At 40.8% G+C, this 72,089-nt stretch overlaps 1 long non-coding RNA gene across 1 annotated transcript; it reads right to left on the reverse strand.

The window, feature by feature from the left end:
- Nucleotides 1–14,926: 14,926 nt before the first annotated feature.
- On the reverse strand, nucleotides 14,927–28,971 carry LOC142180609 (uncharacterized). The gene is made up of 2 exons (XR_012709221.1): nucleotides 28,777–28,971; nucleotides 14,927–15,450 (listed from the first exon to the last, which is right to left on the reverse strand). It is a non-coding gene; the product is annotated as an uncharacterized LOC142180609 (long non-coding RNA).
- Between the last annotated feature and the right edge of the window lie 43,118 nt (nucleotides 28,972–72,089).

Here is a 72,089-nt window from a genome sequence, read left to right on the forward strand (position 1 = left end):
TCCAGAGTTTTGATCTTCCTTTCAACAACACCATTTAGCTATGGAGTCCTTGGTGCTGAGAAGTTGTGAGTGATCCCATCTCCATTACAAGACTCATCTAATCTTGGCATTGACATATTCTATCTTGTGGTCAAATCTGATACGTGCTTCCTTTAGTTTCATCTCCATTTGGATCTTCCTGACAAGTGTCACACATACTTCAAAAGTCTCTTCCTTTCCTCTAACAAGCGGTGTCCAGGTGGATGTTGAATTTTGTAGCCCACAAACCTGGTTCTTCTAAGTCAGTTCATTTAAAAGTGAGAGCATTGGGTGTTCCAATCCTTTATGTCAAGACTTAGCATCATTGCCAACAGCCTTCAAGCAGCTCATGTCACCATTTTGTAGGGATTTAAGGTCAGACAAAGTAGATGTTCTTGTTCTTTAGGCGACTGCGGCCACTTCACTAGTTACCAGATTGGTAACTGTGCGCATTTTTTATAAGAACTCCACTTTGCTCCCTTTAACACAGATTTGAGACACACTCAAGAGACTGTGCTTCAGGCAGCTCTCATGGCACACGTTCTCAATTGAATGAGACATAGACTTTCGATCTTTTCAACACTGAGAATGTACCCCCTTTCCTTTTCCCTTTTTTTATTATACATATACAAGATACATTCTCTTTTCTGCAAGGCTTTCAGTGAGAGACAGTCCATGGTGTTTTTAGCATCCACTGTTCATGAACCATTGCAGTCCATTTCTTCTCACTTTTCCCTGCACATATAAATTATGGGTTAAATTTAGGAACCCAAACTAGTTTGGGTCTCTTGTTATGAGAAAAGGGATGGAAAATTCCTTCTCAAGCTTGATGTGTGTCTCTCTAGCTACTTCTTTCCCTTTGCCAAGACTCATAGTCCTATGTTCTGAGTTGAGTCCCTCAATGGTGTCCTTCAAATCAACTACCGCTACCATAAGGTCATCTCTCTCATTTTCTACACTGCTTATTTTTCCATTCAAAACTTCCTTTTCCTTTTTAAGATTAGCTATGTTCTTATTTAGGTCCACTACACAGACCACTAGATCATCTCTAGATTATTCAGCTTCACCTAGTTTTATGGTCAGGATTTTCTTATCATTATCAAGGCTATAATATGCATCAATTAGAACATTTTCTAATGACCTTAACTTCTTAGAAGAGTAGGATTTCAGATTTCTCTAAACATCCCTAAAATTTACCTCATCATTTTCATTCTCTTCATCATCGTCAGACTGAGCCATCAGCGTGAACAGTGAGTCATATTTTGTTGCTTCAGTTTCCACTGCCATTATGGAGTTGTTTTCTGCATTTGGTTCCCTTTCTGATTCACTAGTAGAGTCTCCCCAAGCAGCAAGAGCCTGCTTCACAATTTTGTCAGATACACTTTTTTGACTGAATCGTTTGTCTAGAACCAGGTTCTTTTTTGCTGCTTTGTCAGGGTTTTGTTTGTATTTCACCTATTTAAGAAGTGGACAGTCTTTGATGAAATGCCCTGGCTTTCCGCACCTGTGACAAAGATTATTGTTCCTTGCCTTACTTGAACTGCCCCTCTTTGGTATACCATCATTCCTTCGAACCATATTTTGAAACCTTTTAGTAAGATAGGCCATGTCACAATCTTCTTCACTTGAGTCATTGTTTTCAGCCTTGAGTACCAGGTTCTTTTCCTTCTTTGGATCTCTCCTTTCACTATCTTTCTTTTTTTATTCTTTTTATTTTGTATGTGTTCAGATTACCAATCGGCTCATCCATGGTTAGAGTTTGTAGATCTTTAGCTTCAGTGATGGCATTTACCTTTCTTTCCCAAGATCCAGGTAGAGCACTGAGAATTTTCCTTACAAGCTTGTTTCTGGGAATAACATCTCCAAGTGAATGAAGCTCATTTATGATGGATGTGAATCTAGTGTGCATATCCTGTATAGACTCATCATCTTTCATCCTGAAGAGCTCATACTCAGTGGTGAGCATGTCAATTTTGGACTGTTTAACCTGAGTAGTTCCTTCGTGTGCGGTTTACAGTGCTTCCTATATTTCTTTGGCAGAATCATAAGCTGAGACTCTGTTGTACTCATCAGGTCCTATACCACATACCAAGATTTTCTTGGCATGATAGTTCTTTCCTACAACTTTTCTGTCATATCACTGTATAGCTTTCTTTCTTTCGGCACCGTTGGTCTAGTTTCTACAAGCTTCTTCATAGGAACATGTGGACCATCACAGATGATGTCCCATAGTTCTGAATCTTCGGGCTTTATAAAATCATGAATACGAGTCTTCCACCAGCCGTAGTACTGACCATTTAATCTAGGAGGTCTGTCAGTTGATTGTCCTTCCTCAAAGTTGGGTGGAACAACTATTGAGATCCTTTCTAGGTGTTAACCTTTTAGAAAGAACCTGCTCTGATACCAATTGATAGCTTATATGAGTCCACCAAACTATTGAGCATCTGATCCTTTATGAGTTTCTGTTGAGAATACTTATGAAGCAGTAAGTAAAAGAGACACGTGATTTTTACGTGGAAAAATCCCACTCAAGGGGACAAAAATCACGACCTACACTTGTAGGCTTTCAACTTCACTAACTTATAATCTCACTATTACAAGCCACTTTGTAATGACTCTATTACAAAGACTTAAACTTAACTAACTTGTGATACTCTTACCACAAGCCACTTTGTCACTATCTAGTTACAAAGACTTTAACTTATGACTAAACCTAGTCACAACATAAACTCAGAGAGTTTACAGATTTTTTGGGTTTTCTAAAACACATCTTCTAAGAAAGCAAGATAGGAGTTACAATGAAGAACAAATAACAAATTTACAACTCAACTACGGATACACATAGACTCATTGTGAAACTGACCCTTTAGTGGAGTTGTCTTCTTGTTCTTGGCACACTTGTGACTTCAATGTTGGATGAACACTTTTCTGCTTGAGAGAATACCATTAAATGCTCAAGTGAATATCTTGTGCCTTGCACCAGGTTGTTATACTACAAAAGACATCACAACGGTGATGTCAATTCTTGGTACACGCTTCTTTCCAATGAGAAGTGACTGCTGCACTATCATGTGTATAGTTGCAGATAGTCACTTTCTGCAGTTGTGTTCCAGCTGTATAGTTGACTTGTATTTCTATCAGAGAACACCAAGGGATCAGGTCCCTGCTGTGTTCCTCTTTGGAGCAGTTCATTTGCTGGAGATTAGACTGGACTTCGTTCATTTGAGATGTGTACCAAGTGAGTTAGATTCTCTATCTGGTTCTTAACATAAGTATGTCAGATCATCAAAACATATGAAGCATAAGGCAAAGACATTAAAAACCCATCAATACTCCAAACCAAGTTTAAAGAACTTCAAAACCTTCAAAGAGCCAACTTTGACTATTAGGCACTGAAACGCTCCCAGGTTATCCAAAACCCGATCCGAACATACGCCTAAGTGAAAAATCATCATACGAACCTATTGGAACCGTCAAATCCCGATTCTGAGGTCGTTTACTCAAAATGTTAACCGATGCAAACTTACTTTTTTAAGGCCAAACCATGGAATCAAGTGTTTCGATTTCAACCCGAACTCTTCCAAATTCTGATCTAACCATTCCCGCAAGTCATTAAACAGTAAAAGCACATATAGGAAGTCTTATTTAGGAGAATGAGGTTCTATAAAGCAAAACAACCGGTCGGGTTGTTACAACACTAATCACATTTGCGATCAGTGGTTCACATTCGCGAACATCCCAGTTGCGAACAAGATTTCGTAATTGCGATACCTATAGCTAGGTAAAATATGGAAATTTTGGGACTTAACTCATTTTATACCATTTTTAAGACCTAGATTCCATAGAGGCAATTTTTGGAGAGCAATTTCTTTCCAACTTCGTAGGTTAGTAACTTTAATTTATTTATATTGAATTTCCATTACTTTTTCATAAATTATCACTATCAAATCTAAGATTTTATAGAGTAGAAATTGGGGTTTTGGGTAAAATTTATGGATTTTGTAATATTGAGAGTTAAACCTCAAATTAAGGTCATTTTTCGAAAGAAATCACATATTTGGGCTCGGAGGTAAATGAGTAATTGGGATTTGGTCTCAATTTTGGATTTCGACCACGTGGGCCCGAGTTGACTTTTTCAATTATGTTAAAGATTGAACCTCTATCATATGGAGGTAGTTTCTAAATCTTGTTTTGGCTTGTTTGAACAATAATTAACTAGATTCAGGTGGTTTGGAGGCTTGTTCTATAGGAAAAGTCATGTTGGATTGCTGACCTTGTTCCGGAAAGAGGTAAGTGTCATGGTTAATCTTGATTTGATGGAATTAGGACTTGATTGGTCTATATATTTGCTACGTGATTTATGTGTGGGAACGGAAAGGTAACGAGTGTATATGCATAATCAAGGGTTTAATCATATGTGGTTTACTACTTAATTGCTTGTATTTAATTATACCATGTCTTCATTTATTCTATGTTTTTATGTGTGCCTTTTACTTGATACATGTCTTTACTTGTTATATACATGCCTTCACTTGTTACATGCTTCCATTTATTCATGCATGTTATTTATTGTCCGCCTTCACCTGTTATATTCTCTCACCTGTATTTGATAAATGCTTTTACTATTTTATGCCTCTACTTGCTTTTTTGCCTTAACTGGTTTCCTATTTCACTCTACTATGTTACTTCAGATTGTCTTAGAGAATTATGTGTTTCAATTCCCTTTTTATGTTATGTTATGAGATTTGCTGTATTTGGTTGTTATTGATATATTGGATCAGGTTGCACGTTGCAACAATATTATTTTATATATGGATTGGATTGCACACCGTAATAGTATTACTATATATGTGGATCGGGTTGCTGCAACAGTATTACTATATATGTGGATCGGGTTGCATGCTGCAATAATATATATATATATATATATATATGTGTGTGTGTGTGTGTGTGTGTGTATGTGTATTAAATATCTTTTCCACAGTTCCACTTAATATTGGTATTGATATGTGGATCGGGTTGCGCGCCGCAATGTAAAATCTGAATTGTGGTTATTTTTAGTTTTATATTTCATTACCGTGTTGAGTTGTGAGACTGTGATGTGGTGATATTCTGGGGCCCTCTGTCATTTACTTTACTATTTAGTTTATTATGTAGTTAGTCGATTCTCTATTTTGTTACTGCTTCTCTACTTATTACTTGTATTGGTTTACAGTGAGTGTCTTGTCATAGCCCCGTCACTACTTCCTCATTGTTATGCTCAATACTTACTAAGTACATGGGTCGGTTTTGCTGATACTACACTTCTGCACTTCTTCTGCAGATCCCTGTGTTGATCTTAGCAGTGTTCAGAGGTGATAGCTCGGACCCTTTTCATCCAGGAGACTTGAGGTAATGCTGCTTGGCGATTGCAGACCCTGGAGTCCCCTTCCTACCTTTATCTACTATTTATTGTCCTAGACAATATTGTATTTTCCTTTCAGACTTGTATATAGCATTATTAGCGACTCATTTACTTGTGATGACCCGATAGGTCATTTTGAGTTCTAGCCCTTATTCTGTATTTTGAGACCTCTATTAGCTCCATTTAGTGTTTCTCAATTTGCGCGTGTAGTCCGTGTCTTTTTCAGAAAGAATTTATTTGATAATTTGAAGAAAACATGATTTTTTGCTTTAAAAATAAATTGAGTTGACTACGATCAATATTTTGTGTAACTGACCCCAGATTGGTATTTTAATGATCCCGATGGATCCGCATTGTGATTTTTAACTTGGGCGTATGCCCGGAATTGAATTTGAAAGTCCCTAACTTGATTTGAGGTGTTTTGTCGAAAGCTAGTCATATGAAGGTTTAAATATTTCCTAGGTTTTACCGTAGGTTGACTTTATTCCTATCGGGTTCGGATTTTAGTTCCGGAACTTGGTATAGGTTCATTATGCTACTAAAAACTTGTCTACAAATTTGGTGCAAAATATAGTTGGTTTGTTAGGATTCGGACACTCGATTGTGAATTTGGAAGTTCTTGAGTTTCTTTGAAAATGTCATGCATTTTGATGTCCGATTAGTAGTTCTAGGTGTTATTTTGGTGTTTTGATCATGTGAGCGAGTTCGTATGATGTTATTACACTTGTGTGCATGTTTAGTTTTGAGCCGGAGGGGCTCAGATGAGTTTCGTATAGGCTACGAGCCACTATAACTTAGAAAATTTCTGGTTTTTGACTGTTGTAGATGTCTGGTACATTGTGCTTCGCGATCACAAAGCTACTCTCGCAATCACGAAGGGGAAACTGGTACATGGGTGAGTTCTTCTTCGCGAACGTAGGGAACTGGTCGCGAACGTGAAGCAGTGGAGGGCTTATCCTCTGCAAATGCGACCGTCCTCACGCGAACGCAAAGTTGTGAAGAATACCTGATGCCCGTGATTTAAAGTTTCAAAAGTCGGGATTTTCTTCACTTTTCACCATTTTGAAGTTTGAGCCCGGCCTAGAGGCGATTTTGAATAGGTTTTTCATCCCGACTTCATAGATTAGTAGATTTTAACTTGTTTCATTACATCTCTACAAATACCCATTGATTTTAACATTTAATATAAGCTTTTTCATGGTAGAAAATAGGATTTAGGTAGAAATTGGGGATTTTTAGAAATTGAGATTTAGACTTTGAATTGATGTCAGATTTTGAAACTAATCATATAATCGGGCTCGGGGGTGGATGGGTAATTGGATTTTGGTCCGAATCTCAGGTTTTGACCAAGAGAGCCCGGTGTTGACTTTTTCCAAAATTATTAAAGATTAAATCTTTTCACTCGTGGATAGTTTATAAAGCCTATTTTGAATTATTTGAACTATATTTGGTTAGATTTGATTGGATTGGAGGCTACTTCTAGAGGAAAAGCCACGGTTGAGCATTAATTTGGTTGCGGAGTGATGTACATGTCGTGGTTAACCTTGACTTGAGCGATTAAGACTTGCTATATTTTCTAGGTGAATATATGTGGGAATAATGTATATTTGAGATGACGAGTACATATGAGTTGTTATTGGTTAGAGCATGCGGGTGAAAATGGTTTCTTTGTTATAAGCTGTTTATTTGACTATGTTTTCCATGCTTAGGTTAGATTATTGCCTTTAATTATTCTCTTCATATTTATTGTTTATTTTGAAGATTTTGGGAATACTAAAAGTTGAATTTGTTATTGTGGCACTACAATTGAAGTGAAAATCGTTTTCCCACTTTGCATTTATTCTTTGGATTCTTATTGTTGCTTGGTGAGGAAGAGTGAGAAGCAGGAAGGGTGTTTCCGTACCTTATTTGCATTAATTATCATATATTGAGAAATTTTGAGAGTAAAATCACGAAGGGTGATGAGCAAGATTAGTAGAGTCTGGAGGATTGGTGCAGAGATGTCTGTACCTATCTTCTAATGGCTATGGAGCCTTAGGAAAATTTCACTTATTTCTTTCCCTATTGTGCATTTTATTCTATCGTTGATATTTGAATCATTCCATTATTCTTCTAATGGGGAGGATACACACAACATCTACAGTTAGGCAGGAGCCGGAGCCCCATGTTGCAACCACTACCAAGGGTAGAGGCCGATGTCGAGCCAAAGGCTATGGCAGAGGTAGAGCTCAGGCTAGAGAACGTGCAACAGCACCCACTATGGAGCCTTAGATTAATCATGAGTAATATATCACAACTCAAACCATACTAGTCAGACCCGCTTAGGTCCCGGAGGGATTTATAGTCAATCCCGTGCTTTAGGATTCTTTGGTCCGCTTAGTGGGCCTCATGGAGAGTGTGGCCCAGGTCGGTGCATTTCAGATGGCACAAGTTGTCTCTTAGGCTGGATAAGGAGCACAGACTCCCGATTCTCACACTCTAAAGCAGATGGCTCCCATATATCAGACTCCAAAAGTACCGCCAGTTGGGGTAGTTCAGCCTATTATTGCTACACAGACCAGGGAGAGGCATGCGATGTCTTCTAAGGGATTGATGAGGTTGGATAAGTTCACAAAGCTCTTCCTTGTTAACTTCAGTAGTGCACGTTTTGAGGACCCGTAGGATTATTTGGACCGTTGCTATGAGGTGCTGAGCAACATGGGTATTGTTGAGTCTAATGGAATAGATTTAGTAGTGCTCTAGATGACCAGTTTGGCCAAGAGATGGTGGTAGGATCATATGCAGAACAAACCAGCTGGTTCCCCGCCACGCACTTGGGGTCAGTTTTCGCAGTTATTTCTGGAGAAGTTTACTACTTTCTCTTTGAGAGAGGAGTTAGGCAGTTTGAGTGCCTTCAGTAGGGTAGCATGACTATTAACCAGTATGAGACCCATTTTGTAGACCCAACTCGCCATATATTTATCTTACTCCCTACTGAGAGGTAGAGAGTGAGGAGATTCATGATGGACTTACTTTTGGTATAAGCTATATATGGCCAAGGAGACCGGAGAGTAATATTTCTTTCCAGATGGCCGTAGAGATTGCTAGATGGATCGAGATGGTTCGTGGTCAGGATTGGGGGCGGCATCTGAGAAGAGGCATCATTAGTTTGGTGGTTCAAGTGGTGCCTCATCTGGAGGCAGGGGTTCATTTGGTCGAGGCTATCCTCCCAGGGCGATTCAGTTAAGGCTTCAGGCATCCCACAGTGATTTGGGTAATTGTGGTTCTTATGGGTCTCATCCTGAGTAGCTAGCCTACAGCGCACCATCAACTACTATTAGTGCACCTCTAATCTACAGCTATCAGGGTGGTTATTCAGGTCGACAAGGTCAGTTTCAAAGTCAGCAGTCACAGCAGCCAAGGACTTGTTATACTTGTAGAGATCCAAGGCAAGTTGTGAGATTTTGCCCTAGGTCATAAGGCGGCATGCCACAGCAAGGTTCTCATGCCATGGTTCTGTCACTAGCTACCACATCGCCCGCTCAGCCAGCTAGAGGCTAGGCTGCTAAAGGTGGAGGTTAGGCCATTAGAGGTGGAGGTCAGGCCATTAGAGGTAGAGGCTAGCCAGCTATAGGCCATCCAAAAGGCGGAGATCAAAGTAGTGGGGCCCAATCCAATTTTTATACATTTGCAACTACACTTGAGACAGAGTCATCTAACGTCATCATCACAAGTATTGTTCCAATTTTCCATAGAGATGCCTCTGTTCTATTTGATCTGGGCTCTGCTTATTCATATGTGTCATCCTATTATGCTTCATAGCTGGTTATGCCTCATGATTCTGTGACTGCTCTTGTCTATGTGTCCATGCTTATGGGAGATTCTATTGTTGTAGATCATATTTATCACTCATGTTTGGCTGCTATCGGGAGCCTTAAGACTAATGTGGATCTCCCGCTTCTTGATATGGTGGACTGTGATGTTATTTTGGGCATGGATTGGCTGTCACCTTATCAAACTATATTGGACTATCACACCAAGACGTTGACTTAAGCCATGCTGGGGTTGCCTCGATTAGAGTGAAGAGGGACTCCTGGCCATTCTGCTAGCAGGGTTATTTCTTATGTGAAGGCTCGATATATGGTCAAGAAGTGACGTCTAGCATGTTTTGCCTATATGTGTGATCCTAGTGCGGAGGTTCCTTCCATATATTCAGTACCATTTGTGCGTGAGTTTCCAGATGTGTTTCCTACAGATTTGTCGGGGATGCCACCCGGTAGAGATATTGACTTCTGTATTGACTTGGCTCCTGGCACTTAGCACATTTCTATTTCACCATACTGTATGGCCCCAACTGAGTTGAAAGAACTGATAGAGCCATTGCAAGATTTGCTTGATAAGGGATTTATTAGACCTAGTGTCTCGCCCTAGGTTGCACCAGTGTTGTTTGTTAAGAATAAGGATGGTACGATGAAGATGTGTAGTAATTATCGACAGCTGAACAAAGTCACTATCAAGAACAAGTACCATTTCCTAAGATTCATGACTTATTTGATTAGCTTCAGGGTGCCAAGGTATTTTCGAAGATTGATTTGAAATGTAGCTACCATCAGTTGAAGATTAGGGCATTTGATGTTGCTAAGACAACTTTTTGGACACAATTATGAGTTCCTAGTGATGTCATTTGGCTTGACAAACTCCCCAACAACATTTATGGATTTGATGAACTGGGTATTCAAGCCCTATCTGGATTCTTTTGTGATCGTCTTCATTGATGATATTTTTGTATACTCCCGCAGTCGAGAGGAGCATGAACAACATCTTCGGATTGTACTTTAGAGCTTTAGAGATAGTCAGTTATATGCCATGTTTTCAAAGTGTGAGTTTTGGTTTGATTCGTTTGTCTCTTTGGGCCATGTTGTATCTTTCGAGGGTATAAAGATATATCCTAAAAAGATTGAGGCAGTTTAGAACTGGCATAGACCTACTTCAGCTATAGAGATTCGGAGCTTTTTGGGTTTCGCGGGTTATCATTGCCGGTTCATGGAGGGGTTTTCGTCTATCGCAACCCCATTGACTAGATTGACCCAGAAAGGTGCCCCATTCAGGTGGTCTGATGAGTGTGAGATGAGCTTTTAGAAGCTCAAGACTTCTTTGACTACAGCTCCAGTGTTGGTGTTTCCTATGATTTCGGGGTCTTACACTGTGTATTATGGTGTGTAACCTATTGGGCTTGGCGCGGTGTTGATGCAAGATGGTAGGATGATTTACTACGCATCTTGGCAGTTGAAGGTTCATGAGAAGAATTACCATGTTCATGACTTAGAGTTGGTAGATATTGTTCATGCATTAAAGATTTGGAGGAATTACTCTACAACATGTCGTATGAGGTATGCACAGATCATCAAAATCTAAAGCACTTGTTTAAGCAAAAGGATCTGAATTTAAGGTAGTGGATGTGGTTAGATCTGTTAAAAGACTATGATATCACTATTTTGTACCATCCCGTATAGGCCAATATGGTGGCTGATGCCTTGAGTAGAAAGGTTGTGAGTATGAGTAGCCTTGCATATATTCCAGTTGGTCAAAGATTGCTAGCATCATATGTTCAGGATTTGGACAATCAGTTCATGAGGTTAGAAGTTTTGGAGCCTAGTCGGGTTCTTGCTTGCATGGTTTCTCGGTATTCTTTGTATGAGCGTATTAGAGAGCATCAGTATGACGACCCCATTTACTTGTACTTCAGGACATGGTGCAACACAGTGATGTCAAGGAGGTTTTTATTAGATATAATGGGGTGTTGCATATGCAGGGTCAGATTTGTGTGCCCAATGTGGATGGGCTGCATGAATTGATTCTTGAAAAGGCCAAAAGTTCGCCGTATTCCATTCATCGGGGTGCCGCCAAGATGTATCAGAATTTGAGACAGCATTATTGGTGGAGAAGAATGAACAATGATATGGTAGGGTATGTGGCTCGGTGTTTGAACTACCAACAGGTGAAGTACAAGCATCAGAGGCCTAGCGGTTTGCTCCAGAGACTTGAGATACCCGAGAGGAAGTGAGAGCGTATTACCATAAATTTCGTTATTAGGCTCCCACGGACTTTAAAGAAATTCGATAAAGTATGGGTCATTATGGATAGGCTGACCAAGTCGTCACATTTCATTCTAGTGGCAGCTACCTATTCCTCAGAGCGACTGGCTGAGAACTATATCCACAAGATTGTTCATCTTTACGGTGTGTCGGTGTACATTATTTCTGGTCGGTGCATACAGTTCACATCGCATTTATGGTGGGCCGTACAATGTGAATTAGGTACATGGGCTAAGTTGAGTACAACATTTCACTCCCAGACGGATGGGCAGTCCGAGCACACCATTTAGATCTTGGAGGATATGCTTCGCTCCTGTGTTATGGATTTCGGTGGTTCTTGGAATTAGTTCTTACCGCTTGTGAAGCCTGCCTACAGCAACAACTACCAATCAAGTATTTAGATGGCTCCTTTTGAGGCCTTATATGGGAGGCAATATCGTTCTCTAATTGGTTGGTTTGATCCGGGAGAGGCTCGATTGTTGGGTACCGATTTGGTTCAGGATACCTTGGAGAAAGTCAAGTTGATTCAAGATCAGCTTCATACAACCCAGTCTACTCAGAATAGTTATGCTGATTGGAGAGTTTGTGATATTGCATTCATGGTTGGAGAAAGGGTTTTACTTTGGGATTCACCCATGAAGGGTGTGATGATTTTTGGTAAGAAGGGCAAGTTGAGCCCTAGGTATATTGGTCCTTTTGAGATCCTCGAGAAAGTGGGGGAGGTGGCCTACAAGCTTGCATTGCCACCTTGCTAATCAACAGTTCACAAGGTGTCATGTTTTCATGCTCCGGAAGTATCACGGTGATCCGTCTTATGTATTAGATTTCACCTCAGTCCAATTAGATAAGGATTTGACTTATGAGGAGGAGCCAGTGGCTATTCTAGCACGACAGGTCCGAAAGTTGAGGTCTAAGAGCTATCATTCCATTAGAGTGTGGCGGAGAGGTCCGCCGATCAAGGCAGCTAGGTGGGAGTCTGAGTTCGATATGCGGAGTAGACCCCCACCTTTTCACTAGTACGGGTACTTTTCTATGTCTATTCGAGGACGAAAGTTTCTTTTAGAGGTGGAGAATATGACGACCAGATAGGTCATTTTGAGTTCTAGCCCTTATTTCCATGTTCCGAGACGTCTATTATCTCCATTTAGTGTTTCTCAACTTGTATGTGCAGTCCGTGTCTTTTTTCAGAAAGATTTAATGTGAAAATTTGAAGAAAATATGATTTTTGGCTAAAAAGAATAACTTGAGTTGACTACGTCAATATTTTGTATAAATGACCTCGAATTGATATTTTGACGATCCCAGTGGATCCGCATCATGATTTGGACTTGGGCGTATGCCCGAAATTAAGTTCGAAAGTCCCTAATGTGATTTGACATATTTTGTCGAACGCTAGTAACTTGAAGGTTTAAATATTTCCTAGGTTTGACCATAAGTTGAATTTATGGCTACCGGATTTGGATTTTGGTATAGGTTCATTATGCTATTTAAAACTTTTCTGCAAAATTTAGTGCAAAACGTAGTTGATTTGATAGGATTCAGATGCTCAGTTGTGAATTTGGAAGTTCTTGAGTTTCCTTAAAAATTTCATATATTTTGATATCTGATTCGTAGTTTTAGGTTAAGGGTGGCAAGTGGGTCGGGCCCCAAACAGGCCGGTTTCGCAGGCCGCGGTCCCGGTCCCTAAATAAATGCGCTAAACGGTCCCGGACTAAATGCTCTTTTTGTAGGAATCGGCCTGGGACCGGGCCCACTATCTCATCATCCCGAGCTAAACGGGTCGAGCCCGTGGTCCAAACCGGCTAAATGGGTCCAACTACTAAGCAATAATTTTTTTTTAAAATTAATTAGAACTTAGAGACAAAAGAATGTTAAAAAAATATCTAAGCCAATGCCTTGTGATTTTATTATAGAATTGTGACCTAATTTTTTATTCAAATTTAAAGACAAAAATATTGTAAAAAAATTCAAAGCAATGTCTTGTAATTTTATTATAGCAATAAAAAATATGACAATATCTTTCTTAGTCTTGCTCCTCCTACAGAAAGAGCACAATAAGGTGTTAATATCACCATTGAGAAGAAAAAGGAACTGATCAAGAAGTGCCAAAATAAGAGTTACATACTAATTTTTGTTCATACAAGTTATATGTTATCGCTTACAAACTTCATAAATCCTTCAAGGTTTGGAGGAAGTTTAGTTGGTGGTGGTGGAAAAGTAGCTTGTTAATCGCCCCTTCCATTGTCTGACGAAGCAACATCCTCAGCAAGTTCAGCTAGCATTTCTTCCTAAGCTTCATCTACAACTGATTGTGATTCAAGTTTGAGTTCGGCCTAGAGGCAATTTTGAAGAGTTTTTTCATCCCAAATTCATAGGTTAGTAGATTTTAGCTTATTTCAATGCATCTCCATTAACCCCCATTGATTTTAACCTTTAATCAAAGCTTTTTCATGGTAGAAATTAGGGATTTAGGTAGAAATTGAGATTTAGACCTTGAATTGAGGTTGGATTTTGAAATTAATCACATAACCGGACTCGGTGGTGATTGGGTAATTGGATTTTAGTCTGAAACTCGGGTTTTTACCAAGCAGGTCCGGAGTTAACTTTTGTTAATTTTTTTCAAAATCATTAAAGATTGGATCTTTTTCACTTGTGGGTAGTTTCTAAAGTCTATTTTGAATTATTTGAACTATATTTGGTTAGATTTGATTGGTTTGGAGGCTAATTCTAGAAGAAAAGCAGTGATTGAGTATTGATTTAGTTGCGAAGTAAGGTAAGTATCGTGGTTAACCTTGACTTGAGGGATTAGTGTTGCTCCCAAATGCACACGCAAGTATACGTGGTCGACAAGTAATATAGGATTATAAGTCAAGATATCGTACCTACATGGACTTGTGATTAACTATTAACTAAATTAAATCCAAATAATTAATCTACTCAAGCAAATTCCAAAGTCTGAATAATTAACTTAAACTAATCTAGAGTAACAAACTAAGAGATTAAAGAGAATAAGTTGGCAAATTATAGAGACAAATTCAATGCGAGTGAATATTCTAGAGCTATGAGTTAGCAAATAATCCCGTTGAGTTTTCCACTTAAATCGTTTAATTAATTTATCTACTTTATTAGTTGACAGGGTTAATATTGTTTGTATCTTTCTCCCGAAGTACAACTCGCTTGTTCAAGCTAATCTAACACCTATATTCCTATGGAATTAGAATTAATAAGAACGCATTAATAATTCCTGTATAGTAACCAAGCAAGACAATTATGTATATTCCTATCCTAACCGCAAATCCCCTCCCCCCAGAGTTAAGATCTTGCTTTACTCAATCTTATATGTAATCTGTAGTTCCCTCTCTCGAATTCAATCCTAGATCGTAAATAGTATTCAATTGGTGATCAAGCAATCAAATAATTAAGCACAAGATTGAATAAATAAACCAATATGATAAAATAATAAGAAAAATTCATGTTTCAAACCACAACATTCATATAGCACCCTACGACTCTAGGACTAATAAACTATGAGATTAAAGGACGAGAAGAGAAGAAAAACTTGTCAGAAGCCTCCTCCAAGCGTGGTATGTATTCCCTCACTTGAATTCTCCTTCCAAGTATGATAAATATCCTCCAAATTAGATTTAGGACTCCTTATATACGAGTTGGGGGAGGAGGATTTTGGGCTGAAATAACCTTGTCCCGGGGGAAGTGGGAAAAATTCCGTCACGCATGGTCTCGCGCTGGAATTAGCGCTGAAACCAGTGCGCTTTTCACGTTCAATTCCTTGCTTCGTTGCTTTTGAATTAACACTCTCTTTTGTTGTCTCCATTTTGGGGGACAAAATGCAAAGGGTGTCCCCCCTTTTTTTTTATTTTTTTATTTTTCTTTCTTTTTCTTCCGCGTTTTATTCAATTTTGCTCCAAATCTCTTCATCTTCACACTGCTTTATTCCTACAGAGTTAAAATATAATATTAAACACAAAGTACTATAATTAATACTCAAAAGACGATTAAAAGTACTAGAATACGAGGTAATAATCAGTAAATACATGTATTTTTGGTCGAACATCAACACCCCACACTTAGACTCTTACTTGTCCTCGAGATTCATTAAACCACTCTCAATAAATCAAGCCTAGAAACACCACCACTTTAGTTAATACTACCAATTAGGCCCTATAACAACTCAAATAATCAAATAGACACTTCCTCATCATCGTCCAAGACATACAAGTCACAAACAAACAACAGACTGCTAACTTCCTAACCTCATAAACAGGCTCTAACTTACCAAATTTAAGCTCGCTTACCTACTCTATCAAATAAAGCTAATAACATCACATATCTATCATGAAACAAGTGCTCTCACAAGAATAAGTAGTCTATACACTCAAATCAAATAATGAATATAACTTAAGGACTTTGCATCAAAGAACAACTCTCGCACTCATAAACAAATTCACATGTATGCACAAAGAACAATAGGCTTGCCCATTATGTATACCTCTACTAATTAAACATGCTCGAATAGAATCAAATAGGACTTTAACGGGTTATAATGTTGGTTAAGGGGCAGGTAGGAGAATTATATAATAGTGACTTACATTTCCCTAAGTACTTTTCACTTTTAGATCTCATCACCCATTATTTTCTACTCTTCACTTTATTTTTTAGCCCTCTCTTCATCAATTGTTTCACAAGTATTTCCCTTATATCAAGAACATTTCCTCTTTTTTGTCTAAGCAATTTTTTTCATTCTCTTTTTTTCTTCATGTCACATTCTATTCCAGAGGGCCTTTTCATCACTTTTCAGCTATCGCTGGTCACCATTTTTCACCTTATCATCCATTCTTCAAATTTATCAATTAATATTACAGTCTAAGCAACAGTGCTCAAGGAAGCAGTGTGCAAAAACTAGGGATTCAACAAAAGGATTAAGGCAAAAATACGGTTTCCAAACAAAAGGCTACATGCTTAATTAGTGGTACAATATCTGAACAGGCTAAATTTACAAGACATATATCAAAGAAAGCCTATTATCATCTTCTAAATAGAGCAACATTTTTATTTCGCTTCAATAACATGCAGGGCAAGTTCTAGACTGAGATGCAAAACATGCAATATATGTAAGAAATCCTCATCCCACATGACACTAGTATCAATCAAGATGGATCAATTCCACTCTAAGACATACAAGGTCATAGCAAAAGACAAAATAAGAATAAGCTATATACAAAGTCACAACCCGAAGCTTAGGTGTCAAAAAGTCTACTATTTTATTCATTACTCAAGCACTCAGAGGAAAGTACTACTCTAGCTCAAGCTTAAATATTCTAGTATCAAACAAGTCACAAAAGATTTTCTTCTCCCTATTTTTCTACTCCTAAAAAAATCTGATCCTAAAAATAAAAAAGTTTACCCGGTTCAAGTTACATCCTCTGAAAAAGAACCGATGCACAAAGAAAAATCAAGAGGGATTATTACCTAACTAAAACAACTAGAATAAAAAGAAAATTTTTTTGAATTTTTTTTTCATTGGACCTTAATCCCTCAAGAAAACTGTCCACAAAATCCATCGTCAAGAAAAGTCTAAATTTTTTGATTTTTTTTTCTTTTCTATTTTTAACAAAAACTACTACACTAAGAACTAGTACTACAACTAAGCTAAGGTAGCACAAAAAATCACTCAGACAATCTCCTCACCCCACACTTAAAATTGTGCAATGTCCTCAATGCACACTGAAAATAACAAGAGGGTAAAAGAAACTCCCTGATAGGCCAAAGGCTGAAGAATTAGCAACTCATGGGATACTTAGACTTCTCCCAGGTATGATCCCTTGTGCGAGTACCTCACACTTAGTTTTAACCACCTACTCATTTTTGCACATGCCTATTGGCTTTGACTCCATGCTCGTACTCCTACAAAACAATAAAAATAACACTACAAAAAATAACAAAATAGAACAATAAACAAAATTTAAAAAAAATTAGAATTGGGTTGCCTGCCAACAAGCTCTTGATTTAACGTTGCAGCATGGCACCATCCTTTCACCACTTTTCCTTCCACTTTGAGGACATAAATTGCGCCCCTAATTTTGCATCAATTTTTCTGTCATGTTCCTGGGACAGTGGTGTAAAAATAAAGGAACCAAGCAATAGATATCGCATCTTGCACTTCTTGGCCCTTAAGTGAGGAATGTCATTTTGCCTCCTTAGTATGACAAATTTCAGAATATAAACACTTTGTTCCTCATCCATTGACTCCTCCATATGCTCGACTGGATCAATTCTCATGTCACCAACTAAACACAATGTTGAAAAGTGTTTAGAATGAGGTCCAATACGCTCCAACTCTAAAATTACATTATTTTTGGCATCCTCAATTTTGCACTCTTCGTCAACCTTGGCATCATTAATAATATTTTTGTCGAATAGTTGGAATTCCTCTTTCCGCTCCACAAGCTGGCCAGAATCCACAAAAATTGGTTGTAGGGAATCAGACGCCTTAACTTTTTTATTCAATTGAGCCTGCATGTCATGGATATCTGAGTCAAATTGGTCTATCTCTTGCATGAGCTTAGTTCTTCCTTCTATCAATTGTTCTGTCATAATTGAAAGACCATCACACAGAAACTAATGAGATTTTATCACTTGAGCTTGTTCCTCCAGCCAAGATTGTCTCACTATATCTGCTTCTTCAAAATAATCTTCTTGTGGTAACTCGCTCTCCTCATCTTCTTGGAAATTGGCCATTAATTCGTCCATTCTAACCTGGAGTCTTTTGATCGCTAAGGCATCAAGAACTTGTTTCTCGACTACTTGCCTTATCATCATGTTCTGTTACTCGGTTGCTTGCCTTATCATGTCCATGATACGAGCCACACATTCTATATCCTCCACTTCCTTGCTCCTATCAAATGTATAAACATTATTAGAAACATTATAATAAGAGCTCTAAGAAGGATAATACGAATTAGGACAGCCATCCCAATGGTCACCTTGATGTCATTCCCTGAGCCCGGGGGCGAGACCGACACCTAGTGCCTCATCTATCCTTGCATACCACTTGCGACTAAAAGACACTGAACATGTAATGTCATACTTTATCTATGGGCCACATTACACGATAATGTGCGATGCAAAATATAACACTAAATGGAGGCTGACACTGACTAATGTCAACATAAATCTGGGTTGGCAAGGCCATCATAATTACTATAACTGATAGGTCAAAAAAATATACGTACAGGGCCTACAAGCCCAACATACTGCACTAACTGACATGATATGTTTACAAGCCTCTATTGATAGATGTACCGTAATCGGAATAGGGCCCGACCTACCTATAACCTATATACATATATACATAAGATATACATCACACTACTAGACCCGACAACTTTGAAAGAAGGGGAGCTTACCAATAAAGCTGAACTCGGGCAACACCTACTGAGGAGGTCTACCCGTCTGCCTGTCTGAACCTACACGCATGAAATGCAATGCCCCCAGAAAGGGACGCCAGTACAAAATAGTGTACTGAGTATGTAAGGCAATATACTGAAAGCTGAAGCAAAACTGATGTTATAATAACTGAAAGCAATTGGGGATCAAAGATAATTTGAAGATATTCTCATTAGCGGATACTGACTCAACTCTCTCAATATAGTGAGTAAAATAGCTGTCCGGCCCTATAAGGCTCGGTATATATATATATATATCTGTTTTGCCATAGTAGGCTCGCTCATAAGCGCTCGGTCATACTAGGCTCTGTATCTCGACCAATTGGGCTCGCTCATAGGCGCTCGGCCACAGCAGGCTCGGTATATAACTTACCATCTGATCAGAGGTTGCCCAATAGGGACCTGCCCATCGATTATAGCTCGATGGTAATGAAAATAATTTAATACTATATATATAAACTCTTTTCTCTCTTGACTGGAATAAGAAAATACTTAAGTGAATATGAAGTCCCGGCAAGGATAACATTGTAACTTACAAACTGGAAATATATACGCAATTTGCGAGACTAGCAAAATATACGTAAATTCCGGGATATGAATTTTTCTTTATGCCTCGTTATCAAACTTGTGTAATGACGAGATCATGCAAAATGAAGGAAGATCTTAGCCTTAACATACCTGTTTCTTGAATTATTTGAACGAATAGAATACGAAATATGGACGAAATTACACTTGGATTGAAACGAAACTTTTCTGCTTCTAACGTTTTATGAGCCAAGAATGGATTTAAGCTCAAATTGGTTCCAACATTTTTGAAGATTGCTTTCAAGCTTCTATTTCTAGGATTTTTTTTGCTTGAATTGCTTTTGAAATTGAAAGATTTGCTTGCTTCTTCCCTTTGTTTGATCAGAGGCCAAAATGTTTGGATTTTTTAACAAGGAAGCCTAATATCATGTCTTACATGGACAACAGTCATAAGTCTTACCAAGACTTTAAGTCTAAGACTCTTTAAACTTAAGACACATACACAGATATTCATGAGTCATTTTCCTAATTAGTGGCCTTGTGCCACATTTTCCTCTTGTAATTGATTAAATTTTGTCCGCTTATTAATTAACTAGGTAATGCTCTGTTACCCGATAATTAATCAATTACCCACATAATTTAAAAATTACCACAAATTACTTAAAATTTTATTTATTTTTAAAATACTTCATATATACTTTATATATTGTACTACCATGATCATATGGTACCTTGCATGGTACTAGTTCATAATTATCGGGTATTATCGCTCGACCCGTATTTTATTCCAAATTGGTCACTTTCAACGAAACTCATTTTCTTTAATCCGTGTACTCCTTTATCCTTCATAACACTTATTTATCGCTTGTTATAAAAAACGTAAGTACGTTAATGTTAAGATGATCTCATTCGAGCAACTAGGGCAAAAGTCTCATCATAGTCGGTCCCTTATTCTTAATTGTAGCCTTTCACTACTAACCCGGCCTTGTTCCTTATTGTATTTCCAAACTCATCAAGTTTGTTTCTGAACACCCACCTAGTTCCTATAATACTTATGTCTGAGGGTCGAGAAACCAGGTGCCATACAAGGTTCCTTTCAAATTGATGGAGTTCACTTGCATAGCAGTAATCCAGTCAGTATCTTTCAATGCCTTCTTGATATTTTTGGGCTCAATTTGAGAAAGGAAAGCTGAGAAGGCAAGTGAGCTTCTTGTCTTTGATCTGGTTTAAATCCCTGAATCAAGATGAGTGATCATATTTTGGAGAAGATGTGAACTTTTGTGCTTCTAGTTGGACATCTGCATCTCATTGTGAGAAGACCTAGGTTCCTATGAATAGTATCAATTGTTGGCATCAATGGAGGAGTTAGTTCCACTTCTTAACTCAGTACCAATAGTTCTCATCAGGAATTCTGTACTATGCTTTAGTTATTGTGATGGAAGAACCAGGTTCTTATGTATCATCTGGAGATTCTACTGCACTTTCTTCGTTGGATTCCTTGTCTTGACTCATTATGCCATCCTTTCCATTTGCCATATCAATGAGTTCTCTAGGAACCTTTGACTGCTCCCTGTCTTGATCAATCTTATCATGTGAATTTTTATACATAGGTGGTGTGATTCATCAAAGATCATATGTATGCTTTCTTCAACACATTGAGTCTTTCTGTCGTAGACCTTGTATGCTTTGCTCTGTGGAGAATATCCAAGCAAAATTCCTTCATGACTTTTGGCATCAAATTTTCCCAGCGCTTCCTTACCATTATTGAGAACGAAGCATTTGCAGCCAAATAGTCTTAAGTGTGTTAGCTTGGGCTTCCTCCAGTTCAGCAATTCATACGGGGTTTTGTTCAAGAGGGGCCTGATCATGCACCTGTTCACCAGATAGCAAGTAGTGTTAACTGCCTTCGCCCAAAAACCTTTTGCAAGACCACTGTCAATTAGCATAGTCCTTGCCATGTCTTCAAGATGGATCCAACAGGTACACGGCAACATCTCAATTGTCTCCACAGTTCCTTTCCGTGAAGGAAACATCTTTGCTTACCAAAAAAGACTTAGACTCCAAGTCATACAACCTATACCCTTTTGTGTTTTTGAATAGCCCATAAATACCGTTCTTTTTGCTTTTATAGCAAATTTATCTTCTCTTGGTAAGATACTGGCATAATACAAACATCCAAACACCCTCAAATGTTTTAGTTTTGGTGCTTTGCTATGAAGTATTTCATAAGGTGACTTGCCTTTGAGGATTGCAGTTGGGAGCTTATTAATTAGGTAAACTGCAGTCCGAATGCACTCTCCCCAAAATCTAATTGGGACTAAACTCTAAATTTTTAAACCTCTTACAACCTCCAAAATATGTCTATGTTTCCTTTTCATAGTACCATTTTGTTGTGGAGCGTATGGGCAACTACTTTGATGAACTATTCCAAGAGCAGAAAATAAAACACTACATTTAGAATTGAAGAATTCTGTACCATTGTCATATCTCAGTACTTTAATATTCATGCCAAACTGATTTTTATCATTGAAAAGAAATTTGTCAATACAATTATCACTTGACATTTGGACTGTATCAAACATAATCAAGTATATCTACTATAGTCATCAACAATTATGACAAAGTAATAATTTTTTATCATATGTAGGCTGCTTATAAGGATCCCAAACAACTAGGTGTATAAGCTGGAAACTATAGTCTATTTTACTTGTGCTATCTGGGACTGTTGACATGTGTTGCTTTGCCATTGGGCATATTTGACACCCCTGTTGATTATGCCCATCTACTAAACCTTTTAAGATAGGAATGTGTTGCATTGCTTTCATGGAGAGATGTCCTAATCTTGAATTTTGTGTTATAACACAAAACTATAATTTTGTGTTATAGTTTCCTTTTATCATTACTGCTGCTGCTACTTGTTTTATTACTACTATAAGGATTTAAAGACCATCTATTTTTCTACCAATCCCCATCACCTTGCCACTATAAAGACCTCGTAAAAGACACAAGTCAGGAAAAAATTTAATAGTGCAAACAAGATCCTTGGTCAGTTTTGATACTGAAAGTAGGTTGAACTTGAAGTCTCGCACATGTAGAACATTTTTTATCCTTTGTCTCTCTAGGATTATTGCATTTCCTATATTTGTTATTTATGACCTGTTTCCAGTTGGTACCTGCACTTTTTTACTTTCCGAACTTCCTAGTTTGTTGATGTAAGCTAGTTTATCCTTGCAGGAAGTGATATAATGAGAGGCCATTGAGTCAATGATCCATTCAAAGAGACAATTATTCGACAACATGGAAACAATACCTGCCATGTTGACTTTGTAATCACCAGCTGAATATTTGTTCAGCAAGTCCACATGCTGCTTATACTCCTCCTTTGTGAAGTAGTGGCTTTGAGACTGGCTCCAGTAGAACTGTTCCCTTCGGCAGAATTATTTCCTTCAACTGTTGCATTATTAGCATAAGTCTTCAAGCCACCAGCACCCTGCATTGGCTGTCTTTTGCTCTTGAAATCAGGTGGATATCCCATAATTTGTAGCCATTCTCCTTTTAATGCCTCTTATACCCACAATGTTTACAGATTACACCAAAATATTTGCCTTTCATCATTTATATCTTACTAGCTAACATGGTTGATGACTCTTTATTCATGTCCATTACACCAAGTGCCCTTTGGCTTTCTTCTGGTATCACTAAGGTATATGCTTGATTTACTGATAACACAAGTACTTTTAACAAAATTTGGCTGCGAACGTGAGCATATGTATCATTTAATCCTACTAGAAATTGCACTAGACGTTGCTGATAGAACATTTCAAAAATGGTTCTGATTCCTTATAATTACATCCTCTACCTGGTATTAAGGTGTCTTGTTCATCCCATAAGACTTTTATTTTAGTAAAGTACGTTGTAACAAAATTAGTGCCTTGAGTTAGGGTTCCAATTTGAGTCCAAAGATGATAGAATCTAGTCAAATTAGATTTTCCAAACTTCTCCTTGAACTCAGACCAGACCTTTGCTGCATGACGATGCTTGAAAACTGTTCCTACGACATACATCTCCTAATCCATGAGAGAGCTATATCATTATATTTTTTCCACAGATCGGCTAATTCTCTTTTGTATAAACTCTTCACACATGTTCCTTCTACGAAACCTAGCTTGTTTTTCCCCAATACAGTCAAACGCATCGATTTACTCCACTATCCGTAATTTTCTAGTCATGTTAGCTTGATATCTATCAGAATCGCTCCAAGAGTATCAGATGGTTGAAGATAGAGTAGATGACAATGGTCAATTTGAGGTGTTAGGGTGTCTCCCATGGTGGACAGCTCTAGATTTAACAATTGCGAACCAGCTAGGTGAAGAAGAAGCAAATTCAGAGCCCTAATCGCTGCTCTGATACCATAATAAAAGAATCTAGAAGCTAAGGTGAAGAACAAAGGAAATGAGGATGAGAGAATGAAAATTTGATTCTGTATCTCTTCTTCAATTCATGAGCATTGTACACACACATATAGAGAATTCACAATTTGAACTTTATGAGTTCATTGAGTTACTAAGTTCGAAATTAAATATTTATACATATTTAACATAGACTCATTTGGAGGCGCAGTGGTTTCCGGCACCTGATTGATGAGTGCGAGCTTGGGAATGTTTAATTGGTCGACTAGTCATCGCAATTGTGGCAAGTCCACGAAGTGGGTGTTGATTGGGAGTAGTTGGTGGTATTGGAATACCTTGTGATTTATGTTGTACGAGCTTTGAAAGTTAGTGTTGCAGATCATCAAATTTGTATCAGTTTTAGCCTGAGGTACGTGTATATGTGGTATTGGTAGGTTCTCGGATTTGTGGTATGACCAGGGTCTAAGATCTCGAATGGGATGATGTTGGGGCTTGTAGTATTTACGTCAATAATGGATCTATATATTAGCATCAAGGGGAGTTCGAGGAATAACTTCAAATTCATAGGAGGTTTATTCAGTGTGGGTATCGTGGTTGCGGCAGAATGAGGTGCTTTAGAGGTAATGCGGTGGTTTATGAGTTTCTTGCTACTTGGTTCATACTAGAATCATCTGCATGTGGGGCTTTGATGGGAGTTATTGTATATCGACTATCTGAAGAAATGAGTCAGTTTAGTAGTGTTGGGTCAGCATAGCTATGGAAGTAAATGGTCCTTTTGAATGGGAATTCTCTATTGGAATTTGTGGAATAACTCTTGGATTGGGCGGTTTGTGTGGCTCGGTTGAGTTGGGAAGGTGCAGTCCTAATGGTTTGGTTGCGTGCGGGCGAATCTCGGAGGGGTTCTCGATGGCTTGACTACGACTTTAGTTGGGTGTCTACTATGAGCATAAGGAATATGTAGTACATCGCGGTTTCTCCCGAATCAATACCTTATTCATATAATTCCGTATTTCAAAAAAAATGTTTTAATTTTAAGTAAAATAACTGGCCCTAGTGCTATTTTTACCCAAGCAGGGTGATTACTGGGTTTTGAGGCTTTCGAGGATATATTTTGTTATGTGGTCAGAAACTCTATATGAGTGCTTCAGTAGAATGATAGGGTGTAAGTAATATATCAGCCATTTGATTGCGTAATGGAGTTAGAGTATGGAAATTTTGGTATCCCTGAGGTTTTGGGGCTAGATACCCTCATATGTGAATTATTTCCTGTTTGCGGATTGTGGAAAAATGTTGAGGATGATATAGTTAATAGCATGCATGATTGATAGGTCACTGTGGATTTTTGGAAAGGATATTTACCTATTTGGAGGTAATCAGGATTTGTTGTGGGCTATTTGAGGGATCAACGAGAATATGTATGTCATGTCAGAGCAAATTTGTGTGCCTCTGTGAGATTGTCATTTTGGTTATGTAATCAGGTAGGAGGGATATTATATGTGCCCCTAGCCTATGATATGTGCCACTCTTGTATGTTGTGTTAGGCGGTGAGGTTGTAGGATTATTTCCCCCACGGGTAGTAATTCTGTTCAGGCCTTATGGCGATGCGGTCAAGATAGCCCTCGTGATGTTGATTTGCTTATGGCACCTTAGTCGTGCTTGCTTCTTTCATGTTTTAGCACTTTCATTTATTTTCCCACAGTTTTATTTGTGCACTTTGTTGTACTTGATATCAGTATTCATATGTTCAGTGAGCTCGAGCATTTTGGCTTGATGAGTATTTGGAGCGGGCTGCACGCCGCAACAGATGTTATGTGGGATACCCCTTTCCTTGTGTTCATTTGGTGTTGTGTTTTCACTCTGTGGGACGATTTGATGAAGAACTACACTTTTGTTGTTACACATATTGTGCTCGTTAGATAATTCTTATACCCTGCTTTTCTTACTTGTGCTGCATAATTGAGTTATTGTTGGTTTGGTGTATGAATTGTGTAATGTGAGAATCCGTGTGGTTCCGTGATGAGCTGTCAGTTGTGCTGCTTGTATTGGCTGAGATGATGTTGTTAGACCTGAGATTAGTACTATGGTACCGAGAGTGAGGAGTGTTTGGAAGTATGAGGGTGTTTCTGCTAAGATTTGGGTGATGGCCCTTGGCGGGCGAGAGAGCTTCTTGACTTGTTATCTTAATGGCGGCTATGAGTTCCCGCATGTATTTTTATCATGAGCAGTGATGTGGAGGTCCGAAACAAGGTTGTATTCAATGTGAAGTATATTGCCGGCATCCAGGATGTTATTTGAGCAGCTATGGTGGTAAGGTGTTATTGCTTCAGGCATTTGAGTTGTGTGGAGCAGCGTGTGATTGTATTCTGGATTGGAATTTGGCTTGATTCAGCTTGTTAAGGATCATGCAGTGTGATGACATGGAATTCGGATTCGAGGATGAATATCAGATGTTGAGGTTTTGGTTCTGTTCTAAGGTTATGGGCTAAGGAGGATATAAGGTCTTTAGTTAAGTTGCATTGTCAGTTCTGCTCAGGTTGGGTGATGGGGAATCACCCCCCGAGTGTATGTATGGTGATCTCATGCAGTGGTTCGATGGCTTTGGAACGACTCTGGGCACGTTCGAGGACGAATGTATGTTTAAGTGGAGGAGGATGTAACGACCCGACTAGTCGTTTTGAGCAATTGCACCCGATTCAGTAGTTTGAGGTCTCGAGAAGCTTCAAATTATGTATATTGACTTGAGTGCATGGTTGGATTCAGTTTTCGGATAAATCATAGTTGAACTGGAAGAAGGAACCTAGTTTTGGAAGTTTAAATAGTGAAAATTTGACCGGAATTGGACTTTTGAGTAAACGGCCCCGGAATGGGTCGTGGGTGATCTCAACAGCTTCATATGGTGATTTTGGACTTAGGTGGGCGTCCGAATTCGGATTTGGAGGTCCGTAGGGTAATTTGGGGTGTTTCGGCGAAAGTTGGAAAAGTTGAAATTTGGAAAATGGAGAAGTTTGACCCATAGTTGACTTTTGTGATATCGTGGTCGGAATGCAATTTTGAGAGTTGGAACAGTTCTGTTATGTCATGTTGGACTTGTTTGCAAAATTTGGCATTATTCCGGGTTGAATTGATAGGTTTCGGCACGAGTTTTGGAAGTTGGAAGGCTTGAAAGTTCCTAAGTTCGATTCATGGTGTGATTCGTCGTTTCGGCATTGTTTGATGTGATTTGTGACCTCGAGCGAGTCCATGTTAGGTTATATAACTTGTTTGTGTGTTTGGACGGGGTCCTGGGGGCCTCGGGTGTGTTTCAGGTGGTCAACGAGTCATTTTCCCTTGTTTTTGAACTGTTGTTTTTGCTTCTGGTATCCTTTTTTGCGATCGCGAACCACCTTCCGTGTTCGCGAAGCTTTGTTGCTGACCACCTGGAAATCCTTCTTCGCGTTCGTATTAAAAGCGTCGCGTTCGCGAAGTTCTGTCTCTTCCTTCATCGCGTTCACATCTATCCATCGCGTTCACGTACAAGTTCACGCGTTCGCGAAGAGCAGTCTTTGGGCCATCAAACTTCCCTTCTTCACATTCCGGACACACTGTTGCGTTCGCGATGAGTCACCTGGGCACCTTCATTTTTCTTCTTCACGAACGCGATACCTCCTCTGCATTCGCGATGCTTTAAGACCTGAGCAGAATAAATAGTACTTTATTCCGAGGGTTTGCCATTTTCACCATTTTGGAGTTCTAGAGCTCGGTTTTGGGCGATTCTTTGTGGGGTTTTCAAGTAAAACGATTGGGTAGCTGTTCTTCACCTATAATTGATTATATTCCATGAATTTATCTTTATTTTTATCATTTAACTTGTGATTTGGGTTGAGTAAAATGTTGGTTTTTAAAGAAAATTCCTAAAATAAAAAATCGTGATTTGAGGGGCCAAATGGTATCGGAATTTAATAAATTTTATATGGTTGAACTCATATTGGAATGGGTATTCGAATTTTGTAAAATTTGTCGGGTTCCGAGGCGCGGGCCCGGGGGTCAACCTTTGGACCAATTTTGGATTTTGTTAAAGATTGAGACTTTATGATCCGGAATAGTTTCTTATGTGTTTTATTTGTGCTTTGACTATAAGATTTGTCCTCGAAAGTTCAAAATGCTACTGGGGCATGTATGTATAAATACCCGCCGATAAGTCAAATGCTCTCCCTTTTAGCGCTTATATATCAAATGGGATAACAACTAGAATAAGTATAGCAGCAGAAGCAAAGCAAGAATTGACAACATTTGACAATATTTTAACATTTATCAATCTGGTCTAAGTGCTAATTCTATGATTCCATATAACATAGTACAGTTTCAAAAGCAAGATATTTAATTAAATTAGAAGAATCACATTAACTTTAACCAATAAGAAGCATAATTAATCAGCAAACCCAAGATTATTGAAATTATTCGTGACTTTTTTCACTTTGTACATAAAGATAGAACACACCTTTTTTCTCAAAGAATTGGATTTTCTGTATCTATATTTTTCTTTGTTTCTTCAATGCCTTCTTTGCATATGGACTTTAAGCTTTAGGAGTGCATGTACTTCAAAACACACACACAAAATTAACCATCAAACAAATACAAAACCAAAATCCCACATAAAGGAAGCTTACAGAAACACAGAAATTTAAACAAAAGCACAAAAAACCAACCCACGAGCAAACAACCCAGAAATTTAAACAAAAACAAATTAAAAAGTTGCTAAAAATTAAGCCTTCAACCACGAGCATATACTCAACTTGATGAGACCCACTTTCAAGATTGATATACCCAATTGATTAATTCATGAATAAGGCCTAAAATCAACACCCACACGAGTTAAGAAACTTTTGCAATAAGAATATATTTACCGATTCAAATTTGGAGAAACTCTAAAGGATTAGCATGCCGCCTCCGGAGCGGTAGATTATGAAGGAGTTGTTGAGACTGTCGATCGTCGGAACAGACGAGATTGTCGATTATGGAGGAGCTCGGAGGAGCCTTGAGGAGATTGTCGATTATGGAGGAGATTTAAGAGGAGAATGTGAAAGTGGATCTCATCGTAATTTTTGATGAAACTTGTACGCTAAAATGAATTAAGGTTTTACATATATTTAGTATTTTGTTAGATATAAAAACTAAAAATTAAAAATTAAAAATCAGATTAAAGGCCCCTCTCATTTTAGCGGGTATAGAAAATTTGGGTGAAAGATAAGGAGGGAATAAAATAATCGTAATATTTATCCAACCGTTACCATAGATATATTTATTGCTACGGTTATACAAAACCACTGCCATATATACCTTTATCGGAACGGTTTTAAAGCTATTGCAACGGTTCAATTGCTAAGTGTCCTGCTAGCTCCAATAATTATATGTAACGTTAAAACCGTAACAATACACCATATATAGCAACAGTTACTGAACCGTAGCAATAAAAAGCGTTGCTATAGCTCCAATTTCTAGTAGTGATCGTTCATGTATAGTTGTGATTGGGGATCTTGAGACTTGCATAGATTTGCTTCTTCTAGACATGGTGGATTTCGATTTCATATTGAGGATGGACTAGTTATCACCTTACCATGCTATCTTGTACTGTCATACCAAGACTGTGACCTTAGCTTTGCCGGGTTTGCCTCGTTTAGAGTGGAGAGGGACTCCTAGTCATTCTACTCGTAGTGTTATCTCTTATGTGAAGGCTGGGCGTATGGTCGAGAAGGGGTGTTTGGCCTATTTGGCATATGTACGTGATTCTAGTGCTGAGATTCCTTCTATTGATTCTGTGCTTGTTGGTCGTGAGTTCGCTGATATATTTCCTTCAGACCTGCCGGGTATGCCACCCGACATGGATATTGACTTTTACATTGATTTGGCCCTGGGCACTCAGCCTATTTCTATCCCGCAGTATCGTAGGGCCCCGCCTGAGTTGAAAGAGTTGAAGGAGTAGTTGCAAGACTTGCTTGAGAAGGGTTTCATTAGACCCAGTATTTCGCCTTGGGGTGCACTGGTGTTGTTTGTTAAGAAGAAGGATGGATCGATGAGAATGTGTATTGATTACCGGTAGTTGAACAAGGTTACAATCAAGAATAAATATCCATTGCCAAGGATTGATGATTTGTTTGATCAGCTTCAGGGTGCCAAGGTATTTTTGAAGATTGATTTGAGATATGGCTACCATCAGTTGAGAATTAGGGCATCCGACGTCCCTAAGATAGCTTTCCGCACTCGGTACAGACATTATGAGTTTTTGGTGATGTCATCCGGGGTTGACAAATGCCCCAGTAGCTTTTATGGATTTGATGAACCGAGTGTTCAGGCCTTATTTGGACTCATTTGTGATAGTCTTCATTGATGATATTTTGATTTATTCCATAAATTGTTTATACATTTGATTTATCAAATGTTTAACATAGTCTTCTCGAGTCTATGTTAATTTACTGAAGGCAAAACCTTAACGTACGAAAAAATGCGAGATGTAGCATCCTTCCCCCCTTAGAAACATTCATCCTCGAATGTCTACTCTTGGATACTTTGGGATCTTTTCCGTACAATAGACTAAAACCACGCAGCCATAAAACGTACTATATATGCTATACTTGGCCTCACGTAGCTGTATATTAGAAATTTGTAAAGTCAAAAATAAGAGCTTACCGGAGAACCTACTGGCCTGAATAAGGTTGTGCTGAGGTATCCCATCTCGAGCCATATTCCAGTTTTAAATAGGTAGGGGTATTTAGACTTCATTTCTTCCTCTGTTTCCCACGTCATCTCTTACACCTTCTTACTTTTCCATAGAACCTTCATGGATGCTATGTCCTTATTTTGTAGCTTGCGGATTTGTCGGTCTAGGATGACAATCAGAATTTCCTCGTATGACAAGTCCTCTGTAATCTGTACATCATTCATGGGCACCATTCGGGTAGGATCACCAATGCACTTTCGTAACATAGATACGTAAAATACCGGATGGACAGACTCCAATTCCGAGGGCAATTCTAACTTATAAGCTACTTGGCCCACTCTCTGAATGATCGTATAAGGTCCAATATACTGTGGGCTAAGTTTGCCTTTCTTCCCAAACCTCATCGCACCTTTCATAGGTGATACCTTTAATAATACCCAGTCATCAAACCTGATGTCACGACCCCGATTCGCCCTCCGTGAACCATCGTGATGTCACCTAGTCTCTACGACTAGGTAAGCCTAACAAATGCGGAAAATAAACGAAACTTGCGGAAGAAATAATCAAAAACCAAAAATAACCAAACAAAAGAATATTTAAAATGCCACCTGGCATATACAATGCAACTTCTCAGAATCTAATTCACTATCCCAAAACTCGGAAACTCACGGAAAATAAACCTTTGGAATATCTAGCAGTCTAACTACAAATATCTAAAAAGAAAGAAAATACAGAAGGGCAATGTTTAACAACTAGAATAGAAAGGGACTTCTCGGTCTGTGGACGCGGGAGATGTACCTCAAAGTCTCTACAGCAGTCGCCTCCCTCAAGGATGGTAGGCTTGAGTAGCGGTACCTGGATCTGCACATGAAAAACATGCGCAGAAGGGTTGTGAGTACACCATAGTGGTACTCAGTAAGTGCAAGCCTAACCTCGGTTGGGTAGTGATGAGGAAGGTCAGGGCCTGTCATGACCCTAACCCGGACCCAGTAGTGATGGTGCCTCTCGTGAAGACAAGGCTAACCAACTATTCTCAATTCAACGTTAAACAGTTAAACAACAATAAAATAGCCTAAACCATGATTAATAATATGAAGTAGCAGATAATATCAATAAAATGTGGAAGTAAAACCCAACACAACCCTAATCGGGGTGTCACTAGTCATGAGCATGTATAAGTCATAATACAATCCACCAAGTCTATAAACTAGTACAACTATCTGAAAAGAAAGATAGAACAGATAAATGAGTAGAGACACGAGGCTGCGAACGCCAACAACTACCTCGTGAACTCCGAATGTCCGCCTGAAGCTGGAGGGATTAGCACTCGGGGGCAGAACCAGCTACGCCTGAATCTGCACACAGGGTGCAGGGAGTAAAGTGAGTATTCCAACTCAGTAAGTAACAAATGTAAATAAAGACTGAAAGCAAGAAATCATGTAAGGCACAAAGCATTCCATAATGAAGAAGTAAAACCATTTAAAATCAGTAAATCAGTGAAAGATAGGTAAAATCCTTTAACTCAAATGTGTTTTCATGAAAAGACTTTTTCGATACTTAAGCAGGTAATTGACAATCAATTATGAAAAGTAAACACATAAAAGCTCGCCTCTCGGGCACAGTATCAACAAATCCGCCCCTCGGGCAACATCTCAGAACAGTACCAGCCACTCGGGCAATCACATAGAACAATACCAGTCCCTCGGGCTCAATCTCACATCACAATGGGTACCCGCACTCACTGGGGGTGTGCAGACTCCTGTAGGAGCCCCTTACGGCCCAAAAGCAATAACAAGCCATCTCGTGACATCAAAACTAGGCCCTCGGCCTTATATTAATCAAGTCACCTCATGGCATACATATCTTAGGCCATCGGCCTCATATCAGTATCAGTATTTCTTCACAACATAGGCCCTCAGCCTTACTCAGTCAAAAAATCCTCACAAGCCACTCTGGCAACAGTAAAAACAATGTTTCTCAGCCCAAACATCATTTAAAATATCATTTAAGTAATAAAACCGAGTAAACATGGCTATGTATGAAAATAGTGGTAAAATAGCATGGCTGAGTTCAAATATAAAGTCAAAGAGTGAGGAATATCAGTAAAAAGCCCCGAAGGGTTCAAACAGTTGGCATTCAGCCCAAATATGGCATTCAGCCTAAATAATGATGATAGCAAATAGTTTTCAATTGAATACGCGGTAAATCATCAATCGGGACGGACCAAGTCACAATCCCCATTAGTGCACAACCCCATGCTCGTCATCAAGCGTGTGTCTCACCTCAATATAGCACTACGACGTGCAAATCTGGGGTTTCAAACCGTCAGAACATCATTTACAATCATTACTCACCTCGAACTGGCTAAATCTCTAGCTCGCGACGCCTTTGCCCCTCGAATCGGCCTCCACGCGCGTCGAATCTATCCAAAATCAGAACGAGGACGTCAAAATATGCTAAGGGAATGAAGCCCAAGCGAAAACAATCAATAAAGGGCACAAATCTCGAAATTACCAAAACCTAACCCCCAGGACCACGTCTCGAAATTCAATAATTTTCACACCATTAGATTCCTTATCTCCCCACGAGTTCATATATATCAAAAGTTATAAAATCCGACCCCAAATGGTCCTTCAAATCCACAATAAAATGTCTAAGTTTCCAAGCCCTAGTTCCCCAATTTCAACCTTTGATTTCCATAATTTCTAGCTCTAATCCATGAAATAATAACATAGGAACGAGTTTTTGGTCCGAATTCCTTACCTCAATGAAGTTCTCTTGAAATCCCTCTCTCAAATCGCCCAAAAAGCTCCAAGGCCAAAGTCAAAAATGGTGAAATAGCTCAAATTCGCGAAATGAAATAACTTATATATTCTGCCCAGTTGTTCTGCATCTGTGGCACAATAGCCGCTTTTGCGGTACCGAATATGCGGTCTTTCCTCTGCTTCTGCGGAAATCACTTAATGGGCAAAATCGGCATCTGCGGTCAACTCTCCGCACCTGCGACTCTGCAGGTGCGGTCAAACTACAGCATCCGCGGTCCCCAAACCGCAGGTGCAAAAACACCAGAAGCAGCAAGGTTCAGCAGCTGCAATAACATCTCAACTTCTCCGTTAACTACCCAAAATCACCTCGAGGCCCCCGGGAACTCAACCAAAAGCACAAACATATTTCAATACCTTATTCAAACTTTTTCCAATCAACAAAACACCTCAGACAATATTAAATCACCCAAAACACATCGGATTTAAGCCAAACTTCCTAAAATCTTCCAAATCACGCTTTCGATCAAAAACCCAACCAAACTACGTCCGAATAACCTGAAATTTTGCACACACATCCCAAATGACTTAACAAAGCTACTGAAACCCTCGGAATTCCATTCCAACCCCTATATCAAAATCTTGCCTACCAACCGAAAATTGCCAAAATATCAACTTCGCCAATTCAAGCCTAAATCTACTCCGAACCTCCAAAACTCATTTCGATCATGCTCCTAAGTCATAAATCACCTCCCGAAGCTAACCGAACCATCAGAACTCACATCCGAGCCCTCTAACACATAACTTAACATTCGGTTGACTTTTCCAACTTAAACTTTCTTAAAAGAGACGAAATGTCTCAAACCTTACCAAAATCATCCCAGATTCGATCCGACCAACCCGATACCATATAACATGGATAAACAAAGCATAAAGAAGCAGAAATGGGGGAAACAGAGTGGAACTTATGAGATGACTGGCCGGGTCGTCACAGGGCCCTACTGAGGTTAAATAAAATATAAATATCAACAATATAGAACATAACAGTATAAATAAGTACAGTAGTAAAATAACACAGGATGTACAGGACAACAACAACTATATAGAAACAAGGTAGGCACGGAAAAGAAATTCAGCTCAATACCAATAATAACAACCGAGGATCTGCCAAGATACCGTCCTGTAGTCCCATATGTACATAACCAATGGATCTCCCTGAATCCCGTCCCGTACTCCAACTCATAGTGCGTGTGGATCTACTAGAATCCCGTTCCATAATTCCAAATATAAATACCTAGTACTGGGAGAATCTACCGGGTGCATTCCCGTAGTTCCATATAACTGTGTAGGGCGGTCTACCAGAATCCCACATCCGTAGTCCCAAAATAAACAGACAAGGGGGAGCTGCCGGAATCCTACATTCGTAGTCCCAAAATAAACAGACAAGGGGGATCTACTGGAATCCCTCATCCGTAGTCCCAAACAAAATACACACCAACAACAGGAAGATATACAGAAATGGCAAAATTTCATATTAAGGCAATAAGTGATTCTAGCCTAGCATGCTGCACAGAATTCAGGTTAGGCAGGTTGAGCAAATAAGGCAATTAAGTCACTTAGATATGCTTTCCTAATCTAACAACAGGCTTAATAGTACAAGTAATAGGAACAAGAAAGGAAACATACTAGTAATTACGTAAAGAAAATCGGATTTCCAACAAATAGCACAAGTACGCACTCGTCACCTCACGTACAAGGCATTTCAGTTACCAAATATACCAATCCTAAGGGGAAGGTTCCCCACACAAGGTTAGACAAGCCGCTTACCTCGAACCGGCTCAAAATCAATCTGAAACCACGCTCTTGCTACGAGTACTCGACTCCAAATTGCCTAAATATAGCCAATTCAATTGCATAATGTAAATAACACTTCAAGTAACTGATTCTACAATTAAATTCTAAGCTAATACGCGAAATTATGTAAAATGACCAAAACGCCCCTCGGGTCCACGTCTCGGAATTGGGTGAAATTTATATTTCCAGAAACCTCACACTCTCACGAGTTCAGTCATATCAAAACTACAAAAATCGGACCTTAATTTGTCATACAAATCAATCACTCAAAGGTCTCCAATTAGACAAGCCCTAACCCCTCCAACCCCCCCCCCAATTACCACTGATTTTCCTTATTTTTTCGTGCTTAAATTGAAAAAAATCATTCCAATAACGAGTTTAGGGACCAAAGACCTTACCCCAATGAACTCCTCTGAAAATCACTCTTGAAAAGTGCTCCCCAAGCTTCTTCCCATTTTGAAAGATGAAAAATGGCTAAATTTCGCGAAGGCAAGAATTTATATGTTCTGCCCAGCGATTTCCGCATTTGCAGCCAAGCGACCGCATTTGCAGTCCCGCTTCTGCGGAGCCAAGGTCATATCTGTGACTTTTCATTAAAGGGCCAGCTTCCGCATCTGCGACTCCCAATCCGCAAATGCGTTACCGCTTCTACAGTATTACCACCGCTTTTGCGGTTCCTAAAGGAATGACCAAATTCCGCTTCTGCGACCACTGAGCCGCTTCTGCAGCGATGCACCTGTGGAACCCAAACCACAGGTGCGGTTATGACAGAACCAATAGCTGAAGCTGCAACTCTAACTCCAAAATCTTTCCGTCAACCATCCGAATTCATCCCGAGGCCTATGGGACCTCAACCAAAGGCACCAACAAGTCACAAACCACTATCCAAACTTGTACCAATCCTTAGAACACCTACAACAACGTCGAAACCTCGAATTAACCATGGATTCAAGCGTAAGAACTCCAAAATTCTCAAAATACGCTTTCGATCAAAAAGTCTATCAAACCTCGTCTGAATGATTTGAAATTTTGCACACACGTTACATTCAACACTACGAAGCTACTTTAACTTCCAGAATTACATTCCGGCCCTCGGATCAAAATCTCACCATCGGACCGGAAACTTCAAAAATTCAACTTTTGGCATTTCAAGCCTAAATTAGCCACAGACCTCCAAAATAAAATCTGAACAAGCCCCTAGGCCCGAAATCACATAACGGAGCTAACAAAACCATCAGATTTCCATTCCGAGCCCGTCTTCGCACTGTTCCGACTATGGTCAACTTTCTAACACGGTCGACTATGATTCCCAAGTTTAAGCTCTCATTTAGGGACTAAGTGTCCCAAAACTCACTGAAACTCAAAATCAAATGTCCCGACAAATTAAAATAGCACAAATAAACTTGGGGAAAGCATTTAATAGGGGATCGGGGCATTAATTCTTAAGACGACCGGCTGGGTCGTCACATCCTCATACACTTAAACATTCGTTCATCCATGAACGAGCATAAAGACATACCTAAAGTAGTGAAAAGAGGAGGGTAATGGTTGCGCATATCCTGCTCGATCTCCCAGGTCGCCTCCTCGACCGGCTGACCCCGCCACTGAACCTTTATGGATGCAACGTTCTTAGACCTCAGCTTTCTAACCTGCCTGTCCAATATTGCCACTGGCTCCTCAACATAGGATAGATCCTTGTCCAACTGGACTGAACTAAAATCCAACACGTGCAACGGATCACCGTGATACCTCCGAAGCATAGAAACATAGAATACCGAATGAACCACGGCCAAGCTGGGAGGTAAGGCAAGCTCATAAGCAACCTCCCCAACACGCCTTAATATCTCAAAAGGGCCAATAAATCTCGGACTCAACTTTCCTTTCTTCCCGAATCTCATAATGCCCTTCATAGGCAAAACCCGGAGTAGAACCCGCTCTCCAACCATATAGGAAACATCATAAACCTTCCGGTCTGCGTAACTCTTCTGTCTGGACTGGGCTGTGCGGAGTCTATCCTGAATCACCTTAACCTTCTCCAAAGCATCCTGGACCAGGTTTGTGCCCAACAATCTTGCCTCACGTGGCTCAAAAGAACCCATCGGGGATCTACCGTCTCCCATATAAAGCCTCATACAGCGCCATCTGAATGCTGGGCTGATAGCTGTTGTCGTAAGCAAACTCCGCCAATGACAAAAACTAATCCCAAGACCCTCCAAACTCAATCACACACACATAAAGCATATCCTCAAGAATCTGAATAGTGCGCTAGGACTACCCGTCCGTCTGAGGGTGAAATGTTGTACTCAACTCCACCTGAGTACCCAACTCATGCTGAATGGCCCTCCAGAACCATGATGTAAACTGAGTACCTCTATCAGAAATGATGGACACTAGAATACCATGCAAACGAACAATCTCCCGGATATAAATCTCCACCAACCACTCCAAGGAATAAGTAGTACATATAGGAATAAAGTGAGCGAACTTGGTCAGCCGATCCACAATCACCCAAATAGCATAGAACTTTCTCAAAGTCCATGGGAGCCCAACTACAAAGTCCATAGTGATCCACTCCCACTTCCATTCTAGAATCTCTATCTGCAGAAGAAACCCACCTGGTCTCTGGTGGTCATACTTCACCTGCTGACAGTTGAGACACTAAGCTACAAATCCAACTATATCCTTCTTTATCTGCCTCCACCAGTAGTGCTGCCTCAAATCTTGATACATCTTCGCAGAACCCGAATGAATGGAATACCTTGAGCTATGGGCCTCCTCCAGAATCAACTCCCGAACCTATTAACATTGGGTAAACAAATCCGACCCTGCATCCTCAATACCCCATCAATACCAATAGTCACATCTCTGGCATCACCATGCTAAAACTTGTCCTTGAGGACAAGCAAATGAGGGTCATCATACTGCCACTCCCTGATACGATCAAATAGGGAAGACCGAGAAACCACGCAAGCTAGAACCCGACTAGGCTCCGAAAGATCCAATCACACAAACTAGCTAGCTAAGGCCTAAACATCCATCGCCATAGGCCTCTCCGATGCTGGTAAATAAGCCAAACTCCCCAAACTCTCCGCCCGACGGCTCAAAGCATCGACCACCACATTGGCCTTGCTCGGGTGATACAAAATAGTGATGTCACAGTCCTTCAACAACTCTAACCACCTCATCTGGCGCAAATTTAGATCCTTTTACTGAACAAGTGCTATAAGCTCCGATGGTCAGTATAAATCTCACAGGGAACCCCGTATAAATAATGGCGCCAAATCTTCAAGGTGTGAACAATGGCAGCTAACTCAAGGTCGTGAACATGGTAGTTCTTCTTATGTATCTTCAACTATCTAGACATGTAGGCAATCGCCCTACCATCCTGCATCAACACCGCTCCGAGGCCAACCCTCGAGCCATCACAATAGACCATATAAGACCCCGAACTTGTAGGCAGTATCAAAATTGGGGCTGTTGTTAAAGCTATCTTGAGCTTCTAGAAGCTCGCCTTACACTTCTCCGTCCACTGGAATGGAGCACCCTTCTGGGTCAACCTAGTCATAGGGGCAGCAATCGATGAAAACCCCTCCACAAAACGACAGTAGTAGCCCGCCAAACCAAGGAAACTACGGATCTCGGTAACTGCGGATGGTATGGGCCAACTCTACACGACCTTTATCTTCTTCGAATCCACCTGGATACATTCACTTGATACCACGTGGCCTAAGAATGCCACTGAATCCAACCAAAAATCACATTTCAAGAACTTAACATATAACTTCTTCTCCCTTAGAGTCTGAAGCACAGTCCTCAGGTGTTGCTCATGATCTTCTTGACTCCGGAAATACACCAGAATATCATCAATAAAGACAATGACGAACGAGTCAAGATACGGACGGAACACACTGTGCATCAAATGCATAAAGGCTGCTGGGATATTGGTCAGCCCAAATGACATAACAAGGAACTCGTAATGACCATACCAAGTCCTGAACAGTCTTCGGGATATCTGGCTCCCGAATCGTCAATTGATGGCAACCTGAGTGCAAGTCAATTAGAGAAAACACCCATGCGCCCTGAACCTGATCAAACAAATCATCAATACGAGGCAAATGATAATGGTTCTTCACTGTAACCTTGTTTAACTGGCGATAATCAATACACATACGCACATAACCATCTTTTTTCTTCACAAACAAGATAGGAGCACCCCAAGGTGATACACTGGGCCAAATAAAACCATCAAGCAATTCCTACAACTGATCCTTCAACCCCTTAAACTCAAGAGGAGCCATAAAATACGGAGGAATAGAAATGGGCTGAGTGCCCGGCAACAGATCAATGCCATAATCAATATCTCTATCAGGCGACATGTCTGGAAGATCAGCTGGAAACACATCGGAAAAATCTCGTACTACTAGAACTGAATTGACTAAAGGGGTATCAATACTAACATCTCTCACATAAGTTAATACGCGTCACACCCCTTCTCAACCATACGCTGAGCTTTAAGAAAAGCAATAACTCTATTGGGAGTGTGATCTAAAGTACCCCTCTACTCAACACGCGGTACACCTAGCATGGCCAGCATCACGGTTTTGACGTGATGATTAAGAATAAAATAATGGGGCGGCAACCCGTCCATGCCCAAGATAATATAGAAGTCAACCATACTAAGTAACAATAAATCGGCTCTGGTCTCAAAACCACTAAGAGCAACAAAACACGACCAATAGATGCGGTCCACAACAAGAGAATCTCTCACAGGAGTAGAAACATAAACAGGGGAACTCAAAGAATCTCGAGATATACCCAAATGCAGAGTAAAATAAGAAGACACATAAGAATAAGTAGATCCTGGATCGAATAGAACCGATGCATCTCTGTGGAAACCAATATAATACATGTGATGACAGAATTAGAGGTAACAACCTCGGTACGGACAGGAAGGGCATAGTATCTGGCCTGGCCTCCCCCTCTAGGGCAACCTCTACCTCCCTGACCTCTACCACTAGCTGGCTGAGCAGGTGGGGTAGCAACTGGAACTATAACTATAGCCTGAGAACTCTGCGAGGCATGCTGTGGCTGAGAAGTCTACGGAGGTGCACCCCTCCCAAGTCTAGGGCAATCCTTCACTATATGACATATGTCACCACACTCAAAACAAGCTCTGGGAGGATGTGGTGGCTATGAATGGCTCCGGCCAGGTCTGCTAGATTGACCTCAAAAATCACTCCGCGCGAAAGGTGCTATAGATACCAGAGGTGCATAATATGGCTCCTGAGGTCCAAGAGGAGCTGGAATACCACTAGCTGCTGGAAGAGCTGAATGAACAGGGCGACTCATATAACCCCTACCTTGATGACCTACAGTTGGGGTACGGGCACCAGAACAATGGCCCAACTCTCGAGACCTCTTGGACTCCCTCTCCTCTCTCTCCCTAGCATGCATACCCTCAATCCTCCTGGCAATGCTCACTACCTGCTGATAAGAAATATCCATCTCCAACTCATGAGCCATGCTAGACCTGATGCTGGGAATAAGGCCCTCAATAAACAGGTGAACCCTCTCGCGAACAGTAGAAACCAAGGCTGGTGCATGCCTAGCCAAACTGGTGTAATGGACAGCATACTCTAAGACAGTCATAGGACCCTAGCGCAAATGCTCAAACTCTACGTGCCATGCGTTCCTGAGGCTTTGAGGAACATACTCTCTCAGGAACAGATCTGAAAACTAAGTCCAAGTCAGTGAAGCAGCCTCATCCGGACTGTCTAACTCATAGGTGCGCCACCACTCGTAGGCAGCTCCTCGAAGCTGGAAAGTAGTGAAGGAAACCCCGCTCGATCCTGATATACCCATGATACGGAGAATGTGGTAACTCTCATCTAGAAATCCTGGAGCATCCTCCAATGCTAGACCGTTGAATACAGCAGGCTTGTACCTCTTGAACCTCACAAGCCTCAGCTCCTCCTCCTCGGAAGCCGCTGCCCTATCTTCGAGCTGAGCTGGCACTGCAGGCGATACAAGAATAATCTCAGGGACCTACTCAACATGCACTCGCTGCTCAGGAGTGCGGGCAGCGGGAGTCTGTGCTCCTCCCCCAGCCTGAGATGTAGCTGCAGCAAGGGGAAGCAACCCTGCCTGAGCCAGTACATGCTCATGAACTGTGCTAGAGTCTCCTGAAGAGCTGGAGTAGTAGTAGCAATAGGCGTGTGAGGTGCGTGGACTCCAGCTGGAACTGCTAGTGGTACCTCAGCGGCAGCTCACAAAGGTGCTCTGGCTGCACCACGTGTGCGTCCTCAGCCTCTACCCTAGCCTTTGACGACTGCAGTAGGGGGCGCGAGTGCCTGATAATCTCGGGTAGCACGTGTCCTCACCATTTGTGAGAGAATAGAATATAGAAGTTTAGAATTGTGATACCAAAATATCACATGACAAGGAAATCAAATGAAGTGGAATTTTCCTAACAGTTACATAACCTCTCGTAGATAAGTACAAACGTCTCTGTACCGATCAGCGAGACTCTAATAAACTAGCTTGACTCCTATGAACCTAGAGCTCTGATACTAACTTGTCACAACCCAGGTTCGCCCTTCGTGAACCATCGTGACAGCACCTAGTCTGTACGACTAGGTAAGCCTAACAAATGCAGAAAATAAACAAAACTTGCGGAAGAAATAATCAAAAGCCAAAAAATAACCAAACGAAACAATATTTAAAATGACGCTTGACATATACAACGCAACTTCTCAAAACCTAATACACTATCCCAAAACTTAGAAACTCATGGAAGCACAAGCCTTTGGAATATCTAACAGTCAAACTCCAGAATATCTAACAAGAAAGAAAATATAGAAGGGCAATGTTTAACAGCTAGAATAGAAAGGGACTTCTCGGTCAACGGACGAGGCAGATGTACCTCGAAGTCTCTAATGTAGTCGTCTCCCTCAATGATGGTAGGCCTGAGTAGCGGTACCTGGATCTGCACATGAAAAATATGCACAGAAGGGGAATGAGTACACCACAGCGGTACTCAGTAAGTGCCAAGCCTAACCTCGGTTGGGTAGTGACGAGGAAGGTCAGGGCCCTACTGAGGTTAAATAAAATATAAGATCAACAGTATAGAACAGAACGGTATAAATAAGCACAATAGTAAAATAACACAGGATATACAGGACAACAACAACTATACAGAAAAAAGGTAAGCACGAAAAAGAAATATATCTCAGTACCGATAATAACAACCGGCGATCTCCCAGGATATCGTCCTATAGTCCCAGATGTACATAACCAATGGATCTCCCGGGATCCCATCCCATAGTCCAACTCATAGTGCGCGGGGATCTACCAGAATCTCATTCCGTAGTCCCAAATCTAAATATCCAGTACTGGGGGAATCTACCAGGTGCATTCCTGTAGTTCCATATAACTGCGCAGAGGGATCTACTGGAATCCCACATCCGTAGTCCCAAAATAAAAAAATAAGGGGGAGCTACCGGAATCCCATATTCGTAGTCCCAAAATAAACAGACAAGGGGGAGCTACCGGAATCCCACATCCGTAGTCCTAAAATAAATACACTGCAGCAACATGAACATATACAGAAATGGCAAAATTTCATAATGAGGCAACAAGTGATTCTAGCCTAGCATGCTGCACAGAATTCAGGTAAGGCAGGTTGAGCAACTAAGGCAATTAAGTCACTTAGATATGTTTTCCTAAGCTAACACCATGCTTAATAGTGTAAGTAATAGAAACATGAAAGGAAACATACTAGTAATTACTTAAAGGAAATCGGATTTCCAACAAATAGCACAAGTACACACTCATCACCTCTTGTACAAGGCATTTCAGTTACCAAATATACCAATCCCAAAGGGAAGGTCCCCCAAACAAGGTTAGACAAGCCATTTACCTCGAACTGGCTCAAAATCAATCCGAAACCACGCTCTTGCCACGAGTACTCGACTCCAAATGGCCCAAATATATCCAATTCAATTGCATAATATAAATAACACTTCAAGTAACTGATTCTACAATTAAATTCAAAGCTAATATGCAAAATTATGTAAAATGACCAAAATTCCCCTCGGGCCCACGTCTCGGAATTGGGTAAAATTTATATTTCCAGAAACCTCGCACACTCACGAGTTCGGTCATATCAAAAGTACCAAAATCGGACCTCAATTTGTCCCTCAAATCATCACTCAAAGGTCTCCAACTAGACAAGCCCTACCCCCCTCCCCCCATAATTACCACTGATTTTCCTTAATTTTTCGTGCTTAAATTGATAAAAATCTTTCCTATAACGAGTTTAGGGACCAAAGACCTTACCCCAATGAACTCCTCTGAAAATCTCTCTTGGAAAGTGCTCCCCAAGCTTCTTCCCGTTTTGAAAAAGATGAAAAATGGCTAAATTTCGCGAAGGCAAGAATTTATATGTTTTGCCCAGCGATTTCCGCATTTGCTGCCAAGGGACCGCATCTGCTGTCCCGCTTCTGCGGATCCAAGGTCGCATCTGTGACTTTTCATTAAAGGGCCAGCTTCCGCATCTACAACTCACAATCCGCAGATGCGGTACCGCTTCTGTGGTATTACCACCGCTTCTGTGGTTCCTGAAGGAATGACCAAATTCCTCTTCTGCGGCCACTGAGCCGCTTCTGCGGTGATGCACCTACGGAACCCAAACCGCAGGTGCGGTTATGATAGAACCAACAACTGAAGCTGTAACTCTAACTCCAAAATCTTTCCGTCAACCATCCGAATTCATCCCGAGGCCTCCAGGACCTCAACCAAAGGCACCAATAAGTCACAAACCACTATCCAAACTTGTACCAATCCTTAAAACACCTACAACAACATCGAAACCTCGAATTAACCATGGATTCAAGCCTAAAAACTCCAAAATTCTCAAAATACGCTTTCGATCAAAAAGTCTATCAAACCTCGTCCGGATAACTTGAAATTTTTCAAACACGTCACATTCAATGCTACGAAGCTACTCCAACTTCCGGAATTCCATTCCGACCGTCAGATCAAAATCTTACCATCGGACCGAACACTTCAAAAATTCAAGTTTCGGCATTTCAAGCCAAAATTAGCCACGGACCTCCAAAATAAAATCCAAACACGCCTTAGGCCCAAAATCACCTAAGGAAGTTAACGGAATTATCGGATTTCCATTCCGAGGCCGTCTTCACACTATTCTGACTACGGTCAACTTTCCTACACTTAAGCTCTCATTTAGGGACTAAGTGTCCCAAAACTCCCCGAAACTCAAAAATGAACGTCCCAGCAAATCAAAATAGCAAAAATAAACTCGGGGAAAGTAGTTAATAGGGGATCAAGGCATTAATTCTTAAGACAACCGACCAGATCGTCACACCTGAACTCTAAATCTCGTCGCCGCACGTTAGAATAGGACTGCTGACGACTCTGAGCTGTCAATAGTCTCTCCGGATAAGCTTTACTTTTTCTATGGCCTACAGAACTAGGTCTGGCCCATGCAACCCAGATTCTCCAACATCAAACCACCCTATAGGAGATCTACACTTAAGCCCATACAAAGCCTTGTATGGAGCCATCTGGATACTAGATTGGTAGCTATTATTATATGCAAACTCGATAAGAGGTAGATGTTCATCCCAACTTCTTTTAAAATCCAACACACATGCTCGTAACATATCCTCGAGCGTCTAAATGTGCGCTCGGCTTGTCCATCAGTTTGTGGATGAAAAGCTATGCTGATATTCACCTCAGTCCCTAGACCTTGCTAAAAAGACCTCCAAAAATGTGTTGTAAACTGGGCACCACGGTCAGATATAATAGATATTGGCACTCCGTATAGTCGCACTATCTCTTTAATATATAACTTTGCATAATCTTCTACTGTATATATAGATCTAACCAGTAGAAAATGAGTTGATTTCACGAGTCTATCGAATATCACACATATGGAATCAAATTTACGATGAGAACGAGGTAAACCTGCGATAAAGTCCATGTTTATCGCCTCCCATTTCCATGTCGGGATCTCTATAGTCGGCATTAGCCCTCCGGGCTTCTGAAGCTCTATTTTCACCTACTAACAACTAGTGAATTGAGCGACATACTCAACAATGTTCTTCTTCATATAGTTCCACCAATACACATCCTTAATGTCATGATACATATTTGTCGACCTAGGGTGAATTGAGTACCACGAATAATGTGCCTCTGACATACTCCTGTCTCGTAGCCCTGCTACATCTGGAACACACAAACGACTCCTATATCTGAGAACCCCATCTCCTTTGAGTTCTAAAAATGGCTTCTTTTGTTGTGGAACCCACTCTCTCAACTCGACTAACTCTGGGTCCTCATACTACCTCTCCTTTACTTCAGTTATGAGAGATGATTTTGTAGTATTTTGGAATACAACTCCTCCATTCCCAAAGTTTACTAACCGAACCCCCAAATAAGCTAATTGATGAATCTCGTTGGTTCATTGTCTCTTCTCGGCCTCTAAATGTGCTAAGCTACCCATAGATCGACGACTTAAGGCATCTGCTACAACATTAGCTTTCCCTGGATGGTAGAGAATGCTAACATCGTAATCTTTCAATAACTCAAGCCATCACCTTTGTCGCAAATTCAACTCTTTTTGCTTGAAGATATATTGCAGGCTTTTATGATATGTGAACACATCAACATGAACAACATATAAATAATGCTTCCATATCTTAAGTACATGGACAATCGCAGCTAATTCGAGGTTGTGGGTCTGATAATTCTGCTCATGCTTCTTTAATTGTCGTGAAGCATACGCAATTACTTTCCCATGTTGCACTAGGACACATCCTAACCCGACATCTGAGGCATCACAATACATGGCATAACCATATGGACCTTCTGGAAGTGCTAGAACTGGCACTGAGGTCAACTTGTTCTTAAGCTCTTGGAAACTCTGCTCACAGGCCTCTGTCCACTGAGACTTAGTTGCTTTCTGCGTCAGCTTCATTAATGGTGCTGAAAGAGAAGAAAAACCCTCTACGAACCTCCGATAATATCCTACTAAGCCTAGAAAGCTACGAATCTCTGTCAGAGTGGTAGGTCTAGGCTAGGATTTCACAGCCTCAATCTTCTGAGTGTCTACCTTTACACCTCCGTCGGATACAATGTGCCCCAAGAATGCTACGGACTTCAACCAGAACTCACATTTAGAAAACTTAGCATACAATTTATTATCGCGGAGGGTTTGGAGTACCGCTCGTAGGTGATCCACATGCTCATCCTCTGAATGTGAATAAATCAGAATATTATCAATAAAGACTATCACGAATAGATCCAAATATGGCCGGAATAATCTATTCATCAAGTCCATAAATATGGCAGGTGCATTCGTCAAACCAAAGACACGACAAGGAACTCTAAGTGGCCATATCAGCTCCTGAAGGCTGGCTTGGCAATATCTTTCTCCCGAACTCTAACCTGGTGGTAGCCTGACCTCAAATATATTATTGAAAACCATCTAGCTCCGTACAACTAATCAAACAAGTTGTCTATCCTTGGAAGTGGATATTTATTCTTAATAGTTACCTTGTTTAGTTGCCTATAATCGATACACATCCTCAGCGAGCCATCTTTCTTCTATACAAATAGTACCGGTGCACCCCACGGTGAGGTACTAGGTCTGATGAAACCTTTCTCCAGTAAATATTTTAACTGTTCCTTCAACTCCTTCAATTATGTAGGTGCAATTCTATACGGAGGGATGGATATTGGTTGCGTTCCCAGAAGCAAATCGATGCCAAAATCAATCTCTCGCTCTGGATGAATACCTGGAAGTTCATCTGGAAATACATCTGCGTACTCCTTTACTACTAGAATAGACTGAAGTATAGGTATCTCAGCATCTGCATCTTTAACTTGCACAATATGATAAATGCACCCTTTGCGATCATTTTCCTCGCCTTCAGATAGGAAATAAACCTGCCTCTGGGTATCGCTATATTACCTACCCATTCAAGGACTGTCTTACCCGAAAAATGAAATCTAGTTGTCTTTGCTCGATAATCAACTGTGGCATAACAAGCTGCCAACCAGTCCATGCCTATGATAGCATCAAAATCCAAAATCTCTAGTTCAACTAGGTCGGCTGAGGTCTGATGACCACAAACGGATATCGTACAACCTCGGTAAATGCGTCTTGCGATAATCAATTCTCCGACCGGTGTAGATACCACAAAAGGATCACTTAATATTTCAGGTACTATACCAAATTTCCTCGTGACAAATGGGGTAATACATGATAAAGTAGATCCTAGGTCTATCAAGGCATAAACATCGTGAGAACAAATGGTCAACGTACCTGTCACAACGTTTGGTGAGGACTCTTGGTCCTGTCGATCCGCTAGCGCATAGATACAATTCTGGTTACCACCTGAACTGGACCCTCTACCTCTGCCTTGACATCTACCAGCCGAAGACTTAGACTCACGCCTAAAGGATGCACGGACATAGTTGATCCTGTTGCTGAATTTGCTGGTTGCGCCATTCCCCCAAAATCTCTATTTGGGCAATCTCGCATCTTATGCCCTGGACTTCCACATGTATAAAAAGCATAGGAACCGGCTCGGCATTGTCCCAAGTGTACTCGATCGTAGATGGTACACCGTAGTGGAAATAACTCTGTCTGCCTTGAACGTCGTTGCCGCTACAAATCTGATGCTTGGGAGCTCTCACCTGGTCCTGACTAAATATAGCAGTCATACTTGTAACCATGTAGGTCTAGGTGTTCGTTCGAAGTACTGGGGCATGTAACTACCTTGAGATTGCTCCTAAGATATGGTAAATCTCATCCTCTTCCACTGCCCTGACTCAGTCCTCTTTGTATCCTGCTGCCGACGCCTCCCCCTTTCAATATTCTGGGCTAATGTCAGAATCCGAAAGATATCCATACTATCCTGCAATGCAGCGGTGGCACATGCCTCGGTCAACTCTGGGGCCAACCCTGCTATTAACCTATGGATTCTATCCCGCATAATAGCAATTATGGATGGTGCATATCTGGCCAATGAGTCAAAACGGAGACTATATTCTCGAACACTCATATTGACTTGCTTAAGGGCTATAAATTGATCGAGTCGGGCCTATCGGATCTCTCATGGTATGTACTGGTCAAGGAAGGCATATGATATATTCTCCCAAATAGCAGGAGGTGCATCACATCCCCTTGACCTTTCCCATCCCTCATACCAAAGGATGGCTATATCTCGTAGTCGAAAAGCTGCTAACTCAACCGCCTTTTTCTCCATGGCATGCATAACCCGAAAGATCCTATGAATCTGATCTATGAAATCCTACGGGTCCTCTCTCTGATTTGTCCCCGTGAACTCTGGGGATTTAAAGCAATAAACTCTCATACCCTTGAACTCCTAGATCCCTCAGAAGGTCCTGCACTAACGGATTCCCTAGACTATTATTGGGTAGCTACCAACTGTGCCAACAAATGCACCGCACTTCTCAAGTCCTGGTCTGATGGAAGCGGAGGGGGAACTGGATGTGCGGTCCCCCTAGGAATCTCCTCAGGTGGTGGAGGAGCTAGTAATCGTTGGGTAGGGGTCTCTCCCCGCGACTCCGATTGGGCCCCATCTGCTGGGGGTACCCTACTAGTCCCCTCACCTACTGTTGTTTCTCTCCTCTGACTAGACGTAGTCTTCCTAGTTACCGTCATATGTGCATGCAAACGTCAACACGTAAGTTTAACTCAAATTTTCTATAACTCAGTGCTACACATGATTTAGATTTGAAAGAAGGGTAACCAACTCCTAAATGCCCTGTAGTCCCCTAGTTATATAATGTGGTGCACCACACATTTATAAACAAGACCCTACTAGATACGGCTTGTAGACTCCCTAGGACAGAACTGCTCTAATACCACTTTTGTCATGCCCCGAGCCCGGGGGCGAGATCGGCACCTAGTGTCTCATCTATCCTTGCATACCACTTGCGACTAAGAGACTCTGGACATGTTATGTCATAATTTGGCTATGGGCCACATTGCAAGATAATGTGCGATGAAAAATATAACTAAATGGAGACTGACACTGACTAATGTCAACATAAAGCTGGGCCGGCAAGGCCGCCATAATTATACAACTGACAGGCCAACAAAATATACGTACAGTGCCTACAAGCCCAACATACTACACTAACCGACAGGATATGTCTACAATCCTCTACTGATAGATGTACTGTGATCGGACCAGGGCCCAAACCTACCCATAGACTATCTAAATATATACACAAGATATACACCACACTACTAGACCAGGAAACTCCTAAAGAAGGGGAGCTTACTGATAAAGCTGAACTCGGGCAACACCTACTGAGGAGGTCTACCCGTTTGTCTGTCTGAACCTGCACGCATGAAATGCAGCGCTCCTAGAAAGGGACATCAATACGAAATAATGTACCGAGTATGTAAGGCAATATACTGAAAGCTGAAATATAAATCATGATATAATAACTGAAAACAACTGGGGATCAAATATAATTTGAAGATATGCTCATCAGCTAATACTGACTCAACTCTCTCAATATCGTGAGTAAAATAGCTGTCCAGTCCTATAAGGCTCGGTATATATATATATCTGTTCTGCCGTAGTAGGCTTGCTCCTAAGAGCTCGGCCATACTAGGCTCTGTATCTCGACCAATTGGGCTCGCTTATAGGCGCTCGGCCACAGCAGGCTCGGTATATAACTTACCATTTGATTAGATGTTGCCCAATATGGGTCTGCCCATCGATTATAGCTCAATGGTAATGAAAATAATTTAATACTATATATATAAACTCTTTGCTCTCTTGATTGGAATAAGAAAATACTTAATTGAATATGAAGTCCCGGTAAGGAGAACATTGTAACTTACAAAACTGGAAAAATATAAGCAATTTGCGAGACTAGGAAAATATATGTAAATTTCGGGATACAAATTTTTCTTTATGCCTCGTTATCAAACTTGTGTAATGACGAGATCATGCAAAATGATGGAAGAACTTAGCCTTAACATGCCTATTTCTTGAATTATTTAAATGAATCTGCTTCTGCGAAATATGGACAAAATTACACTTGGATTGAAACGAAACTTTTCTGCTTCTAACGTTTTATGAGCCAAGAATGGATTTAAGCTCAAATTGGTTCCAATGTTTTTGAAGATTGCTTTCAAGATTCTGTTTCTACCATTTTTTGGCTTGAATTTCTTTTGAAATTGAAAGATTTGCTTGCTTCTGCCCTTTGTTTGATCAGAGACCAAAATGTTTTAGATTTTTTAATAAGGAAGCCTAATATCATGTCTTACATGGATAATAGTCATAAGTTTTACTAAGACTTTAAGTCTAAGACTCTTTAAACTTAAGACACATATACATATATTCATGAGTCATTTCTCCCAATTAGTGGCCTTATGCCACGTTTTTCTCTTGTAATTAATTAAATTTTTTCTGTTTATTAGTTAACTGGGTAATGTTCTGTTACCCGGTAATTAATCAATTACCAGCATAATTTAAAAATTACCACAAATTACTTAAAATTCTATTTATTTTTAAAATATTTCATATATACTCTATATATTATACTACCGTGGTCATATGGTAGCTTGCATGGTACTAGTTCATAATTATCGGGTATTATCGTTCAACCCGTATTTTATTCTAAATTGGCCACTTTCAACGAAACTCGTTTTCTTTAATTCGTGTACCCCTTTATCCTTCATAACACTTATTTATTGCTTGTTATAAATAGTGTAAGTACGTTAACGTCAAGATGATCTCATACCCGAGTCTATGTCAATTTATTAAAAACATTATAATAAGAACTATGAGAAGGATAATAAGAATTAGGACAACCACACACATTACAGAAATTCCACTCATCAGATTGAGATGCACAATTTTGCCCTAAGTGTGGTCCTCCACAATATGGACAAGGATCACCATAATAAGAATAACCAATATTCGACCAATTATCATTCCAAGATGCCATGTCACAAAGATAGTAAATATTAAACTAAGATAAAAATTTAAAAACTTGAATAGACAAAGAGTAAAAATCTAATCTAGTAGACTAATTAATTTCTAAGTCCCTGGCAACGACACCAAAAACTTGTTGCTCTTAAATGCATACGCAAGTATACGTGGTCGACAAGTAATATAGGATTATAAGTCCAGATATCTGTCACGACCCAAACCGATGGGCCGCGACGGGTGCCTGTGTCCTACCTGTCAAATACCCCTAAGCATGCGTCTAAGATATGAACCTGAATAACAACTGCTGCATTACAAAATTAACATACGTGAGGGAAACCTGCCATCAAGGCATATGTACGTATATATGCAGAATATAGTGGGCGAGCCGACAAGGCTGCTATAGACAACTATACATCCAAAACTGAAAGCCGACAAGGCCACATACTCCAACTAGACATACTGTCTACAGATCTCTAATGGAAATATAACTGTACAAAGACGAGACTGAGCCACGTCATACCCATATATATATATCATACCCATATATACATATATATATATATATATACAAACGTATCATACCAAAATCAAAGCATCTCCGGATCAAGTGGATCACAACAACTCTCGCTGACCAGGGATCCTAAGAAGGGGGATCGTCAGCTTACCTACCTGCACCTGCGGGCATGAAATGCAGGCCCCGTAAAATAGGTCGTCAGTACGAAAAATGTACTGAGTATGTAAGTCATGAAAATTGGTATGTAAAAGACATAGATGAGACATGGAATATAGAAACACATCTTTAAATCTGAATAACTTTGTAAATTCTGAAACGTTTATAATGTCATGCACGTGCGTATAAATGCCGTGTCATGCATAGGTATTGTCACACCTCCTTTTTGCGCGCCCACCCCGGAGGGTAAGATGTGCGAGGAGTTTTTCCAATTTAAGTGACAATATTCGAAATGAGATTATTTATTCAATTCAGAGTCGCCACTTGGGAAAGGTTTGGTTTTTGGTGTCCCAAGTCACCGGTTTATCTTGAATCCCAAATCGAGAAAATTTTCGACTTTTCCAAATGAAGTCTGCGAACCAGAAATTCTAAGTAAGGAATTATGTTGACCCGAGGGAAGGTGTTAGGCACCCTCGAATCCCGTGGTTCTAGCACAGTCGCTTAAATTGTTATAATGGCTAAATATCTGATTTAAATACATGTTACGACTCGCGTGCCTTTATTAAGTTTAAACCGCTTTTATTATTATCATTTATTTTTTATAGAATTGCAACGTCGTGAAAATGCATCTCGAACCACGTCACAATCAATGCACCCGTAGTTGTTCGACACATTTCGATTCCGTCGAGATTTGGATTTAGGTCACATCAATGTGCACCCGAATTTAAGAATGTAATTTCAATTGAATCGCGCCTAAAGAGTCTAACGCGTTATTATCTTTGGGGGAAGGCAGTGAAATTCACTAAACAGTCCATCCCGAATTCTAAGTATTTATTATGGTTAATTATCGAGGGCCCCGCAATTTGCATTTTTTATTTGGCGAGGCTCGTCTCGTTATTTTTAAAAGGATAATCTTAGCATGACTACATTTTTTCTTTTATTTTCTAAAAATAAATAAGAAAAGATCCTAAATCGTTACAAGCTTAAAAGATGTGTACCATATTAAATGCTAGATCGAGGAGCGCATTCATTGAAAGGAACATTACTAGAAATTATGAACCAAATCGAAGACTATGAAACAATATATCAAACATGATTAATCATCCTATTGCTAAATTAACTCCCCATGATTATGTGAACAAACGAATACTCGTCCGCGACTATTAGTGCTGGGATTATCCTTAATTATTAATGCTCATTTGGGAATTTATTTGATCTAAACGCCAAAACCTCTTACTCTAAATCATGCCTATTAAATTGATTTTCCTCAAAATTGTCGCATTATTTCGAAGCAATGAATCTATATCGAAACCCATATCGAACCTATATCGAAACAAGGAATCTAACAAGAGAGTTGGTGCACATGGCCACCCTGTTAACGTAACACCATATTAGAATTAGCTTGGGGTACATTTATCTTGAAATCAAATGGGACCAAATATAACAGATTTGACAGTTCAGAGGTCTAGACAAAAATACATACAGATGCTTGCCATGATTCTATGTTATACTGTCATAACTAAATCGAAACCTAATGGTTATACACATTGAAAATACGTCTGATCTAACAAACAATACTATCTAATAGTTCATGTCAATCAGGATGTGTGTTAATTCATACAGAGCAATTGCAGTTGGAACTAACTTAAACAAATACAGGCCAACTACCATTCAACCTATTTTGAACACAAGTATTGTGAAGTAAACAAACATTCATTTCTTTATTTCTGCTTCAAACTTCAAACATTCAACAAACATGGTTTCGAAAGTGTGTACCTGGAAGTGCTTACAGAAGAAGAAGAGAAGTCAGTAGAGTAACAATGGCAATAGAAACAGCAGCAGTAACAACTGGTAACAGCAGAACAGGCTTGAATGCAAGAATGCAACTATAGTCGATAGAAAAGGTAGTCAAATGACGGCAGCACACAATGGAGTAGAATCAGAACTCCAGGCAGACCAAAACCAATAATAAACCAATGAAAACACTCAACCAATAAACTCAATTGGAACTTCAAAGAATCAGAATTGATTGAAAAGGCTGAAAACAAATGAAGCCCAAACAACAATAGGAAGAAACAGTTTCTGATTTTTCTGTGTGTTTTTCTCTCTTGTGTATGTGTCTGTATATGTGCTCTCTCAAAAATCAGTCTCTATCCTCCAAATCCCTCAATGTGTATGCCTTCCTTCTTTTATCTCTCTCTCTCTCTCTATTCTCCAAAATATCCCCCCTTCTAATGGAAGTTCTGCTTCCTTTTTATATCCTAAACTCAAACTATTCACAGCCTGTTAAGCAATCAGAAACCCCTCCCATGTGGTCTGTGCTCTTTCCAGTTTCCACTCAACTATTTAAATATAAACCCTCCCATGATATTCCCTGACAAACCCTTTTAATCACCTTATTAAACTAAAATCAGACATGGGCAGCAGGAATATAACCTGACAGCACATGCTGTCAAGTTATTCTTCATCTCAAAAGGGCCTTTATGCACATGTTGTGCACAAATGCACATGCCACCAATTCAGATTGCAGCTAACAATCCAATCTTTTCATTTTCAGATTCAAATACAGCAACTATAAGTAGCTATACTCGATTCTCAATTTGATTCAGACAAATGCTTAATAGAAACAGATCAAATTGTTATCATTCAAACAGCTAAAACTATTCGACGATACGTATCGAATCGACTATACTAATTATGACATGTACAATCGAAGACCATGATCAGACATCTAACAGTATTAAACACATGATTCGAATTGTACTGACTAAACAAAAATTGCACTGGGGAATCAATTAATCAATCGAATTTGAACTCAATTAATTGTACAACTCAACACATATACATGATCAGTAAAGGGAAGGAAAATTTGATCGAATACAGAGGTCCGGGCAAGGTGGGCAACAAAAGTTAATACAATTCAAAAGCACAAACTAAACCAGACGTTTGGCCATACGGACAGACCTTTAACACATACATGAACTGGACAAAGAAAAGAAAAACAAACTTACCTTAAAGCCCTTGAAAAAATCAGAAAACCAGCTCGTGTTTGAATAGACCCTTCTTGGGGTTGAACGGACTTTAATCGAAGTGTTCTCACTGAGAACACTTCGATTAAGGTCCATTAGACCCTAAATACTTTGGCTCAAATGGACATAGACCAGGCCCGGGGTTTCTAGGGTTCCTAAATGGCAGATTTGGGATTTGAGTTCCTACGGTTAGATTCGGACCAAACCAAGCATGGTTTGGTCACGAGGGAGGTCCGGGGACTGTCTGGTGTGAAGCTGGGGTACATCGGTGTAAGTTGAGGTCCGACTCGAATCTTCAAATGAAGATTCGAGAAGGTGGGAGGGGATTCGAGCTAAGTGGCTGGTGGATTTGGGTTCAGGATGGTGAGGTGTATCTATGGTGTTAAGGTGAGGGCCACCGGCGTTCATACCGCCGAGTTTTTGGTGAAGGGAAATGGGGGCGGCTAGGGTTCCGGGGTTTGTGGTGAGGACGATGAAAGGTAGGGGGTGTTTGGATGGGGCGTGGGGTATGGTCATAGGCTTATATAGTTAGTGGGTGAATAGATCCTGGCCGTCGGATGAGGCGAGATGAAGGGCCATGATCTTTCAGCTAGTGGGAAACGATGTCGTTTCAAGTGTAAGGGGTTGGGTTGGTCCGGGGTTGAACGGGTCGGGTTTATGCGTGGGTACGGGGGATGTGATCTTGGCTGTTGATCATTCTGAGATCAATGGCCCAGATCAGACCAGATCAAAACTGCGTCGTTTGGACGCCCCTGAGGTCAGCTGGTCTGGACCAGGCCAAACCTGGGGTTCTGGATTGGGTTGCTTGGGCCTGTTTGTTTAAAAATCGGACTGGCCCAAGTCAGAAAACTCTTTCTTCTTTCTTTTTTTTTCTTTTTTTTCTTTTTAATTTCTTAAATTAATTTACCAAATAATACAACATAAAACCTTAAACAACAATTTACACATAACTAACATTTAATTACACTAAAATCACTTAATGACAAAAATAGAATGAAAGATGCACATATTTCTTTATTTTTTATTTTATTTTTAATAAACGGATTACGGTTCAAATGGCATACATGACATATATATATATATATATATATTATATTTTGTTTGAATAAAATAAACACGGACAAGATCACAGATAATTAACGAAATGCCACGTAAAAATCCAAAAATTGTAACGCGAAACCAATTGCCATTATTTTTGTTTCTTATGGAGTGATTGTTGCGTAAAACAAAAATCATGTGCTCACAGCTGCCCCTCTTTGTTCGGAAACGCGAAGGGTTTTCGTGCAAAGATAAAATGAGCGGATATGAGCGATTTTTGCCTATTGGAAAACTCCGCGTGAAGCAACTTTTTGAAAGATTTGACCGAATCTTCGCTTCAAAGATTTCCTACATATCCTGGGCTAAACAGGAATCAGGTCAATGTAGTTCGGGAAATTTTTGCAGCTAGGACTACCATGGGATTGCAATGCTTGATGTTACTGCTGTTGTTGTTGTCACCGTTGCTTTACTGACCGCCTTATTACAACCAAAGAAAAATTGAAACTGAACTAAATACTTATATGCATGTCAACTGCTAGTTAAAAGATTCATATCTATGATTCTTTTGCGACTTGATCTTGGGTCTTAGCTGATTTTGCTTGGAGACTTCGATCCGAATCTTGATGCTTGCGGGTTGTAGGTGCTTGTTTAATCTCTGGGATACTGAGTGAGACATGATTGGCAGAGTTCGGGACCTTGATCAAGTCTTGGAGCGATCCGCCTTCCATTTTCTCCGGTATCTCGGGACATCTTCTTTTTTTGTCTTTTTCTTCTTTGATTCTGAGTTGAGACTCATCTCGTGGGTCATTTCGATCCGTGTGGCTCGAGGTCAGACCTGCGAGGAAAAACAAACGAAAGAAATTTTCTACCCCAGTTCTACTAGGAAAAATTTCGTGAGTTAGTTGCCAGGAAGTTTATAGAGTTGGTGAAAGGATTGAAAAATTTCAGTTTCCAAAATGCCAACTCCGGGATTGGATCAACGATATGGACAAAAGGTATGAATGCTCAGTTTAGGGTTGGAGCCCTAAGGCTGGCGTAATGGAAATAGTTCAGTTCAGGGTTAGAGCCCTAATGCTGACTAGCTGGGGAGAAGCTCAGTTTAGAGTTGAAACTCTAATGCTGACCAATTGGGGAAAAGTTCAGTTTAGGGTTGGAGCCATAATGCTGACTGAATGGACAGAAGTTTAGTTTAGGGTTTTAAAACCCTAATGCTGATTAGAGGGAAAAAGTTCAGTTTAGGGTTTAAAACCCTAATGCTGACTAAAGGGAAAAGGTTCAGTTTAGGGTTTAAAACCCTAATGCTGACTGGCTGGAAAGAGTTCAGTTTAGGGTTTAAAACCCTAATGCTGACTAAAGGGAAAAAGTTCAGTTTAGGGTTTAAAACCCTAATGCTGACTGAAGGAGAAGAGTTCAGTTTAGGGTTTTAAAACCCTAATGCTGACTAAAGGAAAAGAATTCAGTTTAGGGTTTAAAACCCTAATGCTGACTAAAGGAGAAGAGTTCAGTTTAGGGTTTAAAACCCTAATGCTGACTAAAGGAAAAGAGTTCAGTTTAGGGTTTAAAACCCTAATGATGACTAAAGGAAAGAGTTCAGTTTAGGATTTAAAACCCTAATGCTGAATAAAGGAAAAGAGTTCAGTTTAGGGTTTAAAACCCTAATGCTGACTAAAGGAAAAGTTCAGTTTAGGGTTTAAAACCCTAATGCTGACTAAAGGAGAAGAGTTCAGTTTAGGGTTTAAAACCCTAATGCTGACTAAAGGAAAAGAGTTCAGTTTAGGGTTTAAAACCCTAATGCTGACTGAAGGAAAAGAGTTCAGTTTAGGGGTTAAAACCCTAATGTTGACTAAAGGAAAAGAGTTCAGAATGCTGACTGGAGGAAAAGAGTTCAGTTTAGGGTTTAAAACCCTAATGCTGACTGAAGGAAAGAGTTCAGTTTAGGGTTTAAAACCCTAATTCTGATTAAAGGGAAAAGTTTAGTTTAGGGTTTAAAACCCTAATGCTGACTAAATGAAACGTTCAGTTTAGGGTTTAAAACCCTAATGTTGACTAAAGGAAAGAGTTCAGTTTAGGGTTTAAAACCCCAATGCTGACTGAATGGAAAAAGTTCAGTTTAGGGTTTAAAACCCTAATGCTGACTAAATGGAAAAAGTTAAGTTTAGGGTTTAAAATCCTAATGCTGACTAAAGGAAAGAGTTCAGTTTAGGGTTTAAAACCCTAATGTTGACTGAAGGAAAGAGTTCAGTTTAGGGTTTAAAACCCTAATGCTGACTGAATGGAAAAAGTTCAGTTTAGGGTTTAAAACCCTAATGCTGACTGAATGGAAAAATTTCAGTTTAGGGTTTAAAACCCTAATACGAACTGAAGGAAGGAGTTCAGTTTAGGGTTTAAAACCCTAATGTTGACTAAAGGAAAAATTCAGTTTAGGGTTTAAAACCCTAATACTGACTGGCTGGAAAGAGTTCAGTTTAAGGTTTAAAACCCTAATGCTGACTAAATGGAAAAAGTTCAGTTTAGGGTTTAAAACCCTAATGCTGACTAAAGGAAAGAGTTCAGTTTAGGGTTTAAAACCCTAATGCTGACTAAAGGAAAGAGTTCAGTTTAGGGTTTAAAACTCTAATGCTGACTGAATGGAAAAAGTTCAGTTTAGGGTTTAAAACCCTAATGCTGACTAAAGGAAAGAGTTCAGTTTAGGGTTTAAAACCCTAATGCTGACTAAAGGAAAGTGTTCAGTTTAGGGTTTAAAACCCTAATGCTGACTAAAGGAAAAGTTCAGTTTAGGGTTTAAAACCCTAATGCTGACTAAAGGAAAAAGTTCAGTTTAGGGTTTAAAACCCTAATGCTGACTGGAAGGAAAAAGTTCAGTTTAGGGTCCTCTTTTTTTTGAATTTTCTTTTTTTAGTAGAAGATAAAAGGGAATCTCGTGGAAACTTACCTTTCGAGTGGATTCCTTATTGCTAAACTGTTTCTTGTACCCATGTACCTTCTTCTTTGGGTGACACCTGCTTCTTGCACGGTTGTCTTGGATTATACCTGTTTCAACCTCTCAAACAAAGAACAATTGTTAGTTCGGAAACGGCGGTTAGTTTGGTGACCTTGATTGTTCCTATTGCTTTGTTGCGTCCTTATTTCTGTTGAGAAATCCTGCCATTGAGTGGATTCAAATGGTGAAACTCTTTTGGACTGCTCAGGCTTGTATTTCCAAATTCTGTGATGATTTGCCTTGTAAGGCTCCCTTTTTTGTGTCCCGTTTTGCTTGGGGATTCTCAACGGGGATTTTATTGGGGGTACTCTGTGGGGATTTGTACAAGGCGGTCTTGCCGGGGATTTGTTGCAAAGCGGACTTGCTGGGGATTTGTTGCAAAACGGGCTTTCCAGGATTTGTTGGGGTGAGCTCGCTGGGAAATCTTTACAAAGGGACTTGCTGGGTACTTGTTGGGGAATTTTTTTTTTTATTTATTTAAACAAAGGGATACCCTGTGGGGATCTGCACAAGAGGGAAAAATCTGTGGGGATTTCGCTGGGGTAGACTCTTTGGGGAATATTTACAAAGTGGATTTTTTGTGTGGATTTGCACAAAAGGAAAGCCCTATGGGAATTTGTACAAGGCGGACTTGCCGTTGATTTGTTGGGGTAGGTCATGCTGGGGAAAAATTTCTCTTCTCTTTTTCTTTTTGTGACTTTACTCCAAATGCAGTCAACATTATGATCCATCAGGTTTGGACAAACGTACCAATGAAACGAGGTATTTTCCTTCATGAGACGGAATTTCGTGAAACCAAACCTGCCACCTATCCTTTCTAGTATATCTGGGACTTGAGGTTAAAATGAAAGGGATTGAAAGGAAAAATAAAGTAAAGACACGGAGAAAGCAAATTTCAGAAAAGAAGTGTCCTTTTCGGGACATGAAAGACTTATCTGAGGGAAACAATGCTGACTTTAAATGGATATGACATGCTTTTTGGGCTGGACGCCTGACCTTCAATGAACTTGCATTTCCCCCTAAACCAAAATGGATCTGCATTTTCAAAACGGTGGGACATGCCAAAATCTCTTGAGGTGGAGTCACCCTTTTGGCCAACAGCGCCCTTTGTGGGTTTTCGCTAGTCGAGCTCTCTCATTTCTCTTCCTGTCGTCGCTTGATAGCACTCTTTGCGAGTTTTTTACTAAACAAGCTCTCTCATTTTGGTTTCTCTACTCGCGTCGCCTCACGGTGCCCGTAGGTTTTCACCGTCGAGACTCTCTCATTTTATTTCTCTCAATTTAGAGTGTGCCGGTCTCCATTCGTGACGCTTCTCAACTTCCCGCTACCTTTGGTAATTGATCTGAAGGGTTGTGCTTGGTAAAGAGAGGTAGATGATACTACGACTTTTAAACCGTTTGACGTGCCCCGGTTTCAATTTCAGGGTAAATGGGATTTTATTGGTGGTGTGACTGAACCTCAGGGAGAGGCTGCCTACGTATCCTTTCGGAATCAAGTCAGACGTAGTTCAGGCCTCGATCAATGTTTTGTTTTTGTTTGTTTTTTTCTTTTTTTTTTCTTTTTTTTAATGTAACCGGCTCAAAGGCTTGTAGAGAGAGTTGATAGTGGGAATAAAACCTTCATCATTTCATATGTGTCAGGACCGCTGGGGTGTCATTCAGACGTAGTATCTCTTGACTGCATCTGCATTTACTGCTGTTTCGGGGTCATTTCCTTCGATATCACCTAGATACAATGCTCCTCTAGGCAATATCTTCCTTATGATGTATGGGCCTTTCCAATTTGGAGCAAATTTCCCTTTTGCTTCCTGGTGATGTGGCAAAATACGCCTCACTACCAGCTGACCTACTTCGAAATTCCTGGGTCATACTTTCTTGTTGTAAGCACGGGCCATTCTTCGTTGGTACAACTGTCCGTGACAAACCGCGGCCATTCGCTTCTCATCGATCAAAGTCAATTGCTCTAATCGAGTCTTGACCCACTCGCTGTCTTCGATTTCTGCTTCGACAATGGTTTGAAGCGAAGGGATTTCTACTTCCGCTGGTATCACAGCCTCGGTCCCATAAACCAAAAGATAAGGAGTTGCTCCTACTGACGTGCGTACCGTAGTGCGATACCCCAATAATGCAAATGGTAACTGCTCATGCCACTGTCGGGAACTCTGGATCGTTTTCCTCAAAATCTTCTTGATGTTTTTGTTTGCCACTTCTACAGCGCCATTGGCCTTTGGCCGATAAGGAGTAGAATTCCTATGCGTTATTTTGAATTGCTCGTATACATCTCCCATCAAGTGACTGTTCAAGTTTGCTGCGTTATTTGTAATGATAGTCGCAGGAATACCGAAATGACAGATAAGATTTGAGTGTACAAAATCCACTACAGCTTTTTTAGTGACCGACTTGAGAGTGACAGCCTCTACCCATTTTGTGAAGTAGTCGATGGCAACCAGTATAAATCTGTGTCCATTTGAAGCCTTTGGCTCGATTGGTCCAATGACGTCCATGCCCCATGCAACAAATGGCCAAGGTGCAGACATGAGATGCAATTCCGTGGGAGGTGCATGAATCAAATCACCGTGCACCTGACACTGGTGACACTTCCGAACAAAACTAAAGCAGTCTTTTTCCATGGTTATCCAGTAATAACCTGCTCGAAGGATTTTCTTTGCCAAGACGTACCCGTTCATGTGGGGTCCGCACACTCCTGCGTGTACTTCGTGCATGATCTTTCTTGCCTCCTCGGCGTCAACACATCTTAGTAGATTGAGGTCCGGGGTCCTCTTATACAACAATTCACCGCTCAGAAAGAAACCATTTGCATGCCGCCGAATGGTTCTCTTTTGATCTCCAGTAGCATGCTCGGGGTATTCTTGTGTCTTCAAGAACCTCCTGATATCATGGTACCGAGGCTGTGTATCTGATCCTTCCTCGATTACGTTGCAGTAACCGTGTCTTTCCCTGATTTGGATTTCCAAAGGATCGACGTGGGCGTTGCCCGGGTAGGGTAGCATTGAAGCCAGAGTAGCAAGTGCATCCGCTAGTTCATTGTGACACCTCGGGATATACCTGAACTCTATTGATTTAAAACACTTGCCGAGGTCCTCCATGTGCTGTCGGTAAGGGATAAGCTTGACATCCCGAGTTTCCCATTCACCTTGGGCTTGCCGGATAATCAGGTCAGAATCTCCCATAATCAGTAAGTCTTCGACATCCTGATCGATCGCCATATGCATGACCATGATGCAGGCTTCATACTCAGCTGTATTGTTTGTGCAAAAGAAACAAAGTCTAGCTGTGGCTGGATAATGCTGACCGGAGGGCGAGATCAAAATTTCCCCAATCCCTACACCTTTGGCGTTTACGGCTCCATCAAAGAACATCTTCCAAACATAAGCGTTCTCCGAGACCACTTCTACCGTGTTTATTTCTTCATCCGGAAAGTAGGTTCCAATGGCTGGTATTCCTCATCGACTGGATTTTCGGCCAAATTATCTGCTAGCGCCTGGGCTTTCATTGCCGTGCGAGTGACATAGACTATGTCGAATTCAGTAAGCAAGATTTGCCACTTGGACAATCTTCCAGTAGGCATTGGTTTCTGAAATATATACTTCAAAGGATCCAGCCTGCTTATGAGGAAAGTAGTGTGAGCTTGAAGATAATGTCTCAGCTTTTGAGCAACCCACGTCAGAGCGCAACATGTTCTTTCCAGCAGAGTGTACTTGGCCTCATAGCCGGTGAATTTCTTGCTCAAGTAGTAGATTGCTTGTTCTTTCTTTCCGGTTATGTCATGTTGCCCGAGGACGCAACCGAAAGAGTTTTCCAAGACTGTCAGATACAAGAACATCGGTCTCCCTGGCTCTGGCGGGACCAAAACTGGGGGGGTTGAAAGATATTCTTTGACTTTGTCAAAAGCTTCCTGACATTCAGCCTTCCATTTGATCGCCGCATCTTTCCTCAACAGATTAAATATGGGCTCACACGTGCTCGTCAGCTGGGCAATAAATCGACTGATATAATTTAATCTGCCCAACAAACTCATCACGTCTTTCTTCGTTCTTGGGGGAGGTAGATCCCTGATAGATTTTATCTTTGTTGGATCTAATTCGATACCTCTCCTGCTCACAATGAAGCCCAAAAGCTTGCCTGACGGAACTCCGAAAGCACATTTGGCTGGGTTCAGCTTCAAGTCATACTTCCTCAGTCTCTCAAAGAACTTTCTCAAGTCTTGGATGTGATTATCCTGCGTCCTGGACTTGACTATCACGTCATCCACGTACACCTCTATTTCTTGATGCATCATGTCATGAAAAATGGCAGTCATGGCCCTCATGTAAGTAGCCCCAGCATTCTTCAGACCAAATGGCATGACCCGATAACAGTAGGTGCCCCAAGGCGTGGTGAAGGCAGTTTTCTCAGCGTCTTCTTCATCCATCAATACCTGATGATATCCAGCGTAACAATCTACGAAAGACTGTATCTTGTGTTTGGCGCAATTATCAACGAGGATGTGGATGTTGGACAGTGGAAAATTATCTTTGGGACTTGCTCTATTCAGATCTCGGTAATCTACACATACCCGAGTTTTCCCGTCTTTTTTCGGTACTAGAACCACATTTGCCAACCATGTTGTATACTGGACTACCCGAATCACTCCCGTTTTCAGTTGTTTGGTGATCTCCTCTTTAATCTTGTCACTGATCTCAGTTTTGAACTTTCGTTGCTTTTGTTGAACTGGAGGACAATCAGGGTGAATTGGCAATTTATGAACCACTAGATCGACACCTAATCCCGGCATGTCATCGTATGACCAAGCAAACACATCTTTAAATTCAAAAAGAAGTTGAATTATCGCGTCTCGCGTTTTCTTGTCCGTGTGAATGCTTATTTTGGTCTCCCGGATTTCTTCAGGAGTTCCTAAATTAACCGGTTCGGTGTCATTCAGATATGGCTTAGGTTTATTCTCAAAATGTTCCAACTCTCGGTTTATTTCCCTAAAAGCCTCTTCTTCATCATATTCTGGTTCTGGGTTCATTATTTCACAATTAAATAGCTCATTGTGATCTAGGCGTGAAGTCCGCAAGCATGTCATATTTAAAGCCGCCTTATTATAACTGAAAGAAAAAGATAAAAGAAAAACAACAAAATCAGAACAAAGGAGAAAAATGGGAAAACAATGACGATTTTTTTTTCATTTTTTTTATTTTCTTGAAATTTTGGAAGACAACAATGTTTACAACTCAGGAATGCAAAACAACAACTGAAGGGAAGAAAAACATCCAAGTCATATCCTGGAGATAACTTGGGATGCAGAAAAGGTGGCAGGACAGGTCTACCCGGACTTCCGCCTAGTTGGGAATGGCGTGGCCTCCCAGTTTTGGAGTTTGGCATTTTGCCCCATATATAGTATTTCGGCGGTGCTGGTGCCTTCTCCTGGTTGAACCATATGAGCTTCGTAGAGCATTTCTCTCATTGTCCCACATATCTCCTCGATTTCCTCAGCCGTGAAAACCTCGTAGTCTTCTTCTTCAGTGTATCTTGGTCCGACGAAGGTTTCATATAAATCTGGCAGTGGCCTAGGCAATTTCCAACCCTTATTATTCCTTTTCTTCGCCCATTCTTCATCTTCTGGAGTGGGTCAGAAACCTATCCCAAAAAGTTTTTTGGCGGAAGGCAGGGTGATGGGTTCCGTTATTCCCTGCAATGTTCATCCGAGCCCTTTTCCTGGCCTGAATCCGTGTCGGATCATCTCTTTAGCCACCATAACCGAGGAGTTAGACAAAAAAGGTTGGGGGTAAGGTTTTCCCTCTTCATGCTGCTCTGCTAACACAATCTCGAAAGCTTGATAGACCGTGTGTTCACTCCCTTCTCTTGGTTCAAGATATGGGATGGATGGGTCCCGATAAATAGCATGCTCGTCTTCTCCATGGACCACAATCTCTCGGTCTTCGTACTCAAACTTCACCATCTGATGAAGAGTGGAAGGCACAGCTCCTGCCGCATGAATCCAAGGTCTGCCAAGGAGTAAATTGTAGGACGTATCCATGTCAAGCACTTGGAAAGTTACCTCAAACTCTACTGGCCCTATGGTCAAAGCCAAGTCTATTTCTCCAAGGGTGTCTCTTTTGATGCTGTCAAAAGCCCTCACGCAGACATTATTGGGGCGGATTCTTCCGGTCCCAATTTCCATTCTCTGTAGCGTGGAGAGCGGACAAATGTCAACACCTGAACCCCCATCCAACATTACCCGCTTGACGTAGTAGCCTTCACATTTAACTGTTAGATGCAGGGCTTTGTTGTGTGCCGCTCCCTCTGGGGGTAGATCGTTCTTGCTGAAAGAGACTTGGTTGATGGCAAAGAACCTCTCCGTCATCCGTTCCAATTGTTCAACTGAGGTTTCTATTGGTACGTATGCTTCATTCAAGGTCTTGAGTAAGATCTTTTGATGCTCGGTTGACCTCATTAGCAGAGATAGCATGGACACTTGCTCAGGGCACTTGCGCAGTTGATCTACTACTTCGTAGTCTGGCATTTTCATTTGTTGGAAGAAAAATTCCGCTTCTTCAATGCTTACAGGCTTCTTTGGTAGGAAGCGTCTCCGTGTGGAGTTGTTCAGCTCTCGGGTGTTTGAATACCTTCCAATGAAAGTATTTTCCGGAAGTTCTTCCGTGACTTCTTTACCTTTGTACGTTACCAACGTCTTCTGGTAGTTCCACGGTACTGTGGACGGGTTTGTCATCGGTTTTTGTGGCACGCGTCCGATAACCACTGGCTCATTCAGCCGAGGTGGTTGAATCGTCCCCCGGACCAGATAGGCCCCCTTTGGTACGTACATAGGCTTTGCCCTTTTGACTTCAAAGCTCTGCGTCTTTTATGCTCGTCCTCGTGGGATGTAAAGAACTCCATTATTCACAGGCACCGCCTTCTTCTCTACCTTCTTTTCGGATTCGCATTTTACAGTACCGGCCTTTTCCCCTTTTTCTGATTCCTGGGTTTTTTCAGGCTCTTTCCCCGCATCAACAATGGCGATTATAGCTTTCAAAGCAGGGTCAAATTCTTTGTCTTCGCAAATCATTCCGATCAGCGGCCCATATTGTGAGCAGGTAATGGATTGTTAGTCACATTTTGGACCTCCTCGTCCCTTAGCACTATTTTCCCTTGCTCTATTAAATTCTCGACCACTCTTCTCAATGACCAACAGTCATTTGTATCGTGCCCCTCGGCCCCTGAATGATAGGCGCATATGACACCAGCTTTTTAAGAAGGTGACGCCGGGTTGTGCCTTGTCTGAGGGACTGGCTGCAGGAAACCCAACTGAACTAGCTTCGGGAACAAAGTAGAGTATGGCTCACCGATAAGCGTGAAAGTCCTCCTCCTAGGTGGCTCTTGAGGACGGAAGTTATTTTGCGGAGGTTTTGGGTTATAGTGGTTGCGGTAAGGAGGCTGATTTCTGGGAGGTGGAGTTTGGCCTCTGTTGGCTTGGTGTGGCGGATGGACATAAGGCTGGGCGTTCATGACCATTTAGGGCTGAGGAGGATATGCCGCATTTGAGTGGGGGTAGTAGTGTTGTGAGGTTCTTTCCGGAAAACGGGGTCTGGGATTACGATATTCCCTTGCTTCTGAGGCTGCCATGGCTGTTTCTTCCTTTTTCTTCCCTCTTGCCATTCCTCCAGACCCGCTTTGGACAGCTTGGGAGGTCGCCCTTATGGCTGCTTGACTCAAAATCCTACCTGTTTTCAGACCATTCTCCACCATCTCTCCAATCTTAATTGCTTCTACAAACGGCTTTCCCATGGCTGACATCATGTTTTGGAAATAATCAGACTCTTGAGCCTGGAGAAAAGTAGTGACCATTTCCACCTCATCCATGGGAGGCTTCACCCTCGACGCCTGCTCGCGCCACTTAATAGCATACTCTCTGAAGCTTTCTGAAGGTTTCTTCTTCAAGTTCGACAGAGAATTTCGGTCTGGTGCGATGTCGATGTTATACTGGAATTGTCTCACAAAATCTCTAGCGAGATCATCCCAGACATGCCATCGGGACATGTCCTGGTCCATGTACTATTCCGAGGCTATTCCTACCAGACTTTCCCCAAAATATGCCATTAGCAATTCCTCTTTTCCGCCGGCTCCCCTTAATTGGTTGCAATATTTCTTGAGGTGAGCAATGGGGTCACCGTGCCCGTCGTAATTCTCAAACTTTGGGGTCTTGAAATGCACTGGTAGGTGTACGTGAGGGAATATGCATAGGTCGGCGTAAGAGCCGCTCTTCTGTCCGCTCAATCCTTGCATATTCTTCAAACTCTGTTCAAGGCTTCTCATTCTTTTGGCCATCTCATTTTGTTCCGCAATTCTGGGGTTCTGATCCTGCCCAGGTGCAAGCTCGCACTGAGGCTGTGGAGGATTAGTGCTGGTAGCGAACCTAGTTGGTTCCATCGAGAAAGATGGGGCTTGGAATGTAAACGAGGACGAGTCAAAAGTCGGCTTGTATGCAGCAGGTTGTGCCGTGATCGGGAAAGGTGGTGCAGTAAAGATATTGGTGTTTACATCCGTTGTTGACACTCGAGGATGAGACTCAGAGGGCGATCCAGCAGAGAAGGCTGAAATGGATGGGTATCCGAATGGGGTAGCAGGATAACTTATGGGGACATTAGAAGTCCCGCTTGTCCTGGAGAATAACTCAGGGAATCCAGGGACGATGCTTGGTGGCTCTTTTCCATTATTCCAGTCATCAAGCATTTCCAGCATGCGAAACCGCAAGATTCTATTTTCCTTCGCGGTTACGGATTCGGGCGTGAGGACGGCCGAGATAGAACTTTCCTCGGAAACAGGGATTGTTGGCAACGGAATCTCTGAAGACATTTCTACACTTCCTTTTGACCTTGTGAAGTAAGTGTGAGCATTGCCTCCTGTCTTAACAATAGGTAATTGAACACTCCCTTTCGATCTCATGAAATACGGGTGCGAGGCCAGACTTTCACCAAACCAACCACCTTTTCCAAAAACCTGGAAGGAACTCAATGACAAACGAACGGTTAATTCGAATCAAATAACAGATAAGCAATCTCACGTTGGGGCATGATGCACCTATACAGTTAAATGGATTCCTACTTGTTTGTGACGAAAGCATGTGTCATTCCGGCATTCTTTTAGGCTTTTTATTATTTTCCCCTTTTTTTTCAATTTTTCTCTTTGATTAAACCGCGACCGGATCCGATGAGGATTGCCTACGTATCACGATGCCATGTGAATCAGATCATTATGTAGTTCAAAAACACAAATGAGCGTAAAAGAAGCAACCTTTTTATTGTTGAAACGGTCTATTACAAACTACATTTTGCAAAAGAAAGAGCAAACTTTGAAAATAAACCTAGACTCAAATAGACTAAAACAAACTGATGGGAAAAAAACAGGCAGAAGATGCTTGACTTATGAGTACATTATGGTTTTGAACATTGGTGGTCGCGGGGCATCATTCAGCCTCGTCGCGGTCCTAGGTGTGAGATCCTTTTCAAGTTGCTCCAACTCGTGTATGGTCTGCTTGACATAACCCATCACTGCTAAGAGAACGGTAATGCTGGTCATGTTCTCACACCGTAAACACCGTCTGATGATGACGTGGGCAATGGCCCTGATCCTATCTCTGGTCTGTTTCTTCTCTATGAGTAGGCGTCTTATCTGATCACTGCACGTCTTGAATATCTGAGAATCCTGTATATGCTGATTCTTTTGTCGCTGCACTTCTAGTTTCATCTGGCTTAACATGTCGTAACAGTAACTGCTCTCAATTTGGAAATCCTTGGCCTGATTAGCTGCTTTGATCTCAAGTGTAGCCATCTCTCTCTTCATTTTAGCAATAGTTTTCTCGTGGTCGCCTTTCAATTGATTCAAGTATCGGCGATGCTTATCTGCTCTTGTATCCCACTGTGCCTTGAGCTCTGCTATGACGTTTTTAGATTTCTCTAAACCCTTTTGCCATTCCCTAACTTCACTTTTTAGCCTTTTTATCAACTGCTCGTCTGATCGACGCCTTGGCTGTTTATCCGCATCCATCCTTATCTGTTTGATCTGGGCTCTGAGCATTTCGTTTTCCTGAATCAACCTGTTCCGCTCTCCCAGATCGGTAGCAACTTGCACGTTGTGCTCATATTTCAGGCTTTCCACTTGTTGCTTTAACCTGCTGATTTCGGCGCAATAGCCTCTTTCTTTTGCTAACCAATCCCACTGCCTTTGCGATGATTCAGCGAAATTCAGGATGTGGGGTCTCTTAGCCGGCCTTTCATGCTCAAGCTCCCTTCTATACCATGCAAGATAACCTGGCGCCGTCTTACCTTTGGCTCGATCCCGCACGCAAGTATCTGATTTCAAATATTGACACTCACTCCAGATTTGGCGAATTTTCGCTTCTCGAAACTGTCCGTCAGGACTTATCTCAATTGTTTGAGCGCTAAGATCTTCCTCATGCGGTACTGTCTGGCATCTTCCGAGCTGTCTCAAAACTCGACAGGGCGCGTAAGGTTGAATGCTCTTATTCCCCATTAGTAAGAAATGAGTTCTAGTTGCTGGCATATATATGCCTTCGTCAACAGGCAACCATCCCAGTGTCCACCGTATTTGACTGGCAGTAAGAGCTTGAAGGAATGAGGTCCATGCCATAAATCCTTTAGGCAGACTGATCTCTTTGGTTCTCATGTAAAATTCTTCTATGCAAGTTTTCTCCGAGGAACCATGGCTCAAGAGCTCGGAACGATGGAAAGATGTTCAGTCATCCACATTTGTAGCAGCAAGTTACAACCTTCGAAGAAATTCCCCCCGGCTTTGCAGGCTGTGAGAGCTCGAAAGATATCAGATACTATCATAGGCGCGAGAGCGCTATTGTTTTGAGTGAGCAAAGCACTGACTACCCCAGATATTTTCAGGTTAATATTCCCGTCTTTCCTTGGAAATATTAGAAGGCCCAAAAACATCATCATGAAAGCTACCCGTCTGTGCTTGTCCCACTTCTGACGAATACCTTTGCTACACAGTTTGTTGATCGGATTGTTGAATCCTCCTTCATGACCGTACCTGTCATATATGAAGCATGGAGTACAAAAACCGGCAGCCAGATCCGGGTTGTGGACCGTCCTGGGTATCTTTAGTGAATCTAAGAACCGATGCACCGTGACGACCCTTGGGGCGACCAGGTATTTATGCTTTAATGGAAGTTCAGCATTTCCGATGTACCCAGCCATTTCTTCCAGAGTCGGGGTGAGTTCAAAATCGGAGAAGTGGAAAACATTGTGCGCCGGGTCCCAGTAGGTGACCAAAGCTCTTATGATATCCCCTCGAGGCAGGATTTCCAGTAAACCCGTGAGACCTTTCAAATATTTCTTGACCTCATCTTGTCCTTCAACACCTAGATCATTCCACCATAGCCGCAACTTGACAGGGATTTTAGTCGTTATCGAAAAGTGTTCATTTTGCATTGTGCTCATCCTGCACATTTATTTAGGGTGATTATTAAAAAAAACCTTTATTAGACTCAAAAATTAAAAATTATCTAGATCCTTTTTTTAAGAGATTTTTTTAAAAAAAAAAAAAGAATTATATATTATTATTTTTTTTTTGTTTTTTTTTCTTTCAAAAAGAGATAAAGAAAATATTCTTAAGGATTGCTAAATAGCATTTTTTGGATTTTTAATAAATCAAACTAAAAGACAAATTTTATTTTTTCTTTAGAAAATACCGGTGAGGTTTTGATATTACTTGGACATTGGTTTTATTTTTCAAAATAAGTACTTATCTCCCTACACTGCTATTTTTTCCTTTTTTTTTTCTTTTAAGTTTTCCTTTTTTTTAGGAACCGGTCAACACGCAGATCCGAAGTAAATAAATGCGCAAAACAAAACGGGATGCAGCAGGATGGTCTTTTCATTTCAGGTTGCCTGTCTAAGACGGACCCAACCCCTGTGTTGAGTCCCCTATGTCAAATGCAACATGATGCAAATAAACGTTCCTACTAGGGATCCGGCATGAAGTTTCGTTATACTAGGTTTATAACCTGGGTATATGTTCTAGATTGTGTACTCGAGCGGACAACTCGAGTCGAGGAGGGGGCTACGTACCGGGGACCCGCGAGATCGTCCGGCTTTGTAACTTGTCCGGCCTCTTTCTTATTTCAGGTATTGACACTAACAGAATAGGGAGTCTCGACCAGCGAGCTTCTCCCCGGAGGTAAGAAGAGAAGGGTTTCGGCACAGTTTATATACAGTTCAAATAATATCAAAGCGGTAAAAGCATCATTTAGCACCTTGAGTTAAAACATGTAATAAAATCAGATAATAAATAAAGCCAAATAATAACAATTATTCTAAGCTCGAATTCTTAACCCTGTACCAGTGGTTCTGGGTCTAGAAATCCCCAGCAGAGTCGCCAGAGCTGTCACACCTCCTTTTTGCGCGCCCACCCCGGAGGGTAAGATGCGCGAGGGAGTTTTTCCAATTTAAGTGACAATATTCGAAATGGGATTATTTATTCAATTCAGAGTCGCCACTTGGGAAAGGTTTGGTTTTTGGTGTCCCAAGTCACTGGTTTATCTTGAATCCCAAATCGAGGAAATTTTCGACTTTTCCAAATGAAGTTTGTGAACCAGAAATTCTAAGTAAGGAATTCTGTTGACCCGAGGGAAGGTGTTAGGCACCCTCAAATCTCGTGGTTCTAGCACGGTCGCTTAAATTGTTATAATGGCTAAATATCTGATTTAAATACATGTTACGACTCGCGTGCCTTTATTAAGTTTAAACCGCTTTTATTATTATCATTTATTTTTTATAGAATTGCAACGTCGTGAAAATGCATCTCGAACCACGTCACAATCAATGCACCCGTAGTTGTTCGACACATTTCGATTCCGTCGAGATTTGGATTTGGGTCACATCAATGTGCACCCGAATTTAAGAATGTAATTTCAATTGAATCGCGCCTAAAGAGTCTAACGCGTTATTATCTTTGGGAGAAGGCAGTGAAATTCACTAAACAGTCCATCCCGAATTCTAAGTATTTATTATTATTAATTAACGAGGGCCCCGCAATTTGCATTTTTTATTTGGCGAGGCTCGTCTCGTTATTTTTAAAAGGATAATCTTAGCATGACTACATTTTTTCTTTTGTTTTATAAAAAT

The sequence above is a fragment of the Nicotiana tabacum genome, chromosome 5 (assembly GCF_000715075.1).
Source record: "Nicotiana tabacum cultivar K326 chromosome 5, ASM71507v2, whole genome shotgun sequence".
Taxonomy (NCBI): Eukaryota; Viridiplantae; Streptophyta; class Magnoliopsida; order Solanales; family Solanaceae; genus Nicotiana; species Nicotiana tabacum.